This window comes from Amblyomma americanum, chromosome 11, assembly GCF_052857255.1.
Source record: "Amblyomma americanum isolate KBUSLIRL-KWMA chromosome 11, ASM5285725v1, whole genome shotgun sequence".
Taxonomy (NCBI): Eukaryota; Metazoa; Arthropoda; class Arachnida; order Ixodida; family Ixodidae; genus Amblyomma; species Amblyomma americanum.
Genome location: NC_135507.1, coordinates 77461252 through 77522199, shown reverse-complemented (window position 1 = coordinate 77522199; position 60948 = coordinate 77461252). Strand labels below are relative to the sequence as shown.

The 60948-nt window shown below is 47.6% G+C and overlaps 2 protein-coding genes across 2 annotated transcripts; both read left to right on the top strand.

Moving 5' to 3' along the window:
* Positions 1 to 296: 296 nt before the first annotated feature.
* On the top strand, positions 297 to 29566 carry LOC144109721 (serine/threonine-protein kinase PLK1-like). The gene is made up of 7 exons (XM_077642519.1): positions 297 to 338; positions 549 to 665; positions 1198 to 1511; positions 2341 to 2540; positions 6355 to 6425; positions 28362 to 28469; positions 29441 to 29566. Exons 1-7 carry the CDS (start codon positions 297 to 299, stop codon positions 29564 to 29566), a joined length of 978 nt encoding a protein of 325 aa, XP_077498645.1.
* On the top strand, positions 21654 to 46188 carry LOC144110825 (serine/threonine-protein kinase PLK1-like). Its single transcript, XM_077643916.1, has 7 exons — positions 21654 to 21786; positions 28362 to 28469; positions 29441 to 29557; positions 32870 to 33183; positions 35001 to 35200; positions 44194 to 44313; positions 45814 to 46188. Exons 4-7 carry the CDS (start codon positions 32882 to 32884, stop codon positions 45867 to 45869), a joined length of 678 nt encoding a protein of 225 aa, XP_077500042.1. The 5' UTR covers positions 21654 to 21786; positions 28362 to 28469; positions 29441 to 29557; positions 32870 to 32881; the 3' UTR covers positions 45870 to 46188.
* The last annotated feature ends 14760 nt before the right edge of the window (positions 46189 to 60948 follow it).

The window sequence follows — 60948 nt, the reverse complement described above, 5'->3', positions numbered from 1 at the left end:
TGGTGAGGTCCGGTCTCATATGAGATAATGGTGACTTCTAGGGATGCTTGAAAGACGCGTCAACATCACAGAACAGTGACTATCGCGATAGGACCAAATAGATTCGATATGGATGGTGGGTTCTTATAGATTATGGCTACTGTGTGTCGATTTCTGGCTGTTTCTAAAACTTATCTAACCTCCATTTTCGTTCAAAGTAACAGCTTTGTCCTTTCATGCCTTAACCTAAGGAGACTGCAATCTCTCCATGTCCTTTTAATGCTGCTGCCAATTTTCGTGCAACTTTCTATCTGAAGATGAGGGTCACAAGCAGGGGAGAAAACTTACACCTCATTCCGGTAAACATATATCAGTAGAGCCGTATGTTGCAAGATTTCGCTGTAGTGACCAATTGCCTTTGCCATCGCAATGTTGTTGTTGTTTTTTTCATTTTCAGCGTAAAGGCTTATAATTATAACTACCAGCGCCTTTAGTCAACCACTTTTGATTATTTTGCTTACGCTTAATACAACCTTTTGCGAGAATATAAATTAATTTGTTGTCTACAGCTGGAAGAGGAAATCAACATCCACAGAACCCTGTGCCACGAGAACGTCGTTCGCTTCCACGGCCACTTTGAGGACGCCAAGAACGTCTACATCATCTTGGAGCTGTGCACAAGACAGGTGTGTTAACATTCCGGCTCCTCGGTGGTTCCCGTTTCCACTTATTTTCTTTACACTCATTGGAAACTTTCCTAACGTTATCGAGGTTCGTATATATTTCGTTTAATCGTGTTCAAGGTGCCAAAACAACTCAGGCTATGAAGGAAGCTGTAGCGGAGGTCTCCGGAGTAATTTAGACGACCTTGGATGAGGTTACTCGATTATGTATTTGGTCGTTCATTTCTTTCGGCAATTTTTGCGAGAAAGGTCACATTGCGTTCTCGAATCATAATTTAAGGCACAGCCAGAAATTAAAAATTACCTTTATTGCTTTGAAAACGGTCCTTTAATATTCTGATGCCTTCGTGTGGGCACTGTCTCATGTAGCACGAAAAACTATTAACTGAATTATGCCTTCTCCAGACTGGAGTGTGCCGGAGTCGTCATGTCCCAGTCTAAAACCTGAAGGAATCCTATTTTTTTTGTCATGAAATTTGGAGTGTCTGACCTTCAAAGTTCTTCCCCAAGCTTCATTAACGCATTTATTTTGCAGTCTCTGGAGGAGATGCACCGGCCCGGCCGGTGGCGGTCCGGATCCGAGGTGCGGTATTTAATGCGCCAGCTGCTCCACGCCTGCGAGTACCTGGTGCAGGAGCACGTAATCCATCGAGACCTGAAGCCCGGAAACCTGCTCCTCACCAAATCCTCGCAAGTCAAGGTGGCCGACTTCGGACTCGCCACCCGCGTCCCCTACTCGTGGCAACTCAAGAGGTCAACCTGCGGCACCACCAACTACATGGCCCCCGAGATGCTGACCCAGAAGGGCTACAGCTACGCCGCGGACATCTGGGCCGTCGGGTGCATCATGTGAGTCTCACCTGATGATTGCGCAAAACTGTGTGCAAATGTTTACAAATTGGTGCTTACGAAGACAGCTCGGTGCACATCGCACAGGTGCACCCGTCCGTAAATTTATAAGAGGGAGCGTTTAATGTCGGAAATGCGAATATAAAAACTGGCAAATATAAAAACTGGCAACCTAGGAATCAGTAATTGAGGCGCTCATTATCCTAGAGACGTAAAACAGCGCAGACTGTGCGAGAAAAATAATTAAAATTACTTCAAGTGTGCTTCTTCCTTCTCTCCTATCTCAACCAATTAGGGCTGTTTCTCACAACTATCAGCTTACGCCACTAGCCCTAACTATTCTTTGCAACCCTCATTGCCACAAACTTGGCGCGCAGTCGTCTGCAATGTCCTTGCGCTCACACGCCTGTTATGTTGGAATTCGCTGACACCGGCTACCAGACGGCAAGTGGCGTTAAATCATTTGTGGAGAAAGTACGGTTGAAAACCTGTTTGCGTGATTCTCATGTACGCAACCTTGTATACGTATCTGCCAGGCTGGAAAGTAACGATTGGTGCAGAGAAAACATTATCCATAAAATTGCCATATGCTTCCTCTTCATGTTAAAAAAATCAGATCATGCACTTCACGTTCAAAACCGGACACTTACGTGCATATCGAGCGTCGTTTGCCCGCACTTACGTTACCATTTCGTGGCGCTTGGCCGGCAGGGGTGTCGTAGCATGGCTGTGCGCGCAGTGCTTCAAGCTGTGTCGTGCTGAGATGTTGGCCGCCACAGAGTGTGCGGATTCCCGCGGACACTGATAGGCCGCAAACTCTTTTCCGCAGGTACAAGCTCCTGGTGGGACGTCCCCCTTTCTATTCGTCGGCGACGGCGACCACCGTGGCCAGAATCAAGAGCAACGAATTCGAGATCCCCTCGACTGTCTCCCCCGAAGCGAGCGCCCTCATCCGGTGGATTCTCCAACCGGAGCCCGCTAGGCGGCCGAGCATCGAAGCCATCATGCACCACGAGTTCATGATGAAAGGTACGCTTCATCTTGCATCGCTGTCTGTGTCTCTGTGCGCTGTACTATTTCAATCATGGTTCGTTTTTATTTTTTCAACGCAAAATCGCTATAAGTTACGTTCGGCGTAAAGGCCGAGCTTATTGCCACAATAATTTGGGATTGTTCGGCAGAGGTCGTGTACGAGCGGAGGCTTGTGCGTGCTGTCACCACGTGCACGTGACACTATGTAAAAGCGCAACTTTACGCACCGATCATTATTTACTCTTGTGGCAGCAAATTCGAGAGAAGACGAAATTTAGCGTCGAAAGAACACGAAACGAAACATTGTGTCTTCCTACAGGTCGTTGCCAGAATGACAAATTTCTCTTTTCGTGCGTAAGAAGTGATCCGGCCCGTACCAACCCCGAGCAAAGCAGCCCGTTGTCTGTTGCCTTGTCTGTTCCCAGCTGGCCTAGCGCGAGCGCTCCGTCTCTCGGCACTGCCTGCTCATCGTCGTCTTCCATGTAGCACGAAATGTGCCTTCTCCCTGATTCGAATGTATCATTCATTATCTGTAGCTTTTTCGTTCGCTTTAGCAGAATCGAGGTTTGTATCCATAAAATACTGTTGATATGAAAATTTCTCGCATGATAAGTGAGTTTGTTGCAGGCTGATGCAACAACTTTTATTCACTAAACAAAATTTTATGGCTTGGGCTCGCAAGATCAAAATCTTCGACATCAACTTCGTGTCGTTCTCTATGTCCGTGATATAATTCACGTTGGGAAAAACTGCTGTGCAATATACAGGCACACAAAACGATGAATTCCAGCAAGGACATGACGCATACCTGTAACCATGGAAATCGAAAAAGCGAAATGGGTTCTGTGTGCATGGAAACACGAAAAAATAATTTCTGCATGGGGCAACATTCAGTGTGTATTGCAAGTGAACGTGAGTGCAGCCGGCCTGTATACACTCGTTACGGTTTGTGAGGCGCACAGCGCCTTACTCGTATCCAGCGATGCGGGCTTTGCAGAGTTATCAGCATGGATTCCTGTTACAGGCGGATTTTAAAGGGTTTAGAATGGAGCCAACTAAGCTGCATATCAGAAACATTTCCGTCAATCTACTGCACTAGTTATACATCGATTCAGCTTTTCAGTCATGGGTACAACTTCTTAAGCACATGACACAGTGGAAAGCAACTCTCATTGTTCAGAAACATCTGCTCATGGATTGCGTGGAAGAATGTTCTACAAGTGCATACAATCCCGAGATTTTCTTCTTTGACTACGAATAGCAAAGTGCAGGTCTCAAAAGGTCCGCGACCTCTTCTCTCCAGAAGTGCTAATCACCCAGACTTGTTGAAGGCATTGAACCATCCCCGCAGCCCTTGAATGTTATTCGCCCTCTCCTTCCAGGGCTGCTTCGTCCACACCTGCCTGCCTCATACGAATGCACTCAGCACCGCCCAGGACTCAACCGACCGGAGACACGGGTCGGAGAAATACGAAGGTTACGCTAAAGTGGACTGCGTCTACGATTCAAAACGCCCACATGGAAACGGCGGCGCTTAATCAGAGCTTGGGCAGTATTCATGTTTTCCTTTTCTCCTTTTGTTACTGGTGTTGTAACCATTGTTTTTTTTTTCACAGTACAAGGTTTAGGAAGCTTTTATTCTCATTCAAGCGCTTAAGCATCTTTATTCTTTTGGAAATGCACTGTTAATGCTTTGTCATTCGAGCACATGTATACAGATGATATTTTTGACAATGCCTCTGTCGCTACTGCCAAGGCTGCGAGTGGGCTCCAATGCTGGATTCCAGTTAATTATTTCTGATGTGTGCTACAGCTGTAATGCGATTTTAACTTTCGTATCATGAACTTCTCAGTAAATATTTGTACTCTGTTTCGCGTGTCCCTTTGCCCTTCCTGCAGCTGTTGGACGAATACCCTTTATCGTCTCCTAGAGTAAAAAAAAAAGAAACGATGGTAGGAGGTAGCCCTTTAAAACCATACAAACTGCGGAATTTCGATGTGAAATATTGTTGTCCCATGCGGCCACTTAGTGGAGGTTATCAGATGGTAGCGCCAATTATGACCAGTCCAGCCAGGTTCTTGTGGTACCCTATGAATTTTGTTTAACTTGTTTTAAGTTGTTTTAATCCAGGACGCCCCTTTACTAGGCCCTATAGCAGGTGGGCACGCACAATTTGTACACTCAGACCCAAGCTAGATCGAGGGAAGTGTAAAACGCAATAACGCGGCGTCAAAGAGAGCTACATGGTGAGTTCAGAGTTAAAAATAAGAAACTGTGAGACCATGGTGAACATAGGTAAATATATACGCAAAGACTCAGTGCGCGAAAAATTATTAGGCGATTAGTAAAAATATCAACAATATAGAGTAATTTAATATGTATAGAGACATTTCTATTTTGCCTGGAAGTTTTCACATGACATCTGGTGCGCCGTTTTTGGACGCAGAGTCCAGATACAGCACTGTGCGCCCGGATCACTTGGAAATGTAAGCGGAACAGAAAAACGACCACGTTTTCGCCGTGTTTCTGGACGCAGATAGTATGGCGGCAGCTATGACATCATGCAAATTATGGGCTCACTGTGTAGATAGTCAATTACACACTTCTGTCTTCTGGCCTTGCAATCTCTGCTTCTTTTTTTTCACGTGTTCTATTCCAGGCAGGCAGTAGCAGATGAAAGGGGATAGCCCCCTCCTTCCATGGTCAGGAATAGTCCCATCTCTGCATTGTCGAACGGTTCCCTGCATTGCTACGATAGGCAGATCTTGAGAATATGCTGGCTGCATTGGTCAAACGCAGGCTCATTGACGATGAGAGACAGCTTTGTTCCCGAGTTGTATCCAACTATAGCCATATACAACTCAAGAATGAAGTGGCAAGTTCCCCTCAAAGGGGTCAATCCAACCATTCGGGTCGACCGATTCTCCCTTTCGACCTACTCTCTCTTTCTCCCTCTTGACAGATTCTTTTGGATCTGCTATAGCCTAAAATCCCAGGGGGTGGAAGATGAATGCGGAATAACCACGGGTTAATCAGATGACCAGAAAGAGGATATATGATGCTCGTTACGACAGATATGAAGGAAGGCAATATCCACCGAGACCAAAGTGCACAGGAGACAACTTTCTTTTATTTTAATTTGTAGTTTTTCATCACTAGGAGATTTACAAATGCACGAGAAAAAACAACAACATGCAGCCGGTGGGAGCTGAGCTTACTCATAGTAATTTCCCGGCGAAGGCATCCTATTTGTCACCCTGCGGTATGAAGTGCCAACTCAGCAACTCTTGATGGAGGACACCGGACTAAGTATCGTGGAACTTTATGTGTTACAGCGATTCTGACCATCGGCAAGAAAGTCAGTCGTGACTATAGCCGGATACAACTGGGGACCACAGCGGTTTTTCCCCGTCAAAGGACCCATTTCCAGCCAACGGCGTCGGCCGATTGTCGTGACCTTGGTAGCGTGACAATCCAGGTACGGTGCCACAACGGATACACACTTCTATACCGGACTATAGAGGAAAGGGACTATCCCCTTTCATCTACTACGCCCTGCTTTGCCGCTCTAGCATGTTCATGACAGTTGGACTACGCTACTGTCTGGAAAATGGTCCTTTGATGGGAAAAACCAGCAGCGTTCTTGAGTTGCATCCGACTATAAACAACAAACAGATTCAGGGCATTCTTCCATCCACAGGTGCTGCGACAAACGTAACGGCGGTCCTCAAGAACAGTCGCGAGTAAGAAACATTAGAACACATGAGGGGTCACCGGAGTCCCTGAATGACATATGGCGTGGCCCTGCAGGTGACGATGGGGCTGATAACAAGTGTCCGTTCCCCTTCTTGAGTATTAGGGGCGGGGGGCTTCAGCGGACTGTCAGGGCCCAGCAAATTTTATTAATACGAAATCCTTTAATGGCTCATACTTGCGGTGGCCGTCCGTTCGGTCACGTGACCTCGATGTGTCCGTCCGTTACATCCTAGGTCACGTGTCACAACCTGCAAACTCATCTGTGAGCAAACTGCCCACTGTGGCGGGTGGTGTGAACCGCCGCCAAGCAACACTGCCCTTGCGCGCCGTGACGTCACCACTCAAATTCAAATAAGTGCAATGAATCTCATACGGCCTCCACCTTCTCGCAGTTAAAAGATATCTAAATGCCTCCAACGAATTTTTTTTTCTGTGTCGCCGTCTCTCTTTTCCTTTTCTTGTTTTTCATACTGCTTTGCTGCATTAGGCGAAGGGTGAAGAAGGGGATAGTTGTTTGTTTTCTGCATGTTTGGCCGTTATTTTCGGGAACAGCCCCAGCCAGTCTGCCGAAGTATGGGTATGAAGGAAGAGGGAATAACTGCCAGAAATAAGCGGTCGATTGGATGTTGCCTAAGCGATAGAACAATTCAATAAAAGCGGTGATATCGTACGCTTTATTCGTGACGGACGGTAAGAGGTGTTATAGATTAGATTCGCGCTCTACCGATCTCCCCAGAAGGAAAAAAGAGATGCCGCATGTCAACTTCGCTGCAAGAGTGCAAATAGTGACGTTGTGCAGGAAGGCAGCTCCCGGAGAAGCATTGCTGCCGATGTAGGGTGCGCAGTGCAGGGACCGTAACAGGCATTGCGCCTGTTTTCCTAGAAGAAGAGAGGATTGACGACACGGACCTTAGCTGACGTCCGAGATCCCTCAGTGAAGAGGAAGATCGGGTGATCGTAGCCGCCGCCTTCTGCAGACCTCATACTGCCGAGATAGAGGAAGAAATGGGCGTTCAGGCTGTGTCTTTGTGGGCGATTAGGAAACGGCTTCGATCAGCAGGAATATACCTCCTCTGTAGTCGCATCGCTTGCTGGAGGCTACTTCTCACTGCGCAACACAAATGACTCCGTCTCTACATTGCCACAAGCCACCTCGCATGGACTGCGGAAGATTGGAGGGCAGCCGTATTATCGGTTGAATGAACTTTCTCCCCCAAGTGGGACCAGCAGCGGCCCGTCTGTAGGCGGTTGCTGCTCGGTCAGTGAACAAGAAAATTTGGAATGATTATTTCGACAGCATTTTTTTGTTGTAGCGATAACTACATTGCTGCAAGATTTCGGGCTTTTGGAGTGGCGGCGCCACCACCGCCACGTGGTGCCGAGCAGCTGCCGGCGGCGCGGTAACGTGGTTGGTCACTTGACCAGCACGTGGTTGGTCACGTGGTGCGGAGCAGCTGCTGCTGCCGGCGGCGCGGCGCGCCGGCGAATCCGAGCGACAGCAGCAGGGCGCATGTGCCGTGTCAAGTGGGACAAAGATGAAGGAACGTCCAGAGAAAAGGCGCGGCGAAAGATTGACTTTGCAATTGAACCGAGCAAGTTGCATTCGGCCAGCTGTAGCTATCGCGTCACTCCAGGGTTAACCAGAGCTAAACCACCACCAATATTTTTTATCTGTCGTCACTCCAGGGCGAGAAGTTCATCCAGCCACTGACTATGGCCAGTGGTCCTTTTCAAGTGAAATGCACCTTATGCTCCAGCTATTGTTACACTCCTTCATCGCTAGCAGCTAATCTGGGTGCATTTATGTGTAGCAGTCTCATCTTCACCGCTGAAGGTAATATAAATTGCACTCTTTTTCTCGGCTCTCACAATGAGAGGTTTTCGGAAATAGAAGCTCAGCTTTTGTCAGGCAGCTTGCGTTGTCGTTTTTATTTTTTGCAGGTGTGAATCGCAGTTCGTGAAGCGGTGGCCTTGGGGTAGAGCGTCCCCTCGCATTCGGGAGGTGCTGCGTTCGATCCCCTCTGCCGCCGTGTATCTACCGGTTTTCTAATGGGTACAATACTTCTATGGCTATCTATTGCTATCGAGTCGAGGGCCTTCGAAATTCTCAACCGCCATCGAACTCGAAGTTGTGTCGCTGCTACACGGCAAATCTCAATGGTCATTAGACAGTTTTAGCTGTGCGTACGCAACGGCTTAGCGTACGCAAGGAGTTTGCGAGGACGGTAGTGCGCATCCGCAGAACGCAAGTGCAAGCCCTGCGTCTTGCGTGCGCACGCTAGCCAGCGGACTTTGCGTTGCGGGGCTTGCGTGGCTTGCGTACGCTAACTTTGACAAGATGGCGGCGCCCTGCTCGCCCGCTTCGGAATAAATACATGTCACCGCTGGATTCTCCGACGCAATGGCTCGCTCAAATGGTAGCGGTTCGCTTTTATTTCGCCTACTCTTGCCCACACAAAGCGGTATAAGCGATAACTAGCCCCTGTTTTTCAGATAATTTGGTGATTTTCAAGCTCACAGGCCTAACTATATGCAATGTGTTTTCCTCGCAGCAACGACACCTGGCGAAGCAGTTTTCTGGCTTTAAGCCAGTTCTTACATTTTCTTCGGTTTGCATAGTTTTTCTTCTTGGAACAAAAAAAGGCTCACAATGCACTCACACTAGTTATCAGTAATCACGGATGAAATTTTCTTCAACCGAGCGTTGATGTGCTTTGACGTCTTATCACTAGATGGCGCTACGTGCGCCTGAAGGACGCTACGGCTCGGCCAGCTAAAACTATACTTCGGAGCGGACAGTGTACCGCACGCAGCGCCGTAGCGCTTTGCGTACGCATGCACTTGCGTACGCACAGCTAAAACTGTCTATTGTCTTACGCCTAGCTTGTGTGGCGCCACAATCGCTACTTTGAATTTTGCAAAAAAAGACGAAAATATTTGATACTTGTACACTAAATGCTGAAATACACACATAAGCGTATGTCGTTTAAAACCCTTTTAATTACACGTACACGACGGACAGATGCAGACACTGCTGTAGCCACTCTAATACAAGACGAGCCAAAACCAAGGCAGTCCAACGGCGTCGGAGCGGTGCTTCGTCAGGCTTAACACGTGAAAAATCGCCTAGATATCTGAAAAACAAAAGCATTTTGTGTCTTGAAACTTTATGCGAGGGTAAGAATGGGCAAATCGAAGGGGAATGCAAGTTTAGAACACGATATTGCTTTGAGGGATTAGCGACGAAGCTGTTGTCACTGTGAAGCGGGCAGGGCGCTGCCATATTCTCAACGCTAAGTACGCAACCAACGCAGAGACCGCAACGCAAAATTAATGCACTTAAAACCAGACTAACACAATTTTAAAATTATTGTACAGACTGCTTGCATTAAACTTTAGGCAAATAATGTTTGTTCATGCTTTTGTACCGTGAATGTATCGTGTACGAAAGGGCGCTTGGCGCCGCTCGAAGCAACACTAGCAACCTTGGGCAGCGCTCGAAGGCCCTCCAAATCTCGATGGAGTTCCGCGCTGCTCCGTTGACTTGATAGACTAATGACTCAATGGCCATTGAAACTGCCCGTGTAGCAGCGCTCGATCGCCTTTGAGTCGATAGACTATCGGTTCGAGGGCCTTTGAAATGCCCGTGTGACAGGTGTATAGGACTCTTCCGGCTTCTAGCTGTTGGTCAACTCCGCCTCGCCTTGCCATCTGCTAGCCTCCCTGGTTAGCTCAGCTTATAGAGTGGGTTCCCTGGATAGGCGATAGCCCCTGATATCAGAGGCCATCCGATCTCCGCACAGCGGTGAATTTTTATTCAACTGCAGCGTTTATGTGAAAGCTGCAAATATTTCCTTGGTAACTGTGTGGCTGCTGTTGGGTGAATGCTAAGGGGCAAATGCCATAGATTATCCCAAATTTACTCCCCCTTGGGGGATTCCTTTTAACACATTTGACTAAACTGAACGCAGCCATCATTAATACAACCACGACTACGTACCATTAGGAAGTTATATTATAAAGCTATTCCAACCACATCACAAAAATGAGACTGTGCCCTCATAAAACATGATCCGAAGTTCACAAGAGAGAAGCCTGGTGCCAGTTTAATATTAGCAGCTGCTTGTCCATATCATTGGTCATGGTAATGTGCGAACGCCCGAAAATGGCGACCTAAACCACACATTGAGGCTCTTCGTTATGAATTGAGGCCGTGCCGCATGGCATTACAGGAACACTTAGGGAACTCCATGCTGTTTCGTTCCTTAGCAAAAACCTACTCCCTGGGTCATTGGCTATGTTGATGTTCGACAGGCACTAAAAACGCATTTATACGTAGAAGATTGTATTTAAACATTTTACAACCTCTAGATTCAAACCTGTGACCCGCGTGCGTTCGTACCAAAAAGGACTCCGCGATTAAAGTCTGCAACTGAATAGCGATGTTGCCTATGGCCTCCCAGACAAGCGCTAAAATGTCCGCAGTGTCCCTTTAAAGCACCGCTCTGGTAGTTCACCGGTTTGCACAAACCTGACAACAAGCACAGCCGCTCTATTTGTTACTCGACCGTTTCGCACTTCGCGCGTTTCAGTTCGCGCATATTAGTCGAGCCAGAGTCAAATCTTCCATAATGTGAGCAAAATCGAGAAATCACAGCTTTCGTTTTCAATTTCCTTTTTGATAAGAGCGGATTCACAGTGCAGGCTTTGACGCACAGCGTGTCACCTATTCTGGGCAAAGTATGACAGGCACATAAAGTGACAGAAAACAAAAACTGTCAGACTTACCGCCCTCCACTGGCGTACCGGAGGGATATCCCGATCTGTACCTCGGCGACTCCCACACGAGGGCGCCCCCAAATGGCCCACTTCCCTACTGAAACATGAGCCACTCTTATGTAATTATATGAATATGGAGTCCATTTGATATGGATGATATATGGAAATCTATATGGCAAGGCGTCTGTAGACATCCCATAAGCTTTTTTTCCTATAGAGACCCATGACGTCATATAGAGGCCGTATGTTTCCGTAAGTGATATATATGTAGGCCACATTACTTCATATACCTTTATGGACTCCATATGACTGATATGGAACACATATGGAATTTATAGGACTTGTCATATGAAAACTTTCAGTAGGGTTGGGCACGCCCACCTGTCACATAACACAGTGCACATTATCAAGAGTATTCGTAACGCGGCCATCTTGACAATGCAAGTCAAAAGGGGCAGTTTTCGGCTACAGAATGCCACTGAGGACAATTCCGTACCATTTTATGGTACGAATTTATGTGTGACGAATTTACGAAATTTTGTGACGAATTTGATGAAAGACAAAATTATGGGGGAGAGAATTGGATTTAGAATTTTACCCGCCGTTTGGTTGAAACTCATGATTGCGCGTAAAAAGGCCAAAAACGACTCCATGATCTCTGCTTGGAAGTTAATGGCAGAGTAGCCTAGCCTCGATGATCCGCGCTTAAACAAAAATTAACGGTGGTTTAGCTCTGGTTAAACCTGAAGTGACGCGATAGCTACAGCTGGCCGAGTGAAACTTGCTCAGTTGAATTGCAAAGTCAGTCTTCCGCCGCTCCGTTTCGCTGGGCGTTTCTTCATCTTCGTCCCACTTGACATGGCGCATGCGCACAGCTGCGGCAGCTCGGTTTCGTCGGCGCAGTGCTGCTCCGCACCACGTGGCTGGTCACGTGACCAACCACGTGACGAACCGCGTGATCAGCCGCGGCGCGGCGCCGCCGGCAGCTGCTCATCACGTGGCAGCGTTGCGGCGCAGCCACGGGATGGCGGCGCCGCCGAAGGCTCGAAGCGCTATCGTAATGCAGCTATCGCTACAAAAAGAAGTTCTTTGGCGCACCTCACTGAGATGGCGTATCTCAGGGAGGTACACCTCCTCCTCTGCGACCGGGAAAAGGAGGAGGAGCACAGCTGCTACGTAGAGGAGCCCATCAGAGGCGCGCCTGATACGTGATGCCAAATGCGGCGCAGCCAATCAGAGAGCTGTCCCGCCACAGGTGACGTCATAGGCGCTTCCCTCCAACTTGGCTGCAAAACACAGGATGATGTAGCAAAACCATCGGCTCTTTTAAGAACACAACAGAGCAAGTTGCCAGAATCGTGCGAAGAGTCAGCAGTAAAAAGAAGGGGATGAGAGAACAGGATACCTTAAGACTCATAGACAGTCTCGTCACGAGCAGGATAACGTAAAGTCTCCCCTACCACGAACTAAACAAGCAAGAGAATACACATCGACACCATACTACGCAAATGGTACAAAACAGCGCTCAAACTTCCAATGTCAACACCAACAGAAAAGCTAATGGCACTGCGAGTATCGAACACCTTCGACGAACTACGAGAAGCGCAACGTAGTGCGCAACTAGACAGACTCACTCAAACCAGAACGGGAAGACACCTAATGGAGAAATTAAGGGTATACCCCTGGGCACACAAAAAGACAAGGAGCCAATTAATAATGAAGACAGAAACAACATCCGGGAAAGACCCATACCCAGACACATGGACCCCGATATAAACCATGAAAGACGACAAGCCAGAGTCCGAGCACTCAGCAGGGAATTCAGCGACAATCCCAGCGTAGTCTATACGGACGCAGCATAGAGGAAGCTGATGAGGCGGCCATTGCTCTGGAAATATCGCACGACAACGCTACAGGACAGAGCCTCACTGCGGTTACGGACTCTAAACAAGCATGCAGAAAATACACAAGAGGTAGGATCGACAGCATCGCCAATCATATTCTACACACGACGAGAAGACACATAAACACTAAACATAACATAGTATGGGTTCCGGGACATGGAGGGATGAGGGGCAATGTGGCAGCAGACGAGTAAGCTCGAGGGTACGTCAACCTAGCAGACTCAACACTTTGCACCATGGGGAACCTATGACCCTGTTACACCCACGGTACACCGACATACTCAATCATTACAGGGGTCAGCGGAAACGCTACCCAGCCCCACGCAAAAGGCTATCCAAAGAGGGAGCGGAAGACTGGCGCAGACTACAAACCGGCATCTACCAGCACCTGCACAAACTACACAAGATTTTCCCTACACAATATGCGGACGAATGTCGATGGTGTCAGGGTAAACCAGCACTAGAGCATGTCACATGGACCTGCCCTAAGGTAGACTTAGAGCCTCGAATAGACGACCCGAGTGTGACGCAGTGGGAGCCCTTCCTGGCCAGCCAGGACAAGGAAGCGCAATGATTTCTCGCACGCCGAGCCACGCTGGAAGCTGTCAAGTGCGGCATACTGGACCGAGGATCGACTACAGCGCCCTGTGACCCGTAAGGGTCACGAATATTTTAAATTTGTCGCCAATAATGTTTTTTTCCACCCACCCATCCCGCAGCTGCCGCGCCGGGGGCAGAGAAGAGCTATAGTAGGATACAACTTAAAGAAAAAACAGCAGTCGTTAACACTGGGTCTAAACCCGAGCCGTCCTGTTTTCTGACGCTAGCCAATCGCAGCTTTAAATGAAATCAGCTTTTTGATGTTTTACTTTCTTAAACACGCCGAGTATAAGAATTTTAGAGCTTATAATTTTTCTTGTCATTAGTTTCTTGTTAGGCAACAAATAATGTTTTAACAACGGACTACTTTTTTGTCGTGGAAGAATTCAATTCAATTCAATTCATTTTATTTTACCAGAAGTTTGGAAAGATATCTGGGCTAAAAGATGTGAATCACAGCTTCGATTCGCGGTCCCAAATGTGGGCGGAGCTTCACATGCAGACTTAAGTTGTATCCGACTTTTGGTGTTTTCGAACATGTGCGGACGTGGCTCTGCATGCTTCTCGGGTAAGCATGCAGGCTAACCTGGGGCCGTCCAGGTTCTCTGATGAAGAGTATGGTCATGCTCGATGACGAGAACAACGGGCACGACGTCTGCGGAAACCGGCAACAAACGCTAACTCGCGTTCAATCGTGATTGGCCATGCCAGACCATCCGTTAATTTTTTTCACCCTTCCCAAGTTTAAAAAAAATTTCGTTTTCAGTAAAAGCGGTGCCTGTGTCATTAGAAGGTAGTATTATATAGATAAAGTCAAACTTAAACTTGCCTCAGTATTTCTTTAAAGTTGTCGTCGTCAAATAAGCCAAACCACTGTTGCATTGCACCCACTCCAGCACTGTGCTTTGGTTTCCGTATGCTTTGTAGTGACAACCTTTACTGACTCAGCTCGCCTGATTCTGCACGAAGCGGACGCAGACCAGTCAGGTGTCCGATTGATTGCCCCTTTTTTACATTGAACGGATAGGAACGGGTGTAAAGACATGCGAACTGTAACATACCATTGTGCTCCGACAGGCGAAAATTTTCGCCGTATACGTCTGTATATCCATGGCTTTTAATAAGAAATGGCGGACAAGAATCGAACTGCGAATGAGGAAGGTGTAAAATTTTTGGATACTCAAAAATAAAGGAGGCCCTCGTATACACATCGCAGCCTGTAAAGCACTTCATATTATTTTTCTTTCTTTTAGGCCGTCCCAACCTATCAATGTAAAGCACTTCTGGCGGTGCGGGCCGGGCACTTTATCTTTACTTGTTCTCTGTCCAATCCAATCTCTGTAAAGCACTGTGAGAGATGCTATCAGCTTCGGAGTAGTTGATGCGTTTTAGGGTGATCACGAGAGATTTTTCGTAAATTATGAGTTTTGTTTTCGGCGGGGAAAGAACATATCTGTAAAATACAGCAAGGGAGAAATTTCAAAAATAGGTACAGTTGTGCCCATTTTTCGAAATGAAAGTTTTGCTGTAAATTTTGGATTTTTGAACCAAATGTGTAGCAGCAGCTAATTACTCATTAAGACAAAAGAGATTCTGCGAATTGTGCTGCGCCAACAAATTGGTTTAAGGTGTGCCTCCCAAGAAACATGATTGCGTCCTGGTTTTAACCAAAAGGATTTTGACTCCGGAAAATAATGGTTTCTGTGCACTCTGTGGCTACAGAAAAAACTGCTAATTTTGTCATGTTTACTGGTGTGAATGATAATGCTACGCGGGTTAAAGAAAAAAAAGAGGTCAACCAAGTGGCAAAAAATTCTTTACGGCAATCATCGGCAGGAATTAAGCAAGAAGTATGCAGCGCTTTTACACAAGACGAATGCACGCAAGATCTATACTTAGGCTCCGTTGTACCTATATGATATAAAAGTTGGCCTTGCGAAGAGCTCCCACGAAAGCAGTTTCTGTCTTGCTCTAATTTCAGAGAAAAACTGTGAATTGTGGCTACACTAAAAAGAATACACAAGGAAGACAGAGGATTTGAGCACGTTTTATATGTTCCAAGTATCGCCGCTCTGAATCGGTCACAGAGATGCTACAGCAGAGTGGACTTGAAATTCTAGAATTGAGAAGAATAAAGCCCCGATTTAATTTTTTTTTTCAGATAATGCAAGAGACATTAAAAATGGAGAACACTCTGCCAAACCACCTCTAAAACGTGATTCATAAAAAAACAACGCTGAAGCAGTACAAATAATTAATAGACATACTGATGTGTACCACTGCTCCTTGTTTCCCGGTGTTATTGAAATATAGCATAAACGTCCTAGTGATGTTGTCGAGACTGGTGACGTGTAAATATTTCATTTAGGTGTCAATATGTTATTGCAGAAATGGTGCGCAAATGTTTAATTATAAGCCTGCTTCATGTTTGTAATTTTTAACGCGGTGGCGTTAAGGACCCGTTCACCAGAAAATCTGGTGTCGGCGTCGTGAGTGAAAAATCGTGGTCATGACTTTGCCAGGTGATCATCCCCAGAGGGCAACCTAGGAGGCAAGTGGGCCACCTGACCGAGAGGTCACGTGACACTGCGGCGTCATCACAGCCTGCCCATCGGATACTGAGCAAACTGGCCACCGTGGCAGGCGGCAGTTAAATTAATGAATGCTCGCTGGGTAAGATCAATGTGGGTCGCACAAGGCCCACCACTGGGAGCACTGGCCATCGCAGGGCAGTGGCGTATCACTTAACCGCTGCATCACTGCGTGAATAGGGTTATGAGGACTCCCAAGGATCTACAAATGCAAAGCACAGAATGAACTTCTGCATATATCAGAATTGACTCATTACGCTATCGCATCATACCCTTAGGGTATTTGTAGTCCTCCCTGCAAAGACCCTTTGTGCACGGTTAACAGTATGACCAAATCAATGAATAAAATATATATGGTGCTTTCGACCCCGTAATCTTCGGAAGGCCGCACGCTGCAAACTGCTCCTCCGCGCAGCCCTTAATGTTATCTGACTTAACACTTGCAGGGCCGGTGCAAAACTGGTGTTCCCGAGTACTGGAGACTTGAGCAGTGCACGCACCCATGGTTAAATATATGTTTCCATGCACTTTCAGCAGTGTACAGTGATGACCTACACCTTACGTAAGCTCCAGAAACGCCACTTCCTCCTTCGATTTGTTTTCTCTAACTGACAAACATTTTTACTGATGTGGTAGCTGCTTATACGGGACTGACCGCCAGAACATGCGAATTTATGGAGAATGAAGACGTTAGAACACGGCAACACATCCGATTTTTCGCAAATTTATGCTGGAAAACCGGAAGCACACGGACAGCGCATACGGTGGCGTACGCTTTTCATGCGAAAACTGGCCGCTGTATGAAGCGTGAGCGCCATCTGGGAACGAGTGTAGCTAAGGGTAGAATTGGTAGCGCAAAAAAGACAGGGACACAGAAAGACAACACCACAAAGCGCTAACTTCAAACATAAGATTTATTTCGTGAAAGACGGGTGGTTTTTATACTGACTTATCATGCACTACTATCAGACCACCGCTAGCACCGCATATCAGACAAATAAAGGATCTCCTTTGGCAACAGAGCAACTGAAGGACCAATTACACAATCATCATCCAACAAAGAAATCCATTCCGCTTCAATTATCTCTCTAGTTAAGTGGTTTTTGTGCATTTTTAAGACCACACATTTTTTTAGGAGTGGTACGCAATGACACACACGGCAGTGGGCTGACAAACCTTTTCCACGCATATCACTGACATCACGTCCATGTTCCCGAAGCCTGTCATTCAGGCATCTGCCTGTTTGCCCTACATACTGTTTGCCACAGGAAAGGGATATCTGATACACAACATTTTCAATGCAGTCAACACATTTGTTTTTATGTTTCTTAGTACAACCAACCGTACTTTTAGATTTTGTCAAATTTTTTGTGTGTGTGTGTGGGCGAAGCCGTTTCCTCCTCCTCTCCGCATGCAACGCACAACGTGTCTCTCTCGTGGTACCTGACTTTATATGTCTTAGTTCGCAAAACTCCCGTCCTGGCCTAAAACAACAAATAGCTTCCCCTACAATTACCATAGATATTTTCTTTGGCAATTTACTGCTTAAAAATCCTGCATGTTCCCAGTGCTGATTTCGTCCGCATTCCTGTTTTCCACAGAGCTCTCTCAGTTTCTTTAACTTTTTCTTAACCGATAATGGCTGATTTGTGCCCCTGCTGCTGTCCAGATATTTGCTTGTCAATTTTCTAGTTCGCTTTCTCCATGACTTATTAACATTTCTTATATACAGGTATCGTATCAACATTTCTTATATACTGGTAGCTTACTGCAGACGCGCACGCCATCTATCGGCGTCATGAAAAGATGAGACGCCGCCACGCACTGCGCGGCCAGCCAATGCGCACGCCTCTCCCTCTAGCCACCACAGTGCAGGAACCCTATAGCGTGCTTTCAATTTGAACCGGCGCATTGACTATACTGCACGTGAGCGCTTTTTCGCCCGATACCACAGCATGCAGTGCGGGTGAGCAGAGACCACGAGCGAGTGATGAGACGAAAAAAAAACAGTCGATTTGCGTAGCTAGGCCAAATGCGAATGAGGTGTTCTAGCAGTTCGGTTTTCACTTCTGTGCTGGTCTCCAGATCCACGGATGGCAACTGTTCGGGTAGCGAAGATACGAATTTTGCATTACACATGTCAAGCTAGATCATTAATATACATTAGAAACAAGAGTGGGCCGAACACAGATCCCTGAGGGACGCCAGATTTAACAGGGAGAGCGCTTGAGCGGTGGTTGTTAATAGAAACGAACTGAGAGCGGTTAGCCAGAAATTCTTAATCGATTCCAGGATGTTAGGGTGTAAATTTAGAAGGGCGATTTTAGTATTAGGTGCTGGTGAGGTACCTTGTCAAATGACTTCGCGGAATCTGAAAATAACGCATCGGTCTGCAGGTTACGGTCAAGGTTAGCATAAACGTCGTGAGTGAAGATTGTCAGTTGGGTTTCGCTGGAGAGCAACCTAAGAAACCCGTGTTGAGCTGGATCAAGGAAGTTGTTTGAATCTAAAAAAATTATGATTTGGGTATATATGACATGTTCCATGATTTTGCAAGTTACGCTGGTTAAGGAGATGGGACGATAATTTAGTGGATAATCCTTCTTACCTTAATTGTGGGCAGGGATGACCCTCCCCATCTTCCAGTCGTCCGGTAAGCTCCCTGTCGAAAGCGATTGCAAGAACAATACTGAGAGATGACTCTCCAATTCACCCTCTCAGCCCGCCCGACTTTGTGTCCAACTGTTACGCTTTCCTTCTTTGAAACCACACCGTTACTTGAAGGTATCGTCAGTTATCTCTTATTCGCCAGACATGCCCAGCCTATGGCCATTTCATGTTGATTTCGACTAGAATCTCATTACGGGAGGGGGCGGCAGAACACAACGCAAAAATTAGAGGGGGAAAATTTCGGCTTAATGGTACGACGATAGTGGCGCCACCTGCCTTGGCGCGGTTCTCGACAACGACGAGATGGTGTTGAAAGATCGAGTCATGGCTTTTGCAAGCCGTACTCTGTCGAGCGCCGAGATTGACTATTCCACGACTGGAAAAGAATGCCTCGCCATTCAAAGTATTCACTGACCATCAGTCCTTCTGTTGGTTGGCCAACTTGCGTGACCCATGTGGACTCCTGGCGCGATGGAGCCTTCGCCTGCAGGAGTTTGACCTCCCCATCGTGTGAAACTCCATGCGGCGTAAGTATCCAGACACCGACACCCTCTCTCGTGCGCTTGTCGAACTCGCAACACCCGACACGGACGACGACATCAGTTTCCTTGGGGCTATCCGTTGTTCTGATTTGTCAACCTGGCAGCGCGCCGATCCAGTGTTACGACCCCTCATCGATTATCTGGAAGGTCAGCCAGCCACCTTTCCTAAACGTTTTTGCTCGACATCTGTCGTCGTTTTGCCTTAAACGAGGCGTGCTCTATAACAAGAACCCAAAGTCCATCTTTTAAGTTTAGCTTCTTCTCATCCCCACAACTCTTCGAGAAGAAATTCTTTCTGAGTGTCACGACGAACCAACTTCTTTCCCCTTGGGATACTGTCGCACGCTTGACAGAATACGCCAATTGTTCTCCTGGCCCAACCTTGCCACTCTTAAACGCTATGTCCAGAGCAGCCAGGAACGTCAGCGCCGTAAGGCCCCGGCCTCCAAGCCTCAGGGACTTGTCGAACCTATTGCGGCACCACGTGCACCGTTCGATCAGGTCGGCATGGACCTTCGGGGCCCTTTCCCTTTGTCCTCGGGTGGAAACGGGATCCCGGCCGCGGCGGTCGAATTTCGATGGAAGCGAAATTCTAGAGGTCCGTGTACTGCGCAATGTCAGTGCGCGTTAAAGAACCCCAGGTGGTCGATACTATTCCGAAGCCCTTCACTGCGGCATTCCTCAAAGCATGAGTCGCTTTGGGACTCAGGCCTAAAACCAAACAAAATTATTGGGGATGTCATAATTTTCTCGTGTATTTGGATTCTTACTTGACACAGTACGCTAAAGTAAGGTTAATTTTTTAATGCATGCATAATTCGGACACACACTCCGTATATCAATGAATAGAAAACAGCAACAACAGTTAAGTGGCGAGACAGCAAGGAGGCCTGTTTACAATAAAGACACAACTATACTGTCCATGGAATAATGAAAAGGCTACAAAACAAAAGGTACTTAAATATATGTAAAGAAAGTGCAGTGTGCTAATTAAAAAAATTGATTTAATCTGTACCTCACCTTAGATAATACTGAAATCAATGTGAATTTCCCTGTTGCAATTACAAATGACTAATGGGCTGCTAACCGAGCTCGATATACTCCGCGTCCTTAGCCCCGAGAATTCGAGATATAAATCGCGTCATCGTCCTGAAATCATAATCGCACTTTTGATAGCGTAACTTTCAATGGGGGCACTCTTCAGATATCAGGGGGCCAAAATCCTTGACCATTGTGAAAACGGTTGCATATCTATGGACGGTTCCTCGATGAGTCTATCTGACTATCGATCAAACGATGAGTTGTACACGACCACAGTGTGATGCCTTTTTTTAACTTTATGGAATACAAATAGCGCAAACGTTTATCGTTTCCGACGACGCTGTTTCAGCTAAAGCTCTCTTGCGGTGCTGCAAAGCTTGTTGTGAATTCGTTCGCGGGCATCAGGGTCGGCCGCGCCGAAATCCGTAGCTATCACGGCTGATCAAAGTTTTACGAGCAACTACTCCAAACCGAAGTTTGTGTATCGGTGATTAGCCGCGACCGGTTAGAAACCGTGCAGCTATAAAGCGGAAGTGAAGCTGTACGTGTGATATCCGCTCGCACGCGCAAGGAATGAAAAGGCAAATAGAAAGGGTTGGTTTTACCCTAGTCTTCTTTTTGTCTTACGTCTCTGCACGATGAAATAGAACTTGTACGATACGGCCTGTATCACGTTTCTGATTCGATCTTCAAAAGGAGCCCAGGAAAATAGTGATGCATGGACGAGAAGGAAAAATGAGACTGGCCGAGATAGCAGAGCCTACTGATGGCGTGACACGCAATCCGCGTACTTATCATGAAGCCTATGACCTGTCAGTCGTAGCAGCTGTAAGCCCGTTTAAGTGAAGTTGTGATAAGACCGGAAACAGATATACAGCCAATGGACAGCACAACAGCCTTGATGACTTCTTGGAAACCGGTCTTGAAGACGCTTATCCTTCCAAGAAGATGGGGACGGGAAGACTTCCGGCTGAAGGTGTACCCTTGACTCACCGAAGCTAGTTGTAGGACGCAACCCGACCAGACGGCCAGGCTTATTGGTGTCGGGGGGAGGAAAGTGCTTGCAGTAGGCGGTGACTTGGCGCATATCTCCGCGTCGAGTGGGACCAACCGACATCGAGTCTTCTTGCTAAGCATGTGATACTATAGGAACTGACGTTCAAAATCGTCGCCCAGCGCTCGTTAGCGGCAGTGTCGAGCCCGGTTGTAGCCTTAACATAGTGGCCGCTTTTTCTCTTCACGATGTCTCCTGTCAGCGAGACCCTGACTTGCTCTTCGGCGACCAGCTAGGAACTGCCCGACGTTGTTGTCGACGCGAAATCCAAGAGAGAATACACCCGCGGCAAGTTCCTCGGCAAGGTATGTGTATCCTCAGATTACGGGAGCGCTACGTTCTGTACCGCATAACGTGCTGGTTACCTTCCATAGCCTTAATTTAACAACCCCGCGTGAAAAAAAAAATTAATTGCTCTTGCTGCTCCTTACATTGGATAAAAAACTAAGTATGTTTCAGCGCTCATACAGTGTAGAACTAGAATACTTTACCGTCCGTACCAAACGCAACGAAGCACCGTGGTTTGTTTCTTTGCTGGGTAGCGAAGCAGTTTGGCTCCCCCTAGGCTCTAAGCCTGTGTACATTAAGGACGACCATTGTTCTCGGCTTTAAAGGCCCTTCTGCCTTGTGGGGCGCCATAGGGGCTCACCCCCGGTGTTTTCCTCGCACGCGCTGCGTTGCTATAGCGGCGGAGACGCGACTATAGGCACGTCGTCTGCTTTCCATGGCAAAGAGGCTGTTCTTTTTACTGGCGTGTGCGGCAAGTTCAGTAGAAGTGCTTGGGTATTCCACTGCAGCAGCTTCGGGAGATAGTGATGTCTTATTCCACGGCAGCGTTAATTGAATGCGTAGTCTTTGTTAGAAATGTACAGCCCAAAGGGTTTGCTTCTATACCGTGTAGGGAGGCTCTTAAATACATTAGCCAGTCCTAAGCTTGGGATTGTCAAGGACTTAGGTTCCTTCCACCTTCGTGAGGTTAGGGTCTCTGAGAATGCAAGGGGCGCCGTGCTGCAGGGCTGGGAAGCAGACCCCTTGGGCTGTATACTTTCGACATAGAGTCTAGGGAGGTGGGGAGCGTAGCAAGATCGCATGGATGGCTTTGCACACACAGCAGCATGGACGAAGGTCAACGTGCAGTCCTCCTCACTCTTCAGCGCTTCTGGGCACACATGTTCGGTTTTCATTTCATATTCTGCGCGAAGGGGCAGGAGTTCCATCGCTCCTCTTCAGCACCGACCGATGCATAGCAGAGACTTTGGAAAATAATCGTTACTCCTAGTGGATTTTGTAGGCGCTGTTATAAGAATGCAAAAATCTGTGTAAGGATCATCCCAGACACAAGCCGAAGGTGTCTGGTGTCTCCATATTTGTTAATGGTGTCTTCGACTGGTCGCTCCCGCGAACCGGTTAGGATCTGGCAGAGTGGGAGCCGCTCTCGCTCTGAGCGCATAGCGAGACAAGTCAAGCCGAATGGTCGGCGAGTTTTCAGAGCGGAAGCGCAGGAGGCAGAAGGGGGACGTAACTTCCGGAACCACTACGCAGGACCGCTGCTGTTGTCAACAGTAGCCGCACGCAAGGTACCTTGACTACCTTTAGCGGCACGTGGCCGCCCACAGTTTGCATCGCGGTCGCCGCTTAGCCTGTATCGATCGCTACCCCGGCTTTCCGTCCCACGGGACGCTCATTTTTCGTACATCGCCTTGTGGATAGCACTGTCGTCCTCGTTAGAGCTGCTGCTGGAATCGCTGTTGTCATGCGACAGAAACACAGACCGCGTTCCTAGCGTAGTTATCCGGCGTCTCTTGAATATTTTGCCTCACACAGCGCGGCACCCGCAAAACACAACGCAGCAAGCGTGACTGCGTCAAAAGCCTACGCTTGCTTCTGCCTACGCGCAGGGGACGCCGACGCCTCGCACCGCTTTCGCGAAATGGCGGAAGTAGCTCTGTCACGTGGACTCATCTCGGAGCCGCTCCGACTTTCTTCTCGGAGCGCGTCAGAGCGCTCTGAGCTGGAGGTGAGCGCTCAGACAGAACCAGCCGAATGTAGTCAGAGCGGCCGGTTTCGACCAGCCGAATGTGCGGACGCCTCTCAGAGCGCTCCAAAGCGACCAGTCGAAGACACCATAAGAGGACTCGTTCAGCCAGGAGGGGGCGGAGCCACCGACAAGGCGCAGCGCCGACATGCGGTCGCGTAGCCGTCGAATTCTGATCTGCGCGCGCCCGCCGAGCGTGCTGGGGTATGTCGTCTTCTTCTGGAGCCGGGCCCAACGCTGCACCTCTGTCGCACACATTAGTTCGTAGCGACCGCATTCCGATTCAGGCGGTACTCAAAATGCACCCTTGTGCTAGCTCTTGATTCGTGTTGAATTTCGATATGTTTTGACTGCCGCTAAGCTAATCCGCAGTGCGGGGCTATAGAAGCTCGCGCTCGCAGTTATTTCTTTTTTTTTTACTTGGAAAAGTAATGCAGCGCTATACTTCACGAGGCCACAAAGAATTTGACAGGACGGGCATTGTACAGTCGTCAGCATGCCTGTATAGTCTCTGCATTGTCGCAAGCATTCTCTCCGGAACCATACATCTGCTTACAAATTTCCCTTATTTTGCGCTACAGGTCGGCGTTCGAGCGCTATAGACGGGCGCGCTGACGACTGTACTTCAACTACATTTATTGAAGCAGACACATGCTACATGTGCACATACTACTGAAAAAAAAACCTAGTAGATTAAGGTCAGCAGACAATATTATCGCCTATTTCACAATCTGAACTCACTGGCTCGCAGGGAGGTTGCTGTGGTGCTGACGCACGTGTCGCCTAATTCACTGATAAAGACACTTCTGACAGTTCACGAGAAAATCTGTCCTCACTTAGAATTTTGATTCCCTCAAGTCGTGGCTCATAGTTACGTGCCACGACAAGGATAGTACGCAATAGGTGATAATATGCAGTGTGATCTCCTTAATCTATTCGAGGTTTTACAGCCATAGCTGTTTGGCGCCCGTCCCTGGGTTTCTCGTAGCCGTTGTTACCATGGTAATGCACCCAACAATTACCATAGCAACCCGGGTATACTTATCATCTTGCATGACACTACGTAGGATGTATTAAGGGCTCTATTAATGCTGTTAATCGGTTTGTGTCTCGTCGTCTGATGTCAACTTATGTCACGGCCAACCTCAGTCGCTAAGCCTACGGGTGGCTCTGTTTGGAAAAGCCGCCTGCCAAAATTAAATGCCGACGCAGCTATCGATGAATATCGCGTTACGTAGTCTTAACCGTCCTGTGAATGTTTTGTTTTTTCTTGCAGTCATGAATGCGCTCAGCTCCTTCATTCTTGTCTTGACTTGTGTGTTCCTGCTTGTCTTCGTTCTTTTCGCGCGGTGTTTTTCGTCAATTAGCCGTGTACCAACTGGCCCAATAAGAATCCGTATTCAATAAATGTAGTAGGAGTACAGCGCCCATCCTGTGAAGTTTTCCGTGTGTCTTGTAGTGTTGGATTGCTTTTCAAGTAAAAAAATGCATAACCAACCAGTCCCGCAACGCATTTCTTCAGCAGTTAGAGGCTGAGTGAGCTCTTGCTTCGATGCGAGAGTGTCAACGGTTGGTTTCCCCAGGTGGGCGAAGGCCAGACACGTTGCGGTGCATTGACATGCCTGTGCAAACATCACTAAGGAGGCACATGCATAAAACAATAATACTACGGGCACGCCTAACAAAACAAGTTGCTGGGCTAGTTGGGTGGGGAGTGTTCGTGAAGAAGTAATGCAAGGCTTTAGTTTAAGACGAAGACACACAACTTGACAGGATGGGCGCTGTACTGCGGCCATTTTTATTGCAGCGCACATGTAACATTTATACTTAATGAAAGTAGTGAGGAAAGTACGGTAGGAAGAAAAAAACAAGAAAACCTAGTAGATTAAGGCGAGAAGCCTTCAATGTTATCGAATATTTGAGTGTGAATTAACTGCCTCGCAGGGAGTCTGGCGTGGGGCTCACTGCTTCTTTCCTTGCATATTCTTATTTTCCCCATAATCTTCACTGTACTTTTTGCATACTCGAAATAGTGTTTATGCCTGGTCGACTGTTTGCATGCGGCCAGAGCACACTCCTGTAAAAATCCCTGAAACAGGGATTGGCTGTATTGATAAACAATAAAAAAAACTCTTCTGACAATTGGCGTGTACTTACTTCTCACAATTTTGTAAATATGAAAACTACCATAATTGTGAACCTCCATTGAGGGGATCAAAATTACAAAAAGTACAAGTAAGGACAGATTATCTCGCGAATTATCAGATGAGCTTTTTATCACGGAAAGAAGCGACACGTGTGTCAGCACCACATTAATCTTCCTGCCAGGCAGTGAATTCAGATCATAAAATAGTATCGTCAATTATGCAGCCTACCCTACTCAATCTGTTTTTTTCCCCTACCGTCATGAATGGACTTCCGCTCAGTACCTTCATTCTGTATAAATGTAAAACGTTCGGTTAATTGTGGTTTAACGTCCCAAAGCCTCAGGCTCTGAGGGACGCCGTAGTGAAGGCCTCCACAGATTTCGACCGCGTGGGGTTCTATAACATGCACTCACATCGCACAGACACACGGGCCCCTAGCATTTCAACTCCATAGGGGACGCAAGCTGGGCCAGAGGGCGCTGCGAACGCCAGTGGACAGTGTACAAGCAGGGTTAGAAATCAAACAACGCGGTGTAGGGAGGCTAGCTTTGGGAGCACATGGCAATACACCCAATCAGGGAGTACAGGGGGATATGGGATGGGCGTCGTTCGAGAGCAGAGAGGCTAGCAGTAAGATAGCATTTCAGGGGCGACTGAGAAAATTAAAGGAAAAGCAGTGGGCTAGGAAAGTTTTCAGATACCTGTAAAAATGAATGTTGACACGAAATGGAGAAAGCGAACTAGAACACTGACAAGCAAATATCTGGACAGCAGTAGGGGGGCAAATCAACAATTATCGGTTAAGAAAAAGGTTGAAGAAACCGAGAGGGCTCTGTGGAAAACAGGGATGCTGACGAAATCGGCACTGGGGACATGCAGGATCTTTAAGCAGGAAATTTCCAAAGAAAATATCTATGATAATTGTAGGGGAAGCTCTTTGTTGTTCGAGACCAGGACGGCTGTATTGCGGACTGAGATACTGTGCAGGTACCACGAGATATACACGTTATGCGGTGCGTGTGGAGAGGAGCAAATAGCTCAACACTCGATACTTTTCTGCAAATGGCTTCACTCTACAGTGGAAAGCAGCGGGGCTGATTATTCAAAGTATTGGCATTTAAGGACGGTGAAGGAAAATAGATTTTAAGCCGGTAGAAACGGCCAAGCGACGTTTATCTCAATGGTGGCTGAAATTAAGAAAAAGTGAAATATCACGAGCCATGGAAAAGTGGCGTGGTCATAATCATATTAATCATAATAAAATCCTAATCGTAATAAAACAAAAATAACAATCCAAGCATTATGAATAATGAGAATAATTAATCAATAAATCTTCATTTTCGGAGCCCAGGAACAACGCTAAGGTCCAGGTGCTGGTATACCATAAACACAAAAACGCAGTCCTTTTCAAAAATACACGATCCATGGGTTCAGTCTGTGTAGCCGCACCACGGCGCTGCTATCTTCGTAGGGCGGTCGCTGTGGGAGAGTCCTGTGTGACTACACCCCTTGCCCTCACTCTCGCGCTTCACATGATGCGCCTGATGAACTCTTATGTGCGGCATTCGTCTGTTTCGCCGCTGGCGCTCGCAACGAGAGAGGGCGCCTGCAGTTCGCGAACGTCTGTGTGCGCGCCTGCATGGGGCGCCGCTCGCCGTGCACACATCGTGGCGCGAAAAGCGAGTGTCATGCATAGATGCTTCCGCTTTGCCGTGCTCTCTTGCCGAGCTGTTACAGCAAGACTACCGTCGCGGAGCGTTGAGATGCTTAGCAGTGGCGAGGTCTTGTTTCTCTGCCGTTCAAATATCGCTCGCATGTATAGTGCTGGCGAAAGTGTGGTTTAAGATTTTTTACCGAAACCACTCAAACGCTCACCAACGCTGACCAATAATCTTCTGGCTTGGACAGTTCTTTTGCCGTTGCATAGAAGCAGGAACACCCACTGAAAAGTTGCAGAAATTCGACCCGGCAGCCTCCGAGTTCGACCGCACCCATCACGACGCTGACCTTCAAATTTAGCCTGGCGACCCCAAAAATTTGGCACCGGCCGTTCCCGGAATTCAACCTTGGCCGACTTCGATCAAAATCGATGTCTAGACATAATTGACTGCGACCAAAAAACGGTGGTGACCTCCAAATTTGGCCCTGGCTATTTCCATATTTTGGCCAGGGCAACCCCCTAAATTTGATCTTTACCGATTTGTATCAAAATCGACTTCCCACCATAATTGTCCATGCGCGACACGATAGCAAATTAGCATAAAAGCAGAAAAGGGTGCACACGGCCACCGATTTGCCCATGGCGAGAGTGGGATTTCTCTTCATGCCGCCAAACACAGCGAACCGTAGGAAGTATTTGGTACAGCGAACCGTAGGAAGTATTTGGTACAGCGAGCTCAATTGGTACAACGACTGCCATGGGCAGGTGGTGGTCCCGGGCTCGAACCGCGGAGCTGCGCGGGTTCATATTCGGCTGCGAAGTTTTTGTGAAAGCTGTATAGCATTATTTTATGGCCTTAAGGCGGCGCTTGTGGGGATGCTCATGGGTAATTGCAAGTCTGCGCCACCTTTGGGAGATTCCGCTAAACGTTAGACGATCGACTGTCTCCGTTGCGAAGAAATGTTTCACTCACGCAGTGCTGTTTCATTTTCCTGTAATTTGGATGCCCATGCAAACAAGCTGCCATTTATTTTTCAGGGCGGACATGCACGATGCTACGAGTTCGTGGACAAACAGACGAAGGCGGTCTACGCAGCCAAGATCGTCTCCAAGAAGCACCTTGAGGAGGGGCGCCTGGCGGAAAATGTAGGTTTTTAACCTGGGCTCCCTCCTTTCTCCGCCTGCTCGGTTTGTAGACATTTTCTTAGGGACAATGAGTCTAATATCATGAAATTTCTGCAGTTGGTAAAAATTGCTTCCTTGGCCTTTCCTCGCAATGTTAATGTTTGCAGACTGTGTCTAGGGAAAAACAATCTTTGAACAATTTTTCCGCCACTTGATTTAAACCCATGTCGTCAACCATCCCGTCCCCTTCCATCAAAAAAGAAATATATTTAAGTGACCAACATTTGGAACTGAATGGCGGTGTTGCTTAGCCTCACAAGAAACTACGAGACATGCCCAGCAATTTCGGACAATGTTGAAAACTGGGAAATTGTAAATACCTTGAAAGCAATATTGATTGTAGTGACCCATTCTTCTGATACGTAGCAAAATCTCTTTCAAAGTCTTTCCATCGGTCGCCCCGAAGAGTTACGACTCCCGTAGAAAACCAATTGTGGAGAACGCTTTTGACTATAGCAAAAAACGTTAATAGACAACAAAATTAAAGACTGCCGTCGGATCATCTGCAGATATGTTGATTGTTATATGAAATTTCACTTTATATAGAAACTTTCGTTCATAAAAGGTTTCCCCCTCAAAAATGCTTTTGTCGAGAACTGCTGGGTACATGGTTAAGGAATAAGTGTAGGCCAACGTATACTAACTATCCTATTATTGCCTCTAGGAATTTTCTTACTACGATTTATCTGCTGAAGAGGGTGACAAGCGGGGTACAAAATTTTTCCTTTAATCTTGAAAAAGAACTGGATGGATCGACAGCCGCTTATTACAATTGTCCGACTACATTAGTTGGTCATCATGATTACCTTTGTAATTTAAGCGTGCGCGGCTTTAGTGCGCGTGCTTAGATTCATCTTCTTCCAACACTTTCTTTCTTTTGTTTCCGCTGAACACAATATTCACGGGGCTGCTAATTTAATTGTTGCCTACAGCTGGAAGAGGAAATCAACATCCACAGAACCTTGCGTCACAAGCACGTCGTGGCTTTCTACAACCACTTTGAGGACGACGACAATGTGTACATCATCTTGGAGCTGTGCAAAAGACAGGTGCGTTAACATTCTCCACATCTCCGTCGCCCGATCGAAAGGTCTACAGGGATGTATCCTATTTGAATTTTGCTCTTTACCATTTATCGTGCGCGCAACAGTGCAGCGAAGCCAAATCTGATAGGACTGGGCTTTCTGAACGTTCGCCTTATCCTGTTAGTGAGCCTCGACGGAGTCTTCCTCTACTCGACCTGGAAAGTACTGAACGGGAGTGTGAAGAGAACCTTGCACAAATTGAAATCAGGAAGTGCGTCAAAGAAAATTGCAGCAAGAATGTGAAGATGTCTTTCCTTACATTTAGTGCCTTGCGCAAGCTACGATGCCTGGCTTATTTATCTCTTAGCGCCTGCTGACAGGATGTTTAGACGTATCTTCCAAGCCGCTCAAGTGGTGTACGACCGTGCCTATATCTTTTTTTGCCTTCATCTTTGCTGCAACTTTTTTGCGAGAGAGTCCACCTTTCGTTCTTCAATCATAGCTTAGGGCGCAGACACACTTGAAAACTGCTTCCATTGTTTCACAAACTGACATCTTATACTGTGGTGCCCGCATGTGGGCAAAGTACTATGTGCCTTGAAATACAAATATATTAATAGAGGTTTGCCGAGGCCGGCTTGATTTCTATGATCTTGCTGCAGTCTCCACACCCCAGCTAAAAACCGAAGAGAAATTATGCTCTCCACCTACTCCAAAAGTGGGCTTCAGCTTCACGGGTCTTTCCGCGCAATAAATTAGCGCATTTATTTTAACGCGAGAGCGTTAAGATCCCTGTGTCGCAGAAAAGCCGGTGTCGTCGGCGTTGGCCATGAGCGAAAAATTTCAGAAGCATAAGACCTCTTTCTTCCCTCGCTCCGTCCTTTATCTCTTCTCTTATGGAGCGGTTCATGTGTCGGCCGATGTACGAGACATACTGCGCCATTTCCTTTCCCCAAAAATCAATTTTAATAAATAAAAACCGAGTAGGAAATTGGTCGACTTGGGGAATCGAGCCAGGGCCTCAGGAGTGTGAGACGAGCACACCGTAACCACGCCGCTACGCCAGCTCGATGGTTTGGAATTAGAAAGTTTTAGTTTCACGTACGTAGAGGGTTCACGTACGCAAACGTGAGAAGTCTACGTAGCCTGCACGCAGGTGGTTTGAAACCCTTATAGTTACACGTACGCGAAACACGCCACGCGTTACGCCTAGCGCCATCTACTAAGAAACACAGACACTGGTTGTAGCCAAAATCATCCAAGGCAAGTCATTAAGCGAAGCCATTCATAGCGAGACCGTTGCTATGACGACGACCAACGCTACTTCTTCAGGCTTAGCAGCTGAAAAATCGCCCTTCTGTCTGAAAAACAAAAACCATTTGTAGCTTGGAACCTTATGCGAGGGTAACAATGGGCAAATCGAAGGCGAATACAACAGTTTGGAACACGATATCGCGTCGAGGGATTAGCGACGAAGCTGTTATCGCTGCGAAGCGGCGGGCAGGGCGCCGCCATGTTTGTTAACGCTACGTACGCAAGCAACGCAGAGACCGCAACGTAAGAATCCGAATCTCACGTACGTACGTGAGACTCGCGCATACCCTTTGCGTTCTGCGCATGCGCACTGATCACCCGTAAGAGCTCTACGTACGTGAAACTAAAACTCTCTATTCACAAAGACGCGTCTAGTGAATACGGTGCTGTCTTCGACGGGTGCTGTTCCTTCACTTACGGCGCGGTTTGGGTGTCCACCGAGATATGTGAGACAGGCGTCATTTGCTTTCCTTAAAACTAATTTTATTTTAAATTTCCTTGCCTTACGGCTCGGTACGGCTGTCCACCAAGATATGTTTCCTTTCCTTAAATTGTCCGGGCAAGGGGTCGCACCGAAGAACGATGGGGTTCCGTGGATTCCTTGGCAACGCTGCAACACGCTCTCGCGTCCTGGGGCCAGATTACGTAACTGTCAATTAGGAAAATTGTCAAAAACTTGTCACAAAGGTGTCAATAAGCCTCGCTCCTATTGGTCGGTTGTGGCCAGCGGCCATATTGCTTCTTTTGCGTCATGGCTGGCTGCTGATGACGTCACGGATATGACAGAAGTGATGACGTTGCACACCTAATTATGCAGGCGGTTATTGACAGTTTTTTGTCAGTTTTGAGGCTGTCCATTTGACCGTTGAGTTTGTAACAGAAAAGGGCGGCGGTGTACGCAGCGATACGAGTGAGGCGGATGCGCTCATGCGATCAACGTCGAAGGAGGGTGCACGAAGACGCGTTTGACTTGCCGGAAGAGCTGTGTCGACGCCTTTTTCGACTGGAGAAGCAGACTGTGGAGTGGTTAGGCGACGAACTCGCCGGTGAACTGGGAGGTTTGCGTGCGAGTGTGCTGTCGGCGCGGCGGCAGGTGCTGTGTGCACTGCAGTTCTTTGTCACGGGCGGCTTTCAGGGCGGCCGTTGGTAGCGAGGCGCACGTCGGCATCGCACAACCGACGGTGAGCAAATGCGTGCGGCAGGTATTGGAGACAATATGTAAAGTAAGTGCGCAGAAGGGGTGGGTTCCGTCGTCACCTCTTTGACACACAGCTACATATAAATAAGACACGCTTATAAGCCTGCAAAGCACTTTATTTTCCCCAGCAAATGTCACTTCGTGGTCGTATTCTGTTTCCCAAGGGAAAAGAAACAAACAACAACTCGTCACATACTGCAACACCTCACCTTTTGGCATTTTTGTCATCGATCGAAGGAGCCGAACAACACAATATTCAACAAGCTGTCTTCGTCGATTTCGTACCAAGTGCTTCTTGCAAGTTCGCTCGGTAGTCATGTAGCTTTCACTGCATTCGTTGAAATATTTCTGTGCACTTAGGTAAACCGCACACTAGCTCGATTCCAGACGCCGCGCAAAAAAACAATAACACAGCGTATAACAGCTGCTTCTGTGCAAAACGGCCTTTTTACTGCCGTCAGCACACCCCCGCGGCCGCGAAAGTTACCCACCAGTCAATTTAATAGCACAACTTCGCACGCTTTTTGTTGTGCTTAATATTTTAGAACTTTAAACACAATGTTTTGACAAAATAAAATATTAGTTATTTTCATCGTTGCTTATTTCTTATTTCTTTTTACAAGAAATAAGCAGACGGCCCCTGGAATGCTCTCGGGGCGCTGCCCTGCTGTAATTGGCTGATTCCTCGTTGCGTCACGTGGTGACATCTCATCGTGACGTCATGTTGACGTCACTGTCAATAACTTGTGACAAAATTTGTCACTGTTACGTAATCTAGCCCCTGGTCTTGAAGACGATGCTTAAGCGTCCTCCAATTTTTGCAGTCTCTGGTGAAGATGCATCGGTGCCGACAGACGCTGACCGAGGTAGAAGTCCGCTACTTTCTGCGCCAGCTGCTCCTCGCCTGCGAGTACCTGGTGCAGGAGCGGGTCATTCACGGAGACCTGAAGCCCGGAAACCTGCTCCTCACCGAGGACTTGCAGCTCAAAGTGGCCGACTTTGGGCTCGCCGCCCGCGTCAATTACGAGGGGGAGCTCAAGAAGTCGACCTGCGGCACACCCAACTACGTCGCCCCAGAGATCTTGACAAACAAGGGCCACAGCTACGAAGCAGACATCTGGTCCGTCGGATGCATCATGTGAGTCTCACCTGACTGCGCATAAATTTTTTGAACTGGCTGCCATGTTAATGCTTACAACAACAGCTCGGTGACTGTTGTAAAAGTATACCAGTCCGCAATTGCACTAAGGGGACAGTCTACCGTCGAAAATGTGAATATAAATGTTGACACATTTTTTCCTGTCTGGTGACAATAACGAGGAAAATACTCATAACCTCGGAATTTATTTATATTATTGCGATAGCTTTAAAGGCCTAGTTTTCCAGAAAACCAGCTGTTGGCGATGTCGTCATCGCCCTTCTGGGCGGAAAATCACGAGCGTGGCTCTGACAGGTGCCGCCCAGGAGGCAGGTGTCACCCAGGACACGCGTGACCTTGGGCGTCATCACAACCTGCCCACCGGATAGTTAGCAAATTGGCCACCATGTCATACCTTCGTTATATATGGGAATAAACTCATTACGCTATCGCGTAATACCCTTAAGGCGGAGTTGAAGTGCCCCTGCAATCTTTCAATTTGACGGAGCAAGTTGGGCCAGAGTTGAAGATTGCACTGGGTGGTGTTCAAACTTAGAAGCTGTGCTGGCCGTCAGGCTACTTTGCTTGAAATAGATTTGAGTTTTACGAATGAACTGAGCGCCATTTAAATTGTTAAATTAATTCGGGGAAACTTGAAGCGCCATGACTTCATCCTCTTGGAACTAGTCTCCCCTTCCTGCACAGTTGAGCTGTACTTTTTCACCTTAAAAAGTTCGGAAAGTTTCAAATACCAAGACACAGAAAGTGACGCTACAACTGGGGAAAAAACACGGGTGTATCTGAATATATCATTACTTTTTATTGACTGGTTTTCCAACCATCCAGTGCTTTAATTTATAGTTGCAATAAAATCCATGCTTCAGTTATGGGACCGTCATTATTGTAATTGTGAAAAGTAGCGCAAACGACTCGAGACGCAAAAGTTGGAAGAAGGCACCACTATATACCGATTCCTTTCTCCTGCTAAAACTGTAGACGAGCCTAAATTTTGCTTTTCAATACTCACCGTTGTTTCTAAATTCCTTCAGCTGTCGCCCCTATACGTTTCAAATACTTCTGCCATGGCATAAAGCCGGGTATACATTAACCAGGGCGAGGAGTTTTCGGTTGCCGCAGAGAGAATACCATCTATGAAATTCGATACAGTGTCTTTTTATAAGCTGAAATATAGCTCATCCGCATCACGCTCAAAGTCGGGTACTTACGTGCATAAAGAGTGTCCTTTGCCCGCACCGACATTAATTAACAGTTAGTGAGTATTATACGATAGGGTACTTATGGGGCAGAGGGGTTTATGGGGGTGAAACGTAGAGGCTCACCAAAAGGATTCAGCTTCAGTTAAGGACCACCGTTAAGAGACCGGAAGCGCGCAGAGTGGGTGAATGAACAAACGCGTGTTTATGACGTCCTAGTCGAAATCAAGAGGAAGAATTGGGCTCGGGCAGGGCATGTAATGCGAAGGCAAGATAACCGCTGGTCCTTAAAGGGTAACGGAGTGGATTCCAAGAGAAGGCAGTCGCAGCAGAGGGCGGCAGAAGGTTAGGTGGGCGGATGAGATTATGAAGTTTGCGGGGACACAGTGGCTGCAGATGGCACAAGACAGGGTTAACTGGTGAGACATGGGAGAGGCCTTCGGCCTGCAGTGGGCGCAGTCGGTCTGATGATGATTGTGATGATTCGATAGTTGCCTCCCTCAGTGGCTGTGCATGCACTCCTATAGCTGTAACGTGCTCACATGGTATCCGCGCAGACAAAAGTGCGGTTTCCCGCGAACATTGCGAGGCTGTCCTTCGCAGGTACAAGCTGCTGTTGGGGTGCCCCCCTTTCAAGGCGTCGTCGAGGAAGGAGACCTGCGCCCGAATCAGGAGGAACGAATACCATATCCCCTCGAGTGTGTCTTCTGACGCAAGCGCCCTCATCCGGTGGATGCTCCATCCGGAGCCAGCAAAGCGGCCGAGCGTCGAGGCCATCATGCACCATGATTTCATGACCAGGGGTGGGCTTCATTCCCGAATCACTGGTATGCCTCAGTGCGCTGCACTGATGCCATGGTTCATTTTCTCTTTTGTTTTGTTCATGTTTATCACCTGCGATGCGCGCACTTATCACTTTCTATTTTTTTAATGCTAGATGCTACCAGAGGCCGGTCCTGATTGCATGCAGCAGTTTCTGCGATGTCCTAAATCGCTGTAGCTTTCAGGCCCCTTATCTAAAATGTGTACTGTCACCTTTAAAAATAAGAATGATTGATCGGGAGGGGCACTGCAATCTCGATGACCACAGAGTATGCATGCTGATATCAGCGCCGCTGAGTGGTTTTCTTCGTGGGCGCATGTTTGCTGAGCAGACTGAGTTGTTAGTCAGCCTTTATGAATGTGATTGCATTTAGGCTGCCGTCATGCACTTTCCCGCTTCTCCTCTACGAAACTCACTGATTGGTCGATACCCTTATGGCGTCATCAGAGCAATGTAACCCCAATTGATTAATCCGAGAAGCCCGCCAAGTTTGAACTTAATCACGAAATTCTCTTATTGATCGAGAGAGGTCACGTCACCTGTCCACCGCGGAAGGCGGCAGCCTGCTCATCAGATTGTGAGCAAACTGCCCGTGCACCGTTGCCAAATGCGATGCAGTGGCCACCTGCCCACCATGGCGCTGCACCGTGACAGTGGCGCATCGCTTAAGGTCAATTCAGACGGCGGTCTGACGTTCGCCTGTGGGCCGTGCATCACGTGTTCATGCGCCACTAAAAACTGGACTGCCATCCGATGACGTCAAGCGGAGGCGACGGGCCAAAAGAGCAGACGACGCGCTGAGTGTACCACTGTTGCCAGATTATTTTAAATTGTTTGGCAACGCTGGTCAAACTGGTTTTTCCTCCCGACCCATGACTGAGATTGAATGGTGAAGGTGCGGACATTTGTCCAATTCCTCAAAGGCCTGGGCCGTTTTGCTGGTCGAGTCGATCGCTTTGCCATGGTAGCGAACGCAGTGCAGCTTATCAAAACAGCGTGCCACCTTAACTCCAATTAGCGAAATGTGGCAGCCGAATATTATCAAGAGCGGTGGTTGCCAGAGCTCGCGCGCGTCTTCGCGAGTCGCCGCTAATTCCCTCGAGGGGAGAGGCACTGGAACTTCCTTGGTTGTCCAGTCCGCGGGCCAACAGGAAGCCTCTCAATTTAGTGACGCACGAACACGTGATGCGTGGGCCGCGGGCGAATGGTCCGTCGTGTGAATCGGCCTATACCCGCTGCACCACTGCGCCAGTAGGGGCATGAGGATTCCCCGCGATCTATGAAGAATGCAGTTGAGAGCGTGACGTCATCAACACCCCGCAACCACCAGTGGATCAATTATAGGGCACCCCCGAAGTTCAAAAGGGGGGTATCAGTAAAATCTTGAATTTGGACCACTTCCCAACATCCCTAAGGACCCCCAGAATATTTGGAAGCCAACCCCAGAAAATGGATTAGGTGGAATAGTTGGTCGGATTAGTATATTATCGTGATAATCCAATGTAAGGCACTCGAACATTCTAAAATGTGATTACTTATGCACATCATATAAGACCAATGAAATCCGTTTCAACAGGAGTTTTCTCGGGAAAATCGCAAGAACAAGATTACACTAATTGTAGACACCACAGCAGGCAGCCTAAATGCTATCATTTTCTTCTGGAAGAATGTGGTTAAGAAAGCCCCCAAGTTTTTCTTGTGTGCGTGCAGCAACTTTGTTCGTGTTGTCGCCACTGTTACGTGATAATATTGTTACGCCGAGTTGTTGGAGGAATAAGAGGAGAGGAGGGCGCGCAGACTGATCGGGCTCTGGAGCTTTGTTTAATTTCATGAGGCGCAACAAGGTGATTCTACCGGCTGCCAACATTGAATCCCTCGGTCAGTCCCCTGCTGACATCGCAAAGGCCTTAGAGGATATGGCGTGTGGCCTAGAGCTTCGCTTTACATCTGCTTTACCTTCTCCTACTATATTCACATGTACCTGAAGTGATTTCGCTTAGGTCTCTATGCTGAGCTGCCGCAAATTGTTCTGCGCTTATCCCTAGCGGCTCCTGGCCCCGATAAGGTCACTTCATCTATGATCAAAATTTTGTTCAATGAATCTCCTGCAGACCTGTTGGCTATAATTAATCATTCTTTTAAAGGTCCTTGGATACCACATGAGTGGCGTCTTGCTGAAATAGTTCCACTGCTTAAAAAGCAAGGGAAAGGCTTAACTTTAGAGAATCAATGCCATATTTCGTTAACATCGAACCTAGTGAAATTGGTGGAAAGGGTCCTTCTCAGCCATGTCATGTCATTCATTTCAGGGAATGCTCTATTGAATCCATGTCAAATTGGATTTAGGCCTGGTTGTTCAATTTGATGCGCTCATACTGACCTTGAGAGTCGTATTAAATTAGCGCGCAATAGAAAACAGTTTGCTGCGCTTGTCACTTTGTATGCCATTAAGGCATACGACAGCGTTGTGCACTCGACTCTATTACTAAGATTACAGGAACTCAACTTCCCAAGCTATTTTATTTGAAATTCCTTACAGGCCCATTGGGCATTGTGTAAGGGGGGCGAAAAAAAGATATAATACAGTGCATTAATAACCAAAGGAAACAAAAGGAAACGTACGCGACGCAAAATAATTCTCTACAATACAGGATAATGTGCTCACCGAACGTGGAAACAAAGCGCGATTAAGTCAAACATGGAAACATGGCAAGCAAACATAAGTAATAAAACATCCGAATGGCACGAGTGTAGCAGCAAAGCAAAGAACAATAATAGACTTGAACGTAGGTGTGCTAAATGACGGTTTCAGTGAAATATGTGATGAGTTTAGAATGGAAAGATTCTAGATTAGACGCGTAAGCGATGTTGTCTGGCAGATCATTCCATAATCTGATGGCTCGTGGTAATGCAGATGAGTTAAAAGCCAATGTGTCACCATATATTCTTGCGAAATTAAACTGATTATATAATCTTTTCGGCGTGCGGGATGAGACATCGAGTTGAAATGAGGTAGTTCTATTGAAGTGCGCATATTTGTGAAATAGTGTGAGGAGAGCGATGTCACGGCGCGTGCTTAATGATTGTAGAGAAAGATCTGTTTTAATCTGAGTAACGCCTGAGCGGCAGTTAAAGTTTCGTGAAATGAATCGTGCTGCCCTGTTTTGGATAGATTATAACGCGATGATCATGTTCTTATGATAGGGAGAAGCAAATTCAAGTTGTGGACGAACAAAAGTGAGGTATGCTAGTTTTCGAATATTAGATGGTGAATTTCGGAGATTACGGCGTAGGTATCCTAATGACTTTGAGGCGACGGCACATATGGATGAGATATGGTATGACCATGAAAGATCTGAAGAAAAGTTAACGCCGAGGTATTTGTAATGTGATACGTGAGAGAGTAGATCATTTTGAATACGGTATGTATAGCTAGATTTGTTATTTTTACGGCTGAAAGAGATGACTTTGCACTTGGATACATTAAGAGTCATTAACCATGAGTTGCACCAGTCGTTATTAGTAAGGAGGTCTGATTGGAGCGCCAGGTGGTCATTAGTAGATCTAATAGGGTGGTATATAATGCAATCATCCGCCAAAATTCGCATACTAGAAGTTATATTATTAGGTAAACCATTGATATAAATAAGGAATAATAAGGGACCAAGCACACTGCCCTGCGGTGCACCGGAGTTAACTGGGGAAAGGTTAGAGGACAGATTATTAACAAATACGAACTGTTGGCGATGCGAGAGGAAGTTACGAAGCCATGTTAAAGTTAGCGAGTCTAGACGGAGTGACGATAATTTCGAAATCAAGCGGCAGTGAGCTACGCGGTCGAACGCTTTGGCAAAATCAAGGAATATACAGTCAGTTTGAAGGTTATTGTTCATATTAAAATGCAAATCAGTAGTTAGTTCGAATAACTGTGTTTCGCAGGAGTGACCCTTTCTAAACCCGTGTTGATTAGTGTAAAAAAAGTTATTCTGCTCAAGATGACTAAAGACATGCGATGAAATTATATGTTCAAGCATTTTGCAGCAGATGCACGTGAGAGATACAGGACGGTAATTTTCAGCGGAGTTTTTGTTTCCAGATTTAAAAATTGGCACTATTTTAGCTATCTTCCAGTCTTAGGGTAGTATTCCTGTAGTTAATGATTGCTGAAAAATATGAAATAAAATTTTGCTTGCCACTGGAACTGTATTTTTTAAAATTTTTGAATTAATGCCATCAACACCAGCCGAAGTAGATACCTTAAGAGAATTTATGAGACACGTGATGCCTTCTTCAGTTATCTGAATAGGTGTCATGTAGCGGTAATTAAGATCCGGAACTTCCGGAAGGGTGGAATGATCTTCAGAAGAGAACACAGATGAAAAGAAGGTGTTAAGTATTGAGGGGCACTCGTTGTCTGAGGTGGGGGTGTTGTTACTTTGTAGAGAGATGGAACTATCATCACGCTCAGGGCATACTTGTTTCCAAAACTTTTTGGGGTTAGTTTTCAAAAGGGCTGGAAGATCATGTGAAAAATATGTCTTTTGCAGCAGATAAGGCGGAGCAATAGAGTTTTAGTGCATCACTGTACTTGTTCCACGCAGAAATGGTACAGGCACGCTTAGCAGTCCGGTATAGCCGCTTTTTCTTGTTCCTTAGTTGTTTAAGCCTTCTAGTAAACCAGGGATTAGATTTATCTTTAGTTATTTTGATCACAGGGACAAACCGGTTGATCAAATATGAAATCTTATCTCTAAAAAGTATCCAGTTTTCCTCAACGCATCGGTTGTTAATTGAAGGTAGAAATGTGTGATAAAAGAAGGTTTCTAGTTCTGTGTTGATAGCTGTGAAATTAGCCTTATTATAATCGGGAATCTTTTTTGTTACGTAGCCCATAAACTGAATCGGTATGTCAATACTTAGCTGAAGTAAATGATGATCGCTGAATCCCTTTAAAATGAGTTACTGATCCTATCGTTTCCGGTGCTGTAGTCAGTATCAGATCTAGTATGTTAGTGTCGCGTGTAGGTTGGTTTACAACCTGGAATAGGTTGAAATCGAGCGTCAGGTTACAAAATTTTGTGGAAATATGACAAGGTGATGATAGTTGAGCCCAGTTGATTAAAGAAAAATTAAAATCTCCGATGAGATAGATGCTATGAGCAGGACATAACTCTGTTGCTTTAGTAATACTGATACGCAATTCATTAACGAAAGAATGACTAGAATCTGGCGGGCGGTAACAAGCGCCTATCAGAATCCTAGTGCAAGATAGTAGGCAGGCGGTCCAGACAATTTCCAGATTTGAATCGGTGTTAATTACGTATGATGTTATTGTTTTCTTTATGCCTAAAAGGACGCCACCGCCTCTCTTTCCAATGCGATCATGCCTGTATATGTTGTATGAATGTGCACCGCGAATGATTTCGTTGCTTGTAATGTTAGGATTCAACCAAGTTTCTGTAAGAATGATGATGTGCGATTCACTATCGTCTAGGAAAGAAGAAAGCAGATCGCGTTTTGGCACTAGGCTTCGGATGTTGGCATATGACAAAGATAGTGATTGAATGTTACGTGCACTCGACTCATGGGTATCATTCGGGCATTTACTATTGTTTAGCTATCTGTTGGACGGCACAACACTGTCTGTAGTGGTGTTATATCTGTACGTCTTGGGTCCCATTTCTGTTTTTTTTTGGAAAATAGAGAATTTTACTGCTGCCAAAATGGTGTTTCCTCAAGGAGATTTCCACAGACAAGAGGTGTTCCGCAAGGTTCAGTTCTCTCACCTGTTCTTTTTAACATTTTTCTAAACTCAATTCCATGCATTTTTTGCATCAGCAGGTGCCATTCACACTCTTTATCGAACCCTGCAAAATTACCTCAATGTTCTTGACAACTGGCTAGGAAGAATTCATCTGTCCCTTAATGTGAAAAAATGCCCATTGTTAGTATTTACAGTTTCTGTTCCTGTAAATATCTGCCTGGTCTATAGAAATATCATAATACCTCAAGTTCAGACGGTGAAGTATCTCGGAGTAATACACGACTCTACTCTATCCTGGCGGCCACACATTGAGCAAGTTTCTGCAACTGTTCGGGCCATTGGCATCCTGCGCAGGCTTTGTGGTGCTAGGTCAGGCATGAGAAGGCATACGCTTCTGATGATTTATAATATGTACTCACGCCCAATTTTGGAGTTCGAGTGTGTTTTATTCTCAGGAGCTCCTGCCTATAAACTTCGACCTCTTGTGCTTTTGGAGCGTGAGGCGTTGCGCCTTTGTCTGGGGCTTCCAAAATATGTCGCCAATGCTGTTCTGCACCTTGATGCGCGAATGCCATCGTTATCAGCTAGGTTTCGCCTTTCAACAGTTCAAACATTTTTAAAATTGTGCGACTCACCTCTGCACGCTTCCAGTATAATATTTCTTAGTCAACCTTCCGCCTTTTTTAGTGCCGCCTGGTCTCATTTTCATACCCCTCAGATATGTTACGTGGAGTCCCTCCTTGATCGCATAAATATACATTTCACAGATGTCCACTAAATGTTACCAATTCCTCATCTGTCCAGATTGAATTCGATGACATTTTCCCAACGAATGCAAAGCTGCAGCCCTTCCCGCTTCTTCAGGGTCAATTGCAGGACCACCTAAGGTCCTTTCCCTCTCATGTTCTTATTGCTACCGATGCCTCGCAGGATCGTGAAAAGGCAGGTGTGGAAATTTTTTCGCCTTCACTGGATTGGTCTATTTCTCTCCGTCTATCTGACGTCACTCCAATTTTTCTGGCTGAATTATTAGCAGTAATCTTAGGCTTACGAAAATTAGGAACTACCATTTCCCAGGTCGTGGTTATGACAGACTCTCTGTCCATTTGACTTCCTTATCCTCACCCACTGAGTCTCGGGCATTAGGCCTCTTTAATTTCCTGGTTCCACTCCATCGAAATTCGGTAAGGTTGCTTTGGGTACCAGGTCATATGGGCTTTCATTTAATGAGGTTGCAGATTCCTTTCCAAGAGCCTCTCTCAGCGGCCCAATTGTTGCTGTCCTGCCAGTGTGTGCATATACAGCTGGAGTGAGGTTTCGCAGCTGCACAATATTTCAGGAATTTGCTGCCTCGGCTCTTACATCATCTCCCGAATATCAGCATTTTCTGCATCCTTGGAGTAGCAAAGACTGGCGCTCACGCAGACTAGAGGTCTCTTTCATGCGCTTGCGTTGCCGGGTTCCCCTTCTAAATTTCTACCTTCACAGATCTGGCCTGGCAGCTTCCCCACTGTGCCCTTTTTGTGCCCAACCTGAGACAATAGATCACCTTCTGCTGTTCTGCCGCCGCTTCTCTCATTTGAGGAAGCGTCTTTTGCAAATTCCATTTCATCAACTGGGCTTGCCTGTGTCTTCCGCGGTTGTTCTTTCCATTGGCGCTTCTTTGCTTGGACGAAGTGACAGGAGTGTGCGCTCTGCTGTGCAAATTTTTCTTTAAGAAATGCAGCGACGCACATTCTGATTTCTTTTTTCCGCTCTCAGTCAGTACGACATTGCAACATTACAGGCATTGTGTACTATTATGCACATTAAGCCATTGTCCCGTCTTCGATCTCCAAGTTAACAGGACCCCTGTCCTTCCCTCTTCCAGACTACATCCTATTACCACTCCTTTTCCCGTCAAAACTTTCCTGCATCCAGCAATTAACTGCCTGTGTCTTGGCCACTCCACCGTAGTGGGTATGTGCCAGCAACGTCTGAGGCCTTCCTTCATTTTTTCCTCTGGGCCGTCGGCGACCAGCTTTCAAACGTAGAGCTCTCACCTGTACTAAAGCCATTTCATCCGCTACAATATGTAAATGTGCAACTTTACCCACCGATAATTTTTTACTGTAGTGCAAGTAAGTTCCGAATAACTGAAGAGTAGGCCTCTGTTCGCACTAGTTCGAGCCAAAACGGAACATTTCTTCATCCTACAGCCGCCTGCCACAACGACAGCAGAAAGGAGGCCCGTCTCAATTACAGTGAAGTGTGTCGAAGTACATAATAAACTGGCGCTATAAGAACCTCACGTTACGCTTGAGTTTCGTTCCTGACTGCAGCAAGGATTTCTAATTATGTCCAAAAATTTTATGACCTTAATTCGGAGCATCCAAATCTTAGACCAACACTCCGGGTCCCGCGTGCATGGTGCGTGACTTAATTTACGTTGCGAAAAACTCCTCTCAAATTACCGCCATACAAGACCGGCGTTATCAGCAAGACACAGCGAATTACTGTAGCAGTCTAAATTAAAAAGCAGCCGCCGCGGTGGCTGAGTGGCTACGGCGCTCGGCTGCTGGCCCGAAAGACCCGTGTTCGATCCCGGCCGCGGCGGTCGAATTTCGATGGAGGCGAAATTCTAGAGGCCCGTGTATTGTGCGATGTCAGTGCACGTTAAAGAACCCCAGGTGGGCGAAATTTCCGGAGCCCTTCACTACGGCGTCTCTCATAGCCTGAGTCGCTTTGGGACGTTAAACCCCCATAAACCAAACCAAATCAAAATAGGTTGAGAGTGGAAACATCACAAAACTGTTTCTGCACGGGGACACATTCAGTACTTTACACAGAAACGTTAGTGCACTCGGCCTGTATTGGCTATTTTCTCAAAATCGACACCACGATGCGGCGGCGCCGCGAACTAGTCTGAGAAAGATCGGCAGCGCGCGGAAACATGTTTGCAAGTCCGCCCTCCTGACACTTAATGTGAACTCAGTAAAGTTTTTCTATGCTATGCACTTCTGTGAGTGCTTCCTCGACGCATTCAGACATTATGATAAATTGGTTTTCTCCTTGCACCTTTATGATTCCATTCACATTGTCGAGGTTTTCTGCCCTAAGTACGAGTCTCAACAGTTTCTCAACCTCTTCTTTCGAGAAACGCTACTGACCTCACCATTCTACTGCTCGTATTGCACGGGCGTTGAATTCTTTTCGCGTGCTCCTTCCAGGGCTCCTTCCTGCACGGCTGCCAGTATCCTGTCTCACCACAAAACCCGACTTGGACAAACTAAACAGCGGCATAGACGCAACCGACCGGAAACCTCTTTGGGAGAAAAACGAAAATTGTGGTAAGTTGCCCTTTCTCTCCGCTTGGGTGATGTCGCTGGAAGCGGCAGCGCAGGTCCAAGTGTTTTCGCTCGACAATTCTGAGCACAAGACTGCGTCAAAATACTTGCAGTCCCTTCACTCCGGCACCACAAGTGGTCTTCAAAACGAATGGAGTTACTTTAATAAACACCTTTAGCACTGTGAACTCTGAAGCGCTGGCAGGCGACGGACGAATGGAGGACGTGACACACAGTGCGCTGAACTAACAACTTTAATATCAAAGGAAGGCGATCCGCACGTTTTTGTACAGTGACCCACTCCGGTTCGCGAAACATCAGGCACACCCCCGTTCATACCGAAATCAAGACGTGGCAGCGAAGGGGAGAGTGGGCGGGCGAAGGGACGCAGTAACAACTCTTTGCAAAAAAAGAACTATCTACACACACCGGCAGTCCTGTGCGGCCGGCGGTGACAGGGATAAAAAGATAAAAACAATAAAATGCAAAAGGAAAAGACGCAAAATAGACATTAAAATCTCGGAAAGCGGCGTGAAGGCATGCATAATGAGAATGAACTGAAAGGATGGTTGGAATGGGAAAACAATTAACAACCTAAAAGCGAGCGATGAAAGCCAACGAAGAACACGGTCTAAAATGATGCAATGCTAGTCGGCAATGAACACGGCCTAAAAGGGGATGAGGGCTAACATAAAATCGACCAAAAAGAGCAAAGCAAAGAGAGTGATGAAAACTAGAAGAAAAGAATAGAAGAGTTGGTATTGCGTCCCTTCGACAGCCCCCTCTCCCCTTCGCTGGCACGTCTTGATTTCGGTATGAATGGGTGTGTGCCTGATGTTTGGCCAACCGGTGTGGGTCGGACACCCTTGTGTCTTTTGTGTCTGCATGGTGTGGGTTCAAAAAATATGCCTGCGCGCTGCCCCTGCTTTTTCGCTTGTTTTTTTTTGCTTTGAATTGCAAATGCGCCCTGTAATCACTGATAATCTCGGGTTACTGTATAAAAACGTGGGGCTTGCCTTCCTTTCATATTAAAGTTGTTAGTTCAGCGCACTGTGTGTCTCGGCCTCCCTTCGTCCGTCGTCTGCCAGCGCTTTAGTGTTCCCAATGTCAAACCAACTCGCCCAGCAACACACCCAGCTCACCTTTAGCACACCGTGTACCGTGTTACCGTTCTGTTACCTGATTATCAACAGCCCGCCCGCCGCCAGTGCGCAAGCGCTGATTGGTCGCGATGCGGCAGGCGTACGCTCAGCTGTTTAGTACGTGGCGCCATCTGGCGCCATCAAGGCTATCTGCGATCTGCCATAAAGCATTAAAAAGCACCATCATCAGGGCAATGTCATTACCAATTCGAAGGCTACTAAGTTATCGTTCGCAATTATCCCGGTCCAACCAACTGAATAATTCTGGTAACCATTCAGTAAATGCTTTTGGAGAGATTGCGTAGTCTTACCTGTCACCCTTTCTAGCTGCTCTTTTAAACACTTTTTCTTCCTTGTCCAGCTGCCCCTGCCTGTGGCTTCAACTCAAGCCCGCCAACAAAGCTCCCGACATGCTAGCCTAAAAGGACTCTGCTCAACAGCATGGCCTGCATCAGCACTGACGACCCCTACATTGACGGGGGTATTTTTGATGGCAAATAAGTACGTGTATATTTAAAGATTCATACGTATTGACAATAACGCTTTATCATATAGACTCGTTCACGAATACTCGTCTTTCCGGTGCCGCCATGGGTTCCTGTGGTGTTAACTCATATTATAATCAGCCTTTTAATTCCACAAAACAAATTTTAGGAACCACATTTACTTTCGCGCAGCATTTTAGCTATTATTTTCTTTGCTGACTAGCACTAGTCATGCTTCGCCATTGCAGCTCATGACCACATGCTAATTTTGACAAGGACTGTGTAGCTGCCCGCAAGGCTGCGATTGTGCTTCATAGGTGGATCGTAGTGACTCAGTTTTGATGTGTGCACAGACTGTGGCTGTAATGCAATTTTAATTTATGTACGATACAGTTGAATAAAGCTTTGTACTGAGTGTACTGTAGCAATTTTTATTCACTGTGACTTTTGTAAAACAACCGTCCATCGCCTTCCAGGGCGAAAGAACGATGGTGGTTGGCAGAGCTCTTCGATCACACCAACTGCGGAAAATCGGTTCCAAAGCCTCTTATCCCGCGTTGACATTCCTTGGAGGTTAGCAGATGGTGGCGCCATCTAGGGGCAGGACAGCAGGCAATCGGTGGTGCACTGAACATTTTTATTTTAGAGCGAGAGGTTTACTCCTCGGAGTACAACTTCATGTTTCGTTGTGGATAAGACAACGACCTTCAATGCCTCACAGGGTAAAGCCGATCTTAGCTGAGTGGTGGTATGGCCGAAGCTATGGTAGTATGACCACGTGATCATGACTCGGACCATTGGGTATCTGACCTTGATGTTTGACCTTGATCCGTGACATTTGATGTGAGACAGTGGCCAACACATCGACAATGGCCTTTAATGCCTCAGGGGGTTAAAAAGAACGTAACTGCGTGGTGGTATGGCTCAAGCTATAGTGGTGTGACCAGGTGATCATGACTATGACCATTGGGTACCTGATCTTGACCTTTCACCTTGGCTTTTGGCATTTGATTTGAGACAGTGAAGACCACGCATAACAGCTTTCGCTTGCACACTGTAGTCGAAGCCGCGTTGAAGCTCGACAATTTTTTTCCTGGGGCCGTGTTCTGGCGACTGCTTCAGTGTCACTTTTGCAGCCCGCTGTGCAAACAGTGGTGTGAACAGTACAGTTATTTTCCTTTCTTTTACTGGACCTCGTAACATACTCACCGCAGCTGCTGCAGCAAAACCCAGTCTCGCCGCTCATTCTACAGATGACCCCATACTGAAGGGGCGTCCGGTGCAGCTTCAATGCGAAATAGGCTATAGGCCTAGCGACGACCAGGGCAGCCAGGCAGCTGCGCCCATAGAGTTACTACTGACTGTGCCGTTCGTTGCCCGACGGCCCCGCGCGCGGCGCCTTTGCCGAAAGCTCACTGCCTGCGCAGGCAAGTTTTATCGCTGCTAGCAGTCTTTCTGATAGCAGGGCTGTTTTCCTTTCTGGGCGGACGTGAAGCGTATACACCGAGGCACCGCTGTGCCATGGCAAGCTGACACCGGCTGTGGGCGGAGCTTGAGAAAAGCGGCGCGCCGGCGCTCGCCGTTCCGTGTGTCCCTGCTTGAATTGGGGCGGCATGCATTTCGGAAGCGGCGACCGGAGCGGCGCGCCGGACACGCTGCCGGACATGTGTCAACTGCTTAAGTGCGTGATTATGGCCAGCACGGTCTGGTAGCTCTGATGGGCGTCCGGAATTGGTCAGATCGGTTATGTAGCTTTTTTTTTTTCACTGTGCATAAATCTAACTATCCATGCCAGCCGACGGCAGGAAAAACCTAGCAGCATATGCCGGAAGTTTCTGCCCATTTTCTTAGTAAACACTACTAGCTTCTTGTTTCCGATTTTAGTGGTGTTCACTAGCTTTTTAAGGTAGTAACTTTCACTAGTTTTAGTTACATATGTTTACTACGTTCAGTTGCTAAGCAGGTAGTGATTTGTGTGACAATTAACAGGTTAGTCTCTACTTAGTGAATTCCCCGACCTTTTTTTTTTTTCAGAGTGTGAAATTAAGAAAAAAAACTGAGGATGGTGGTGCAACCGCCTTCAATCTGTTTCAAAGATGAAGCTCGTAGCGTGTTTCCCTGATGCGCAGATCGTTTTGTTTGTCTGAAAAAAAAAGGATAAGTAGCTAACGGTTGATCACAGAGCCCTTTCATACGTAGTGTGGAGCGTTAGATAACAGGTTTGAGAGTTGTACTCAACACGCGCCACGCAATGCATTATAACTCGAGCCATATGGCAACCGTGTTCTAAGGAGTTCTGCTCTTTCTTTTGATAAACACCGCCTTGACCGATGAAAAGCCCAGTCAGTTCCATATCCAGCCGCTAAAGAAATAAAAAAAAAACGCGATTGCAGCTGAAGACACGTTAAGAGTCGTGTATGCTTCAACCAAAACGGACCCTGATTTTCAGTGTTTAGAGGAACTTCCGTTGTTTAACCTTCGAATGCTTCAAAAAATTTGTGTTGGACAAGGCAACAAGATGCCACTGCCTTTCAGGTGAACATGGGCTCACCTTAGACGGATCATCATCATCATCATCAGCCTGACTGCGCCCACTGCAGGGCAAAGGCCTCTCCCGTGTCTCTCCAATTAACCCTGTCCTTTGACAGCTGCGACCACCTTATCGGCGCAAACTACCTAATCTGATCCTCCCACCTGCCTTTCAGCCGCCCCCTATTACGTTTTTCTTCTCTTGGAATCTACTCCGTTACCCTTAAGGACCACCGGTTATCTTGCTTTCGCATTACATGCCCTGCCGAAGCCTATTTCTTCTTTTTGATTTCCACTAGGATGTCATTAACACGCATTTGTTCCCTCACTCACTCTGCCCACTTCCAGTCTCTTGACGTTACACCTATCATTTTTCTTTCCATGGCTCGTTGCGTAGTCCTTAACTTGAGCTGAACCCTTTCCTTTGGCCTCCGCGTTCCTGCCGCGCAGGCGAGTACCGGTAATGTACAGCTGCTGTGCACTTTCTCATGATGGATATTGGTAAACTGCTATTCATGATTTGAGAGAGCCTGCCATATGCGCTCCACCCCATTCTTATCCTTCTAGTTATTTCCCTCTCATGATCCGGTTCAGCTGTCACTACCTGCCCTAAGTAGACGTATTCCTTTACCGCTTCCAACCGCTCGCTGAAAATTGTGAACTGCTGGGCGAATTAGGAGAAGGAAATATGATAGCGACCCATGATATCACCTCACAATTAACACGCAACAGCGCGATGATGCTAATGCGCGGTCACAGCACAGTATACTTCAGATGCTTCGCATTGGTGAATGCATACTGAGTTGTAGGTACCGCGCCGTGTTTTAAATCTTGTACAAAACATATTCTTGACGCACATAGGAACAGCTAGGTAAAGGGAGAGACGTTCGTAAGAGCGCAATCGATCACCGAGACTGTCTGCGGCCAACACGAAGCAGCCGGATTGCTGAGAGGACTGCAAGACAGCTGCGACGTAGGTGGATGCGCTCTCTTCGAGGCGGGCTAACAAGAAACCGGAACGAAGGTTGTTTTACTGGAGGTTAACGTTCCAAAGCGCATCAGGCTATGAGGAACGCCATAGTGGAGGGCTCTGGATAATTTCGACCACCTCGGGGGGTTGGACTGATGTCATTCTGTACACGGACGCCTCGCGTTTCGCCTCCATCGAAACGCGGTCGCCGCGGCCGCGATCGGACCCGCGTCATCGAACGGGACCAGCACCGGAATCAAGAGATGCTCCAATTTAGGTTCCCTTCTTAATCGTTCTGTGGTAACGGTTTATCCCGCACTCTAAGCAATGCGGTGAGAATTTTAGAATCTGTGTGACCGACTAATCAGACATTCATGCAAAATGTGCGGTCAAATACCGCTGATATATTAACACGGCTGGATGCAAAACAAAAACTTCACAAAAACAAAGCAATGCTTTATTTCAATGCTGCAACTATGCTTACTCAAGTCCATTGTCGAACGTTTCAAGGGTATTTATGTTTTTGTGTTTACTCGCAACATGCCACCCCACTACGAGCACCGACTCACCTTGGCTTAAAGCCTCTTTTTTCTACGTGCTTTTCGCGACTCGTTAATGCTCTTTACCTAAAAGTGCAATCTTGTCAGGACATGAAACTTGGCAGTGCTGGCTGTAAGCGCTTCAGTGTGCTGGCTGCAGCCTACACCACATAAAAGCTGGGATTTCCCCAATACCATAACGTCAACTATTTGCTGTCACTGCGCACTTTTCCTGGCTGAAAAACGTCGTGCACAAATTATCCAGTTTTCTCACTGTCATGAAGAGCACAGGGGATGGGTAAAGCAACCCTTTGTCACAAATTGCAGTGACTCTTGGCTCGCCTTATTTGGTGCCTGCAGAGCAAGGTTGAGCACTCTCCGCTACGCAACCTGCCTTATAGTGAATCAGCCAGTTGTCACTCTTTTCGATCACGTAACCGCGGTGCTCTGCAGATGTTCGGCACAGTTTGCGTTCTGCCAATGACAAGTTACCCGACTCAATGAATTTGTCAAAATCAGTCTCTGCACTGTGAGCATCATATGCATCCAGCAAGGAACTGATTGGCTCATTACTGTCGGCATTGCCTGAGCTCACAGCGTTTCCTAGATTATAGGAGGAAAGGTAATTCACGGCAATAAAAAATTGGGTGGGTGTAGGATGGTCATTAGATGCACAGGCACTGTTTTAACACCCAGGGGCAAAACAGTGCCTTTGCCGCCGAAGATTCGACATTACTTCGCTGTCGGACGGCCAGAAGTGATCACTACATCACAAAGAAATCGCGCGAAAACTTTCGTTGAACAGGCGACCACACGCGCAGCCCAACCATCCCATCATTGGATGGATGGATGGATGGATGGATGGATGGATGGATGGATGGATGGATGGATGGATGGATGGATGGACGGACGGACGGACGGACGGACGGACGGACGAACGGATGGACGGACGGACGAATGGACGGATAGACGGATGGACGGATGGACGAATGGATGGATGGACGGATGGATGGATGGATGGATGGATGGATGGATGGATGGATGGATGGATGGATGGATGGATGAATGGATGGATGGATGGATGGATGGATGGATGGATGGATGGATGGATGGATGGATGGATGGTTGAGTGGGTGGGTGGGTAAGTGGGTGGATGGATGGATGGTTGGATGTATTAATGGATGTATGGATGTATGCATGGATGGATGGGTGGATGGATGGATGGATGGATGGATGGATGGATGGATGGATGGATGGATGGATGGATGGATGGATACGGCTGAACAATTAAATCGGGCGGTGGCTCAAGCCACCTAGCCATGACTTATGAAATTTTACTTTTCTCTTGATTTTAGCCACCAATCAGATAACCTTCGCTTGGTTGTTTCTACCCGCTTAAAATCTACGCTCCCTTCACTGTCCTTAAACCCCAATGCCTTGGATAAATCAGCCCCGCTGCTTTCCACTGTAGGGTGAAGCCCATTACAGAAAAGTATCAAGCGTTCAGCCGTTTCCTCCTCCTCTCCGCACGCAACGGACAACGTGTCTATCTCGTGGTACCTGACTCTATATGTCTTAGTCCGCAAAACTACCATCCTGGCCTCAAACAACGAGCTTCGCCTACAATTATCATAGATATTTTCTTTGGCAATTTGCTGTTGCAGCCCATGCTGCAACAGCGCCGCCACACGGAACCGGTTTCTTTCGACGCCCGCCGCTTCACTGCAATGCATGGTGAGCGGGGGGTGCCTGGGCGCACCACCCCACTGCCCCATAAAAATGTTTGCACAATTTGCTGAGAAGGGAATGCCCATTCTTGTTCCAAATCTGCGGTGGTCGAGTGTTTGAGCACCCGCCTCGCTTGCGGGAGGTGCGGGGTTCGATCACCAGTGCCGCCGGGTACCCACCGGTGATAAAATGGGTACAAGCTTTCCCCTTGCCTTGTGCTCGGCTTGTAAGGGCTGAAATGCTGAAAAATGGGTCCTTGACCCCACCTTGGGTAATCGAATAATACCTTGTGCCATGGCGCTCTTTGGCCATAGACGCCCTTGCGCCATAAAAATCCATAATCATCATCAACTTGTTTCAAATTTAAAGTCAATAGGAAGAAAGCACACAAAATAGTTGAGCGTGAGTATTCTAACTGAAGAATGAGACATACGCTTTTTTATTCGAAAAATGTGCCACGAGGCATAAGTTGTAAGAAGGGGAAGGATTGCGAGAGACAGAAAGTTAAAAGGAGGAGTGAAGATCTCCCGTTGCGCTGAGGTAGTCGCTGAGGCTGCCGCCAAAATAATTGTTCGCAGTCCACTTCACAAAGTCACGTTCGCGGATTCATCGCAGGCCCACCTCCCAGAGGAGCCGTCTTATAATATCAGCCGTCGCTGGGCATGTCCACTAGTGCCGCACATCACAAATGTCCTGTGCAGCGCCACAGTGAGGGCACCTGTCAGTTGCTGGCAGATCTGTTGCACGCCACCGGTGACGAACAGATGATTTCAGAGCCGCGCCTACCAGAATCCGGCACACGGATACCTCCTGCCGGCCGAGTAAGGCTACGGGGGAGAGGGTGCGAACACAGGAATTAGAGCGCGTGTTCGCTGGCGCAGTAGTTGTGAATCGGAAACATGGGACAGGAACGGGTCTGTGGGAAGAGGGGAAGGTTACGGGCAGTATGATATGTGAAGATGAGTCATAGCATCCGCTTGAATGTTATGTGGATCCTGAGCATGGCTGCGAACCCAGTGTATGCGCAAAGGACATGGGTGCTTTGCGCAGAGCACATCAATTGATTGTGTAATCTGGAATGTGGGTCGAACAGCCTTAAGCTGTTTAAGGGCGGCAAGGGAGTCGCTGTAATTATGAACTGTATTGAATGTTGGAACGAGCGGAAGGGAAGCGATGGCACTATAAATGGCTTGAAGTTCCAGTGCCAGGAGAGTGCACGTATCCGCGGCATACGTCGCGCGAGAGTTGAGATGTGGATGGGAGGGACTGTACCCCTCATGGGTTCTCTTTTTACTTTGTTATATCTTTCTCGGTATTTTGTTCCGCCATGCTGACTAACCCCTTATATGAGTTTTCAGATCAACGCAGCCAGTCATAGCAAGCCCCTTGTCCCAGCTGGACACCTATATTTTCAAGGCCACGCTGGCTATCTCTTCACGCTCCACACACCCGCATTCCTTCGTGCTGAGCTTGCCTTTTTCTTTTAAAAGTGTTGCAGGTCAACCGGATAATCCACTTTGGCAGTCATCATGTCTAGACAACTTTAATTATCCCCACCCTAACTCCTTTCCCACTTCACACACTCCTCTCCCTCACTGGTTCTTCCAACTCGGAGGGATGACCCTAGTTAAATCCCGTCAGTGATGAATGCTTTGCCCAGACGAAGTCAAGTTTTCCTGTCGGAACGTTGGCAAGCACCCTGAAGTTTCCTCTCCTTTTTTCACTTTCGCTGCATATATGGAGGATGCAACGTAGATGGTAAAAACATGCTTGGTTCAATGGCAAAAAGCAACTGTATAACTGTATAAAGCTGTAAAATGAAGATCAATAAGGAATAGTTCTGTGATAACTCAAGAGGCAGTGCCCTACTCCTTGAAGCCAGATCAGGGTGTCTTAGAACGCGAATATACAAAAGGAAATTTAGCCAACAAGATGACACCAGAGAAATGTGTGGTACATCAATAGAAAGATTTCAACACCTTATACAAGAATGCGGCGGTATCTTCTGGATGTCGAGGCAAACACAGTCACTCTCCCCGAGGCCCTATAACACACTAAACACGAATGACACGAGATGGGAGGTTTATCGGTGTTCGTCCGCTTTAAAACTCCGCATCACCAGACGAGAACACCGGTAAAACGGTGCACATGATATCATAAACACCGAAGCAACAGCAGCTAGAACTGACATTGTGCTAACGAGGTCCGCAATCGTTCATCAGCCGTCTCTAACGGAGTGGTTGTCGCCATTCCGAACCTTTCGAACGGTGTAGAAAAAAACACCGTACGGCAACTGAGACGGAGCGAGGCCGAATTGCTGCTGCTGTTCAAAAGAACGCGCCAGTGGAACTGTGTACCTTTATCTGTTTCGCTTAGTTCCGGAACGAAGCAGAAAGTTTTGGTATCGGTCGAGATGCAATCGACAGCAGGCTGCGCAAAGGATCAGAAGACGGCGAGAGAGTCGCGAGTGCGGACGCTGCGACTGTGAGCGACGTAAGCGCTAGGCCTAGCAGCGCCAGCGGGGCCGTCTCGGATTGCGTCGCAGAATTGAGCACGGTGGGTTGTCTGCAGCCTCTCTTGGAACGGATATCGTGAGCGGCGACTTCGCGCTTGACACTGCTGATTTTGGATGCGCGACGGAGAAACGAAAGATGGATTCTTAAACAAGTTCACTGAAGTGAATATCGTAAACGACGGGTGAGCTTGCCCCTCGGTCTGGTTTGCGAATGGCGGTATGGCGCCGTTGTGAGCGAATTGAGACAAGCGCTGGCTTTGCCGCACCCTTGGCCAGCGGGAGAGAAATTTCAGTCTAAAGTTGACTACGACAAATCTGCACGCAAACGCACCTTTCAATCTGGCAACCAGGTGATGTTGCTGCGTCCGTCAAAAAGAAAAAAGCTTGAGGTGCAATGGGAAGGGCCAGCAAAGGTGGTGTCCAAGCTTTCGGACACCAACTATGAGGTAAAATTTAAGAACAAACACAATCAGATAATCCGCAGTAATTTGGTGAAGCCTTATGTGCAGCGTCAGGCCATGGTTAACATGGTGCTGAACATGCAAGAGGAAGAGATCTCAGACATCCCTTATGTTCCACATGAAGACCAGCAAGCAGCGAATGAGCTGCTGAATTCAATCGACAGAGAGCCACGTTTGACGTAAAGTCAACTAGGAGACATGAAAAACGTCGTCCGCGACTTTGAAGCGGTGTTTGCAAACAAGCCAGGATAAGTAAGAGCGAGTGGTTTAACGTTCCTTGACTCTGAGGTTTTGCGGCGGGCAAAATTGAACGCCACGTCGGTCAAATCCAGTCACCTATTCTCGTAGCACGTGCCCTCTAAGCACCAACCTGATTTCATTTAGCGATTTTTTTCCCTATCCAAGTGCGCCTCGAGCGGGAGCACACGCCTTGGACAGGTGCCCTGTGTAAACAACTCGTCGGGAGACACCATGTGTTCATTCAGGCAAAACATTTGATCTTTTCATGTTTTAGTTGAAGCTTTTTTGCTAAGTGGAGTTTTTAGCCCTGAGTTTTGCTCTGGCGGGATGAGTAGGTACTGAGGGCACTTGCTTTTGTCGAGTGTGGTTTGGCGTCTGTGATTCATTTTGGCTAGCATTGCAGAGAATTTCTTAAAAGGGCCATCGCACGAGGGGACGCGATGCCGAGCCTCGGCACAGAAGGTCATCCGAAGACTCCCAGAGAGCATCTGGTTCCTGGCACGCCCAGTCAGCAGAGCTATACGTGCCAGCTGTTAATCTTCCGGGCGAAATATCTGGCGGCGGGGGTGCTGTTGTGCTGGCGCTTCTTTCCTGCTGTGGAGTTCGGCGAAGTTGGGCATGGAGAGGATTCCCCGAGGACCACCGCGACGGGGGGTGAGCCCTCTGGGGGAGACATGGCTGCAGGAAGCAGCGACGATAATAGGGTCCCCACGTATTCGTTCCGGTCCTCAGACGACGAAGTGCGGTATCAGTGTGGTCCCCTTCGGTCACGGTGGGGTTCAACAATTACCCGAGTGCCGCACCTTCGACAGAGGTTCCGCATTCCGGTCATCAGTACAAGATCTTTCAACCGCTGCTGGGAGACAGCGCATGCATTCCTGTGTCATGCAGGCTGCCTTCCGGATCAACATGGGCGCGGTCCGGACACACATGCGCGCCCACCTAGATGCCGCGTGGACGACAACGTGACCGGGTCCTCTTGCCTTTCCCTCGACCGAGCTGCGAGTGAACATCAGGACCAGCATGCCGTGGGTGGTACCATCAGTGCCATCGAGTGATTGGACATCATTCTTCGAACTGTATTCCCCAGCTAGGGACCAGGGGAATACGAAGAGTGTTTAAGGAGCTGCTGGTTTGGTGCCAGAAGAGAGCCCCCTTCTTGAGAGATACCAGAGACTCCCGACTGCTAAGAAGCTCTTTTTACTGAAAACCACTCTCTGTTGCCCGTACTTGTACATTATGTAAAAAAATCTTGCATAAAGTTTTCCAAGTTTACTTCCTCCGATCGTCCTCGTCTCTTCTCTGGCCCAGTCACGCTAACTGAATCCCAACAACTAGTGGCAGCGGTGGGATGCTGCTACCGGATTCCCAACAACGTCAACGCATAGATTGTCGCTATATATTCTCGTCCCTTTCACATTTTTTTATGAACACAATTTCATGGGCTCACGTCATGATATACTGGCCGCTCTTCAACACAGACTAAAAGCAAAAACTCCAGTTAATTGCTTAGGATCCGTTAAAATGTTCGAGGTGGCCTCAGCCATTACATTCCTCCCCAACGTTTTCCACAGGACGGACCACGTGTCCTGGCGAAGAGCTGAAACATCCCAAGTCATTTGTGCGATGAGTACTTAGTGGGCCACCTCAGTAACACACATTAACCGTGTGTGTGTGTGCGTGTGTGTGTGTGTGTGTGTGTGTGTGTGTGCGTGTGTGTGTGTGTGTGTGTGTGTGTGTGTGTGTGTGTGTGTGTGTGTGTGTGTGTGTGTGTGTGTGTGTGTGTGTGTGTGTGTGTGTGTGTGTGTGTGTGTGTGTGTGTGTGTGTGTGTGTGTGTGTGTGTGTGTGTGTGTGTGTGTGTGTGTGTGTGTGTGTGTGTGTGTGTGTGTGTGTGTGTGTGTGTGTGTGTGTGTGTGTGTGTGTGTGTGTGTGTGTGTGTGTGTGTGTGTGTGTGTGTGTGTGTGTGTGTGTGAAGCGTTACACCGTTCCACTAAGGATGCCCGACTATTGCAGCCCCTACTGAACTTGAGCGATACAGCCTTCGAGAGCGGTCGTCGATCACCGCCTTCGACGCCGGACGATACTAGCGTCCAAGTGCCCGAACTCTCCGCAATCCCTTGTGAGTTCTCCTTCACATTTAGCTTCTCTATTTGCAGTAACTTCCTCACAGATTTACAGTGCTGTTTGGTCCCGTTACTATTTGTGCACCCGTCCAAACACTTAATGTTGCCATTTCTTCTTTCCTGATAGAATCACCTCGGCATCGTCTCTGAGCTGTTTTATGTCTTCTTTGAGACATTTTACAAGATACTTATTTTTATTTACCTGCAAATGTCCGCCGTCCATGAAAAAGTTACCGCTAGCCATGTCCTTTAACCGGAAATTGCTCCCGATACCCATATACGTTCTTTGCGGTTTAATTCATTCCTTGCCAATTTGTTTTGCGATATATCAACTTACCTGTGCCTACCCCCTTCATTCCGTCGTTTATCTCTTCGACTCCTCCAAGTTGTAACCAGTGATAAACGATGGGTCATCTAGATCCCTGAATCTCAAATAAAGCGCATGCACCTATTTCACCTTCCTTTAAATGCTGATGTGTTTTGACCGTTTCGCTCTTTCTCTGCTCTTATGCATATTCATGCAACTTATGTGCTAAATTTGTTTTGTATATTTCCTTCCTTATGTTCCTAGTATCTATGCTGTTGGCCTCGGCCTCCATAATTGCATTCGCTGATACGTATTCGGAAGCCCCGAGTTCCGACGGACCCCGTAAAAAAGCCACGGCGCTGCCCCTGCCTATCCCTGCGCCCACCTCTCCACTAAAATAAATGCCATCTCGCTCAAATACTCCAAAAACACCTGTTCCATGCAGTTTCCTGTTTATTTCTGCCATTTGAAAGCCCTCTTCTCCGACGTTGCAGCGAGACCATTAGGAGCATCATTTAGTCCTGCCGCAGCTATTTTGAACTAGAAGGTACTGCTACCACTAAGGCCATTTCACGCGACAGACCGTAGGGCCCGCTCGCCCGCGCATCACGGTTCACGCGTCACTATGCTGTGAGAAGCGCGCTGTCGGCCCGCGGACCGGCCGAGCGAAAAATATGAAGTGGGTTTTTCCCAGCAGGATTCAGCGGCGGGTCCTGAAGCTGCGGGCTTTAGGTCTGGCCACCGGCGCACTTTTGCCAACGTTTCGATGGGGTTGCTAGTATAGTTCCTAGAATAGCTTCGGCTGCAGTAAATGTCTCTCCCATGGTCAAATTTCGACGGAGGCGAAATTCAAGAGGCCCGTGTGCTGTGAAACGTCATTGTACGTTAAACGACCCCAGCCCTTCAATACGGCGCTCCTCACGGCCTGAGTCGCTTTGGGACGTCAAACCTCCCTAAAGCAAAACAAAAAGATCATTGTGACCGATTTCAATGACGCCGCGATTAATCCGATTAAGTCCTAGTTATATCATATTCAATTTCCACCCCCTCCGTTTTAACATTAGCCGGTCTAATGTGACTGGTCAGCGGAGAGAGGGAGGGAATGAGTCAAGGGCGGCAATCGGCAGATGTCATTAAAAGGAGGACCTCCTTTGAGGGGGCAATTGCCGATTCATTGTTGAGTTGCATGCCACTGTAGCTCATTCATTGTTGGCTGCAGATCTGCCGATAGGTGGAGGGGTAAATTGGAGAGACGGGGTCAGTAGGCAGCAGGCCGAGGCTCGCCTTCTGTTTCCTGCTTCCCAGCGTTGCAGCAAATTCCGCTCGCTTGGTCCGTTTCTTGTTCCGCCGTATCCGCTTGGCAACATCGGACGGCAGATGAGTTGTAGTGAGGTAGTCACACGTGATGCGCTGGCCGCGGACCGACCGTCCGTCGTGTGAATGCGCCTTTTTACCAGCTGACGCATTGCAACATTCTCTTTCACACGGCTGATATGCGGTACGCTCATGCCCGCATCTCCATTGCTTGAAATCAAGCCACCACCTCCTTCAGCGCATGCGCAAACGACAGATGACAGCAGCTGTCAAGCAGGAACGGAGCACTTGGAAGGCGGAGTACGGATCTCGTGGATCCGGGTATCGCCTGCGATGCTTCCATGCGTTTGCATTGAACCAGCTTTCTGGGTAAAAGACCAGTTTTCCCTCATTGCTTCAAGCCGAAATCGTAGGAAAATGGCGGATTTTCGCCTCTGGTTTCTTGTCCTCTCCGGGAATATCCTCGCTACCACTCGCCTACGCCCCCCCCCCCCCCCTTCCCCCACCGCTCCAGTATAGTTCGGGCGCTGTGGCTCAAGTTGGAATTACCGGCGATTAGCACGTGTGTACTCCCTCCCGCTCACTTACTTTCGTCCCCCTTCTTGCTGGTGCCACCGCTTTTATGGCTTTGTTCCTTGCCAGACTCTTGGCTCTGACACTGACCGCATTTGTTGGCGTTTCACTGTTAATCTCTTTGCTACCACTCCCTGCCTTATGAGTCACTTTTTCACAGCTCCTCGTGATTCCTGTTTTCTGACCTATTTTCTCTAACTTGCCCAAGCTACCAAAGCCATTGCCCATCCCGTGCACATGTTCTGCACTGGCATGTCCGCCATCTTCGTTTACAATGTCGGCAGTTGCCACGCTTTCCCTGAGTATTCGGTTGTCCCCAGTCTCCCTATTCCAGGTATACTTTCCAGGGCATCCACACACGTTTCTAGTGTAGAATTTTCACAGTCTACCCTGTTAAGTTCAGCACTCAACACCTGCAAACGAATACTTCAGTCTCAGCATGTAACGTGCTTTTGCTTTACAGTCTAGCACTACGTGATTATTGCTAATAGAAACATTTCTAGAATATGTAAAGGCTCAGACACCGCACGAAAACACATGGTTAGACAAACTTTGAAAACTACGTCCTTGCGTAATAAGACAAAGGACGAAACACTTACGACGAAAGAGCGTACTTTTCAAGCTGTGAACAAACTTACCCAAGCGAAATTAGTAATAAATAAATTTCGTCATCTGCAAACGCCGACACCTGCCTGGAAAACGATGAACTAATATTCGGGCACGCAATTTTCTGTTGTAATTCCAGAGCAGGAAAGCGTGATTCATGACTAGCAGAAAACTTGACACTGGAGGCGATAGTACAGGCTGTTCACAGTGCCTATGCTAGCTTATCACGAACCCTGTGACGAGTCAGCCTTTGTTGCTGGAACACGTTCTGGTGAAGGTGTGGTAAGATCCCTGTGGTAAGATGCCTGGGTGACCTGATTTGTCTAGAAGGCCTATTCCGGAAGCAAGATAAGGGAAGCGATTTCTATGGCGCATACAATAGACTACAATAGGAAGGCCACGCCCGACTAGGTGCGGCCAGTGCATGCATCTCAGTGTCGAGTGGCGCCAACCAGGAGCGTGTCTAATTTTCGTGCACGTAATGCTGCGTTTCCAAAACCGTCCCGCACCGGTCAGCAACGGCAGTGTCAAGCTCAGTCGCTGGTGCCTGTGCTGAAGTGTGCATTGCATCTGTGCAAAGTGTGGAATCGAGATCGCGTTTTCTCTCCGTGGTGGCTTCTGCGACGACCAGCGACGAATTCCCCCACGTCGTCATCGACACGAATTCCCAGACAGAATACACCCGCGGAAAGTTTCTCGGCAAGGTATTTCTCCTTAGACAACGGGTGTGCTAATTTCTATACAGCAGAACGCGCTGGCACATTTTTAGCATAGCCTGATTAGAACAAAACCCCGTGAAAGAAGCTAGAGTATTAATTGCTGCTTTCACTTTGTGCGTCGCGTAAAGCGCAAATAAGCTTTGAGTGCTCTTATGCTTTGCGAGTGGTTAATGTACAGCTTTCGGCAAGCGTAACCATGCCTATGAAGTTAGCAGTGTAACGCAGTAAGAATGGCGCACCATAAGCTCTATATACAGCGTGTTTCACCTAAGACTTCATACAATTTTTAAAGTGTGCGTTTTGTGTTAGGAAGGCGCTTTTTTGGTATAGTATTGTGAGCGGTGTAGTACGCCAGAATAGAGCTAAGATGTGCGAACAAGCAGGCT

Excerpts from the sequence above, each read along its gene's own strand:
- LOC144109721 (XM_077642519.1), top strand. The coding sequence starts at position 297 with ATGAGGGTCACAAGCAGGGGAGAAAACTTACACCTCATTCCG. Across the intron at positions 6,426-28,361 it reads GCGGGGGGCTTCAGCGGACT|GGCGGACATGCACGATGCTA; the intron begins GTCAGGGCCCAG and ends TTTATTTTTCAG. Across the intron at positions 28,470-29,440 it reads AGGGGCGCCTGGCGGAAAAT|CTGGAAGAGGAAATCAACAT; the intron begins GTAGGTTTTTAA and ends TGTTGCCTACAG.
- LOC144110825 (XM_077643916.1), top strand. The coding sequence starts at position 32,882 with ATGCATCGGTGCCGACAGACGCTGACCGAGGTAGAAGTCCGCTACTTT. Across the intron at positions 35,201-44,193 it reads CCATGATTTCATGACCAGGG|GGCTCCTTCCTGCACGGCTG; the intron begins GTGGGCTTCATT and ends TGCTCCTTCCAG. Across the intron at positions 44,314-45,813 it reads GGAGAAAAACGAAAATTGTG|CTGCCCCTGCCTGTGGCTTC; the intron begins GTAAGTTGCCCT and ends TTCCTTGTCCAG.